At 35.1% G+C, this 56,764-nt stretch overlaps 3 protein-coding genes and 1 pseudogene across 3 annotated transcripts; 1 reads left to right on the top strand and 3 right to left on the bottom strand.

The window, feature by feature from the left end:
• Positions 1-29,663: 29,663 nt before the first annotated feature.
• On the top strand, positions 29,664-35,979 carry LOC145565417 (tetraspanin-2-like). Its single transcript, XM_081625430.1, has 2 exons — positions 29,664-30,173; positions 35,695-35,979. Exons 1-2 carry the CDS (start codon positions 29,664-29,666, stop codon positions 35,977-35,979), a joined length of 795 nt encoding a protein of 264 aa, XP_081481556.1.
• Positions 35,980-38,018: 2,039 nt separating this feature from the next.
• On the bottom strand, positions 38,019-42,102 carry LOC145565416 (tetraspanin-9-like). The gene is made up of 3 exons (XM_081625429.1): positions 42,098-42,102; positions 39,456-39,936; positions 38,019-38,342 (listed from the first exon to the last, which is right to left on the bottom strand). The coding sequence occupies exons 1-3, from the start codon at positions 42,100-42,102 to the stop codon at positions 38,028-38,030; spliced, it is 801 nt and encodes a 266-aa protein (XP_081481555.1). The 3' UTR covers positions 38,019-38,027.
• Positions 42,103-42,109: 7 nt separating this feature from the next.
• Positions 42,110-48,922, bottom strand: LOC145565415 (tetraspanin-8-like). The gene is made up of 2 exons (XM_081625428.1): positions 48,416-48,922; positions 42,110-42,464 (listed from the first exon to the last, which is right to left on the bottom strand). The coding sequence occupies exons 1-2, from the start codon at positions 48,920-48,922 to the stop codon at positions 42,162-42,164; spliced, it is 810 nt and encodes a 269-aa protein (XP_081481554.1). The 3' UTR covers positions 42,110-42,161.
• Positions 48,923-50,883: 1,961 nt separating this feature from the next.
• Positions 50,884-52,180, bottom strand: LOC145565414 (tetraspanin-9-like; annotated as a pseudogene).
• Positions 52,181-56,764: the final 4,584 nt, after the last annotated feature.

Genomic DNA, 56,764 nt, shown 5'->3' with positions numbered 1-56,764 from the left:
AAAATAAAAAAAATGATACCCCTCTTTTATAGAAATACGTAAGGGGTTTCATTCACAAATTACAAAATTGCAAATTTACTTCACTGTGTTCGCCACCGCTACCCCTCACTGTCAACGACCGCCGACACTGCACCCAATCAACCGTCGCCGCCGCTACCACCACTGTCACCCAGTTCGCTGCTGCTCGTCTGTTGTTGAGGCGTTGCTGTTGTGGGGATGAGATCTCCTTACCTTCACCATCTTCTTCTTAATCTTCTACTTTAGTGGACCAAATTCCAGGTTTTTATACATTTACCTTACTTTATAATCTATAATTAGTCTCTTTTGTTTATATTTGTGATTAATTGCTGCTGAAAATTGGTTTATTGGATGTACATAAATTTTTTTCTAATTTGATTTTTAATAATTGTATATAAATTGATGCTTGATTTTGATTACTTGGGGTTGATAGCACGATTTGTGATGTAGTAGTGTGTGATTAAAATGGTTATTTTTATTAAATATTAGCTTGCTACTATTAGTAATTGTTTTTTTGTGCTACACTACTAGTGCCTAAGTATTAATTGAAATTTTTAAATCAATGTCAAGTTTAATATGTCTTCCAGTGATGTTAGTGCCTTTGCTTCATGTAATGTTAGTGGTAGTAGCTCTGAACCTAAAAATGACTCATACCCTTTGTGGAAGTATGTTGTTAAGGGTGAGAAAATATCGGGTGGTGGAGGAAATTATACTTGGAAATGTAACTTCTGTGGTGAAATTAAAATGGTTCATACACTAGAGTGAAAGCTCATTTGCTATGTGAACAAGGAAAAGGTGTTCAAACTTGTAGTAAACTGACAATTGATGACCTTTCTAAATTAAGAAGACTTCAACGTGAAGCTGAAGCTTATATAAAGTCTTTGTTACCAAAAGTTCCACCTTTTCCAAATGAACCTATTTCTTCGCACACATCATCTGAAGCTATATCAATGAAACCACCTTCTTCATCTAATCATGTAAAGAAAAGAAAATCAGAAAATACAATTGCCAATGCATTTAATATGAAAGCTCATGACCACTTAGATGATGAAATTGCTAGGATGTTTAACACAGGGGTTTCCCTTTAATCTTGCTAGGAACCCTTACTATGTTAGTTCATATGCATATGCTGCTAATGCTAATCTCTCTGGTTTCAAGCCTCCTGGATACACCAAACTTAGAACAACTTTGCTTACCAAAGAGAGGGAAAATGTGGATAGGTTATTACAACCTAGTAAAGCCTCATGGGAAACAAAAGGTGTTAGCATTGTTAGTGATGGGTGGAGTGATCCACAAAAAGGCCTTTGATTAACATTATGATTGCTTGTGAAGCGGGTCCTATGTTTGTGAAAGCTGTTGATTGTTCTGGTCATGTAAAGGATAAAGACTTCATTGCTACCTTATTAAGTGAGGTGATTGATGAAATTGGAGATCAAAATGTTGTTTGATAATCACAGATAATGCAAGTAATTGTAAGGCTGCAGGGGACTTGATTGAGGGTAGGTATCCTCATATTTATTGGACACCATGTGTAGTCCATTCACTTAATCTTGCAATGAAAAGCATTTGTACAGCTAAGAATGTATTGAATAATGAAGAAGTGTATGATGAGTGTCACTGGATAACAGACATTCATGGAGATGCATTGTTCATTAAGAATTACATTATGAACCATTCAATGAGGCTATCAATGTTTAACAAGTTTTCTCCTTTAATTTAAAACTACTTTGTGTTGCCGATACTCGTTTTGCGTTAATTGTGTGCATGCTTAAAAGGATGAAACTCCTTAAAACATCACTTCAAACAATGGTGATTAGTGAGAATTGGTCCTTATACAAAGATGATCGGCGTGGACAAGCATCACTAGTAAGGGAAAAGATTTTGGATGAAACATGGTGGGATTCGGTTGATTACATTCTTGATTTCACACGCCCCATGTATGATATGATTAGGGATTGTGACACCGACAAATCTTCCTTGCATTTGGTGTATGAAAGATGGGACAACATGGTTCAAAAGGTGAAGGATGCCATCTACAAGCATGAGGGTAAACAAGATCATGAAGAATCCACTTTGTTTAATGTAATTAAAAGGATTCTTAGTAGTCGTTGGAGTAAAGGTAGTACTCCACTCCATTCCTTGGCACATTCTTTGAATCCAAGGTAAAGTTTTACTTTTTATTATTATTATTATTATCTTTCTTTGTTTTTTTTTTTAAAATTTCTTATAAATTATCTTACTTTTTTATTTGTTTTGTTTTCTTGTTGAAGATTTTACATAGAAGAATGGATTAGTGAGGTCCCGGAATGAGTTGCTCCTAATGCCGACAATGAAATTTCCACTCAGAGATTGCAATGTTTTCGAAGGCTTTTCCAAAGTACCGAAGAAAGATTCAAGATCAACACGGAATTTGCTATTTTTTCACAAAGATCGGAGGGGATTTTTCAAGACATTGATTGTGTGCATGATATGACTATAATGGATGCAAAAAATTGGTGGGCAACTTATGGTTCCCAAGTGCCTATGCTTCAAAGCTTAGCTTTTAAGTTACTAGGCCAACCTTCTTCCTCTTCTTGTAGTGAAAGGAATTGGAGTACTTATAAGTTCATTCATTCTTGCACTAAAAACAAGCTTACTCCTAAACGTGCTCAAGACTTGGTGTATATTCATAACAACCTTCGATTAATTTCTAGGAGAAGTGAAGAATACACTAAAGGAAGATCTAAATTGTGGGATGTGGGAGGAGATGAGCATGATAACCTAGGTGATGTTGGTGTACTTGAGATGGCCGAGCTCTCACTTGATGAACTCGAGATGGAAACTATGATATTTGATGATATACTTGATGATGGTGAAGAATGAAGAGATTGAAGACCATTAGTACCTATGTTTGTATTATCTATGGTTTGTAGTACTTTTATTTTGTTTTATGGTTTGTATGACTTTTATTTGGTTTCTTAGTATGTTAAACTAAGTATTTTTATTTGTGGTATGCAACGATGCTCGACTGCTCATAACACTTTGTTTACTAGTTTTCAACAAAACGGTATGTTTTGAAGTCAACTATTTAGTGTTTCATTGAATAGGTTGTCAACTTCTCGTTCTTTTGATATATTACATGTTTTATAATTTGCCGTACCCGTGTCCCCTATTTTAGGATTGTCGTTTTCCCGTGTCCGTATCGTACTCGTGTCCGTGTCCGTACCCGAATCTGTGCATCCTAGGCGGCAGCCACACAGAAAATGGACTGATAAATTTAATAGCTTTTCATTCAATCTTAGTTATTGCCACTTGTTAGATCACCTTATCATCTTCCTATCATATAAAGATATTGACATTCCAATCGGCTTATGTAATGTCCTTTACAAATGCATTGCAAAGTGTATTTCAAATCGAATTAGAAAGGTTTTACCTTCGGTGGTTTTGGAATTTCAGAATGCTTTCATTCCTGATCGACTAATCACGGATAGTTGTCTCATTGTACATGAAATGCTTGCCTATATGAATAATTCTAGGGGACGAACTTTTTCAGCAACCTTAAAACTTGATATGAATAAAGCGATGATAGGGTCAATTGGGATTTTTTGTGGCAATCTCTTCGAGTCTTCGGGCTTTGATTTCCCCCCATACTGGATTCATATCATTCAGCAATGGTCTCCTATCAGATTTTGGTTAATGGCAATCCTACAAAGATTTTCAGGGCGGTTCGGGGATTGTGACATGGAGATCCACTTTCTTCCTACTTGTTTGTCCTTGGCATGGAGATATTTTCGGCTATGCATGATCCATAAAGCCGAAAGGGATAACTTATTTCTGGGTGTTAAGATTTCTAGGAATGCTCCTTCTATTACACATCTTTTCTTTACGGATGACTCTCTGCTTTTCTTGTAGCCTTCTCCCTCGGCATGTGAAGAAATACAACAGGTAATTCAAACATTTTGTGACATTTAAGGACAGATGATTAACCTGCAGAAATCCTTTGTTCGGTTCAGTCCTAATATTCCTGACGAATATAGAGAATATTTGGCTTCTGTTTTACGACTGAAAGTTCTTTCGTCTTTGGGTTCGTACTTGGGTCTTCCGGTGGATTTTGGCAAAAGTAAATGTAAACAATTTGCACCCTGTAGACACCCAAATGTGTCTCCCAAAACTAAACCCAGTGATGAATACCTTTCACGTCATTTGATTATCAAACGAAGTGAAAGTGTGGAAAGTCTAGTGATGAGGATGTTTTTATTATAATATTTCTCTTTCTGTTTTAAAAAATATTTCTTTTCGTACCCTATTTTTATGAAAATAGCCAGTCTAATTTGGTTTGGTCCATGATAAGGGTCCAATAATAGTGTAGTTGGATTGGGCTTGAAAAGAGCTTTCCAATGATATATTATAACCCCAATTTCGATGAATTATGAGGAAGTTATGGATTAAATTAAATTAGGCCCAATGATTTTAAATGTGGCCCAATGATCTAGAGGAGGTCCTATTAATTATTATTCCTAAAGTAATTTTGATTTTGATCTTCTAGGAATATCTAGAAGGTTCTCTTTAATTCTAATAAGATTAGGATTGATAATTATATTTTTTTTTTTTAAAAAAAGATGTTTTATTTTGAATAAAATATATTAAATTTGATTTTAAATCTGCTTGGACGCAGAATTACCTATAACCGGTTTAAAAAGTGATTTCGCGTGTAAAAGCTCATTCTACTTTTGAACCAGCGCGAGACGATAGAGTCGTCGCCTGGAGCTGACCTTCATCGCCTGGCGCTGACTCTTGTTGTTGGCGACATGAGGTATTTTACTCCGAATATAATTTTCTTTGATCCCGAGCTATTTTTTCTATAAATAGGGGTCGTATCTCCTCGTTTTTCATCATTCACAATCATTAATTATCTATTCTCTTCTCTCTAAAGCTAGAAGCTTTCTCTCTCTCTATTCTTTTTGTAAACCTTTCCCTTTTACAAAATTCTACACACATTTGCTCTAGACACACCTAGCCAAGTTCGAAGTTGCCTTCGCCCTAGACGTGAAAGGTTTAGTATTTATGAGGGTTTGGTCCCAAATCTCTATTTCAATTATTTGATTTAATTGTTTGATTTAATATTTTCCTTGAAGTTACTAACGCATGTATTTTGTTATTAGAAAGAGGTACGAGGCATCGTAGTAAGTAATTTAATTGCTTTATTGCTCTTTTGATATAGAAATAATGCTTAGAGTATTTTGTTGATTCCTAGTATCATGTTAGGATGTTTTATTGCTTCCTAGTATCATGTTTTGGGTTAACTAATATATCTGATATTATTATGATGCTTCCTATTTCTTTCATAATATCATGTTAGTGTCATGTTAGGGATAAAGATTTGATCTTTAATGTTTAGTGACATGCTAGGGTTTGTTATTAATCTTGTTAGTATCATGCTTAGGATCTTGCTATTATTATTATGCTTTATTGAGATCATTATGATTGATGATTGTTGTTATTATGTTGCTTGACATATTTTTATTTTTATTGCTTGATCACGCCTTTTATGCGTGTTTAAAGGGAATTTGTACTTGTAATCACGCTTAATAAGATAATAATCTTGTTTAGGCTAATATGATTGTAATTCAAGTGATCTCCAATAATAGCTTTGTTTGTGCATTAATATTCAACCAACATAGATTAAACAGGTTTAAGGTTAATCTATTGGTTGTATGTTAGTCAACGCATGAGTACGAGAAGAATAAAGTAGAGGCCTATTATTAGGGCAGGTTCAATCTCTTCTAGGTTGGATTTATACCTTCATCCCCGAACTTCCAGTCATGGTTCCAGACCTATTGGAGTTAACGATCTCCTGGATCGTTAAGGGGTGTAATTTTCACCCTGTGAACGGTTTACAAGTTCCTAAAACTTGTTGGCGACTCTTTTACTTTAGCTTCCTTCCCTTTGGATGCCACCATGCTTAAGTGTATGATCACAGTGGGGCTCAAGTGTAGGATGCTTGAAATATTCCCTACAGTTTTTTGACGACTCCACTGGGGAAGGATTTCTATTTTAATTCCTAAAATTTATTTTTGGCAATAATTAGAATGAGTGGATGAGACTCGAAAATTTCTAAGTATTTCATGTGCGTAATTTTGATTAACATTGTGGCATATGCATAGAAAGGTCAGCATTGGAAAGATCATCCGAAATGCGTCAAAAACATAGGATTTTTACACGTAGGAAGTTAGGGAAATATCTTTCACAACTAAAATCGAAATAATGCTATGAAAAAAACTGGAAAATTCAAGAACTGAAAGCTGCCGAGGCATGTAGGAATTAGCGCTGAGAAAACAGAGTCAACTCCAAGCCATGGCTCTGTCGCCTGGCGACAGTACTTGTCTTTTGGCGACATACGCTATTTTCTCGCGCCGAATTCTTCCAATACCGAGCCAGAAATCTACCTTCTTATTTCGACTAGTTTCTAGTACTGTTTGCTCGATTTTACTTCCTGATTGAGTTTTTCCCTTTTTTCTGAAACCTATATGTGTTCTACATATGGCCATAACCCTCTGGGAATTCATGCTCCATCTACCCAATCGAACGCTCCTGGCAACGACGAGTACATCCGAGTTTGTGAATTCACCAAACCATGGAAGCGAGTTTAACTCGCGGGGTCCCATCCACTCGCGTCAACCCTTCCAAAGGTAAGGCTTCCGCGTGGTGCATCCGGACTCATAACCATGGACCCTTTTTGACTAACCCATATCCCGAACTTTAGAGAACTAGAGCCATGGTTAGGTTGCAAACTCATTGCATCATATTGTGACTATTTGACTACTTGTGCATTATTTGTTTGTGCATAACCTATATGTGTTCCCACTAACCGTTTGTTTGACTTGTGAATGAGTTTAAATGAACTAATTAATGAATAAAGGACTTTGCTAAATTAATTAATTAATTAATAAATGATTAAAATCTAAATAAATTGATCAAACTTGACTTAGTATGACTTTAGGCTCATCCTTTTGAAGTAAAAATACTGGAAAAAGTCCCAGACCAATGTTCCAGCAATGGCGCAGAGGTTTGGACTGTAGCGCCATGCGCTAGTGATTAGCTCTAGGTGACAATGTTGTCGTCTGGCGCTGGTCCTTAGAGTTTGGCGACAGTCCTGTTGCTCCGGCGACAGTCCGTATTTTTGCTCGAGTCCTCACGACGAGTCTAAATAATCAGTTTGCTTAATCGGTTTAATCAGTTTATTAATGATAGTAATCATGTTTAGTTCTTAATTAAGTCTAGTCACATAATCTAGTCCCATGGTCATGACATGAGTCAAACATATCACTCACACTCACAAGTATTCACACACTTTGTACATACTCTTTTCACACCATGACCATGTCTTAGGTTCATGCATGAGTCGTTCTTTCCATCATTTGAATTGGGGGTCCACTCTATTCCTAAGTTTTCCATATCTCTCCATCTACTTCACCTTTCCATACATATCTCACACTTTCCTTCTTAAACACTTTCTTCATTCACATTCCTTCATCTTACATGCTTCCTTCATACATCATTCACCTCATTACACTCTTTTCCCATCCATGCATGTTGAATCGAGTCTGAGTCATGTGATTGACAAACAAAAAAGTAATAATGAAACAAATGCACAAGGCAAGTTTCTTACCAAGATTTTATGCTTTCTTCTTCTTTTTTCAAACCCTTTCCCAATAAGTCTAGCATAGGCACCCTTTGTCTACCTTAGATTTATTACATAAATTTTTCCCTTTTCCATTTTAATAAAATGAGCATTTCTTTTCTTGCACGTGATCATCGCATTGCATTGCATTAAAAAAAAAATTCATGTCGAACTAAGCACAAGGTATACTTATGATTAGAGGCACCCCTTGTAGCCATATCATATTACCTTTCACCCTTTAAACATACAATCCTTTCTTGATAAACCACTTTGAGTCTCGTCTAACGATAGACCTTTCTTTCCTCAACCCACATCTATCTAACCTTGGGATGGGATGGTGTGCAAATTATGCAATTTTCAAAGAATAAAAGCTTGAGTGATTTTATAAAAATTTCAAAAAGAATAAAATAACAATAAAAGTGTGCAAAAGGGCAAGTGTTCCAATGTCTTTGACATGAACATGTCTTTGGTAAGAACACGTCTCAGATTGCGTCTCTTATTGAGTGCTCGGTACCGTGCCTGAGAAACATGAATGCCAAGTGAGTGATAGACCACATGATCGAGATTGCCCACACTTATCAAAATAAAAATGATAAAGCAAAAAAAGAGAGAGAGAGCAAAAATATAAAAGAAAAGAGTTCAAAAGTGAGGAAACCTCAAGCATACAAATACAAAGATTCAAAAGCAAGGTTGCACACCTTGGGGGCTTATCTAGGATCTTGAGCCTTTATCCCCTTTCTTCTTTAACATTTAGCCTAACCACGTTACAACCCTTAAAAGACTTTTTTGAGGTATACACATACTTGTGCGAGGTTCGGCTAGAGCTACGTTCGGCCTGATTCCTAACGGATACGTAGGCAACCTGACACTGGGGTGCGGCCGTAATAAAAATGCATTCATATTTACATTCATACATGATCATATCAAGGGATCTCCAATGCTCATCCCTATCCATTTAGAGCTAACTTGGGGGCTTGATCCCTACATTATTAGCTTACCTAGCCTAAGAGTAACCATCATTTGACTCTTCTCAAAATATATTTTTCCATACACTTAGCCTTTGCAACCTAGCTTTAGTGTCACTTTCACACACGTCACAGAGACATGACCAAATAATCCACCTCATAGGAACCTTTTGTCATAAAGTCTTAGCATAACGTTGAAGCATACCTTGTCATATCAAAATCACTCATCATTGCATCACAAAGTATGAAGTACTTAGCCTCCGTGCCTAAGCTACCCAAATACTTTCATCGTCGAGTCAACAATCGAGATAGCCTAAGGTGAATTAATCCTTGCTCTATGAAATACAACATCAATCCATACACTCGACTAAGCTCATTCAACATGCACCTTCAAAAACTTCACTTCTTCCTTTTTTGCGTCTTTCTTTTTCGGGAGAAAGTCAGTACCCTCCAAAAATGACGGAAATTTTTGTTTTTCTGCGTTTTCGAGTCACTTGTTGAGTCATGAGTCAACACTTTGCACACACGAGTCACATGAAGTGAGTCATCATTAAGTCAAGTTTATACCTTGATCATGTCAAGCCATGTATGTCAAAACGCTTTGAGTCGAGTCATGACAAGTCATATGTGTATTATGCAATGAGTCAAGCAACACTAAGTCTTAGGTCAACCCTAAAAAAAAGATGAGCAAAGTCCATAGTCCAAAATATAAATGTAGGTATGAGAAACCTTTACAAAAGATTTGAAACAAAAGGACGCAAACAACTTAGCAAATCAACTAGAGTCAAATGGTCATATTGATTGATTGGGTTCCTTGGTACGCCAGTTAGCCCTATAAGAAAATTGACATGATAAGTAGTCGGCTCGATTACAATCGTAGTAAGTGATCGACCTGACAAATGATCGTCTCACTTAACTTTAAGCGCCTAAGTATTGGCTCATCGCAAGCACCGAAGTAATGGTTCACAAAGAAGCACATCACCAAAACGACAATATTTCCAAGAGTGAATTGTCGAGCATCAAATCTTCAACAATTTTTCCAAGATTGGATTGTCATCTCAAATTGGCAATGTTTCCAAGCATGGATTGTCGTACTCCTTCTCTATGTGGCAAGTTTTTCCAAGTTCGGATTGTCATACATTCATCAAATTGTTGGCAATATTTCCGAGATTGGATTGTCATGCATCAAGTTCCCTATGGAAAAAATTTCCCAAAGGATTGTCGTAGGTCTCTATTCATCTTAACGTTTCGGTAAAGGTTCCCCAACGTGGATTGTCATTCATTTCAGTAGTGGCAAATTTTCCAAAAGGGATTGTCGATCGACTCTTTTTTGCAAATGTTCCAAGATGCGGATTGTCAATTGTGGCAATATTTTCCCAAAAGGATTGTCGCATAATATTGGCAAATTTCCAAGGTGGATTGCTTTCAAGAGTTATATTCCAAGACGTGGATTGTCGACCGTAGCAAGGTTCTTATGACATATTGTTACGAAGCATTGGCAACTTTTCCCAAAATTGGACTTTGGCATAATTTCTGAGATACGGATTGTCGCTTCATCGTGGCAACATTTCCTAGGATGGAGTGGTACGTGGCATCGACAACTTTCCCTAAATCAGATTGTCATACATCATTCAAGAGTTGTGTTGGCAACTATTCCTAAAGAAGAGAGGATTGTCATCACCTCCAAGGCATCATAAGCAGCAAAATGCGCCGACGTACTGGCACCGTGGTAATTTCAGCAAATATCACAGCAACAAAGTTCAAGCGAGCTTTGAGGATCAACAAGCGTTGGTCTTCGGTAATTTTCTTCGGAATATTATAACAACAACAGGAGGTGACTTCAAGCGAAGTTATCTTCGATCGTGTTCCCTAGCATGTGGAAGATGGTCATAAAATAGCGGAAATTGAAGGCAGTTGCAAGCGTAGCAGTCTTCAGACGATATCCCCAAGCTTGAGGAAAATCATCAACAAAAATCGGTTACTCTAGAGACGTGTGCTCGACGGTGAAAGATACGCGTTTCTTAACTCTTTTATCTGCTTTAACTAACGCTAGTTTGCAGGTATCGGCATTACAAGAATGATTTAGGATCGCAGAACGTTCTAAATCATTCTCCGTCCCTATCTCTACTTTGACTTTCGTTTTCGAAACTTGCGTTTCTCCAAACTCAGTCAAAGTGGGGGCTTCTGTAGACACCCAAATGTGTCTCCCAAAACTAAACCCAGTGATGAATACCTTTCACGTCATTTGATTATCGAACGAAGTGAAAGTGTGGAAAGTCTAGTGATGAGGATGTTTTTATTATAATATTTCTCTTTCTGTTTTCAAGAATATTTCTTTTCGTACCCTATCTTTATGAAAATAGCCAGTCTAATTTGGTTTGGTCCATGATAAGGGTCCAATAATAGTGTAGTTGGATTGGGCTTGAAAAGAGCTTTCCAATGATATATTATAAGCCCAATTTCGATGAATTATGAGGAAGTTATGGATTAAATTAAATTAGGCCCAATGATTTTAAATGTGGCCCAATGATCTAGAGGAGGTCCTATTAATTATTATTCCTAAAGTAATTTTGATTTTGATCTTCTAGGAATATCTAGAAGGTTCTCTTTAATTCTAATAAGATTAGGATTGATAATTATATTTTTTTTTTTAAAAAAAGATGTTTTATTTTGAATAAAATATATTAAATTTGATTTTAAATCTGCTTGGACGCAGAATTACCTATAACCGGTTTAAAAAGTGATTTCACGTGTAAAAGCTCGTTCTACTTTTGAACCAGCGCGAGACGACAGAGTCGTCGCCTGGAGCTGACCTTCGTCTGGCGCTGACTCTTGTTGTTGGCGACAGGAGGTATTTTACTCTGAATATAATTTTCTTTGATCCCGAGCTATTTTTTCTATAAATAGGGGTCGTATCTCCTCGTTTTTCATCATTCACAATCATTAATTATCTATTCTCTTCTCTCTAAAGCTAGAAGCTTTCTCTCTCTCTATTCTTTTTGTAAACCTTTCCCTTTTACAAAATTCCACACACATTTGCTCTAGACACACCTAGCCAAGTTCGAAGTTGCCTTCGCCCTAGACGTGAAAGGTTTAGTATTTATGAGGGTTTGGTCCCAAATCTCTATTTCAATTATTTGATTTAATTGTTTGATTTAATATTTTCCTTGAAGTTACTAACGCGTGTATTTTGTTATTAGAAAGAGGTACGAGGCATCGTAGTAAGTAATTTAATTGCTTTATTGCTCTTTTGATATAGAAATAATGCTTAGAGTATTTTGTTGATTCCTAGTATCATGTTAGGATGTTTTATTGCTTCCTAGTATCATGTTTTGGGTTAACTAATATATCTGATATTATTATGATGCTTCCTATTTCTTTCCTAATATCATGTTAGTGTCATGTTAGGGATAAAGATTTGATCTTTAATGTTTAGTGACATGCTAGGGTTTGTTATTAATCTTGTTAGTATCATGCCTAGGATCTTGCTATTATTATTATGCTTTATTGAGATCATTATGATTGATGATTGTTGTTATTATGTTGCTTGACATATTTTTATTTTTATTGCTTGATCACGCCTTTTATGCGTGTTTAAAGGGAATTTGTACTTGTAATCACGCTTAATAAGATAATAATCTTGTTTAGGATAATATGATTATAATTCAAGTGATCGCCAATAATAGCTTTGTTTGTGCATTAATATTCAACCAACATAGATTAAATAGGTTTAAGGTTAATTTATTGGTTGTATGTTAGTCAGAAATCGCACATGAATACGAGAAGAATAAAGTAGAGGCCTATTATTAGGGCAGGTTCAATCTCTTCTAGGTTGGATTTGTACCTTCATCCCCGAACTTCCAGTCATGGTTCCAAACCTATTGGAGTTAACGATCTCCTGGATCGTTAAGGGGTGTAACCTTCACCCTGTGAACGGTTTACAAGTTCCTAAAACTTGTTAGCGACTCTTTTACTCTAGCTTCCTTCCCTTTGGACGCCACCATGCTTAAGTGTATGATCACAGTGGGGCTCAAATGTGGGATGCTTGAAATATTCCCTACACACCCCTAGTGGATAAAATTGCTAGTCAATTAAGAAACTTTGCCTCCCTTCATCTCTCATCTCAGCGGCTGCAAAATAGGTAATTCTTAATTCGGTTCCAGTTCCATCCCTCAACCATGTTCTTTTGGATTTCAAGATTCCATCCTCGGTTTGTGTGACAAAATAAATAATTTGAGGATCTAGTTTTGGTGGAAATCTAATCCTCGATCTAAAGGAATTACAATGACACCCTTTTCTCTCCTCTTTATGCCTAAAGGGATAGGAGGCCTGGGTCTAAGACATTTAGGTCTCTTTAATTCAGCCTTGTTGGCTAAGCAATCTTGGAGAATAATGCAGAATCCCCAACTTTTGATCTCATGCATTTATCAGGGCAGATACCCTTCTCTGCCACACTGTCATTATTCAGGTGGCACTTCCCAACCTTCTTGGGGTTGTAGAGGTTTATTGGAAGGTGTTAAAACTCTTCAGTTGGGTCTTTAGTGGAAAATAGGGAATGGTTTTCAGGTTCGTATTCTTCAGGATTCTTGGGTGCCAGTTCAAGGATACCATGGCTGGGTTGGTTCATCTAAATATATATGGTGTCTTCTCTTCTTGATCCATGCACTAATGTATGGGACGCTACTTTGGTCCATTCTTTATTTCCTCCTTCCACAGAGTGAAGATTTTTGCCCTTGAAAGGCCTGCATGCGCAGCCTATGGATGATTTCGTATAATGGAAATTCACCAAGGATGGAACCTTTTCGACAAAGACAACCTACGCATGTTTAATTCAACACTTTGGTCTCCGTCACTCATCAGGCCTCCCTATTTTTTCGATTTGGTGGAAAAAGCTCTTGGCTTTACCTGTTTTGTCGAACCAAAAGCTTTTTGTATGGAAATTGCTGGATGATGCGCTCCCTATTGCAGCAAAATTACATTCCAAAGGTATACCCATTGACCCTATGTGCTCCTTTTGTCATTCTAGTCCTAAGACGATTGATCACCTCTTCTTGCATTGTTCGTTCTCGCGTCGGCTCTAGGTGTGTGCTCCTTTGGGTATTCGGATTCCTGATGATAATCATCTTCCTTTTCCAAGTTGGTTTTATTCTTTGTTTACTTTTATGGCCGCTCTTGTGGAGAGTTCGGCCTTGGATTTGATCCTATCCTTCACTTGGGCTATTTGGGTTTTCGGAAACAACATTTGATTTCGAGACTCTTCTTGCTCCTCGTCAGTAGTTTTTCAAATTACAAATGACTGGCTTCGGCGTTGTGTTGTGATGAAGGATTTCAGTACTCCATCAGATAATGCCATTCCCCCTAGGTTTGGTACTCAACTATCGTCCCTCTCCCTTCAGAGTTGTGGTGAGGAGTTACCTACAGTGGTTCTTACTGTGGATGGCGCCTAGGACTCTAAGGACTGTAGTGCTGGTACCGGTTGGTTGTTTTTCTTTGATTGCTACTGATAGCTGCCTAGGGGGTGGCGCTCGAGCTTGCTTTGCTCTTTCAGCTTTTTCAGGCAGAATTGCTTGCGTGTCCTTTTGCTTTACGAATGACTCTTAACCGTGGTTTTACCCGTCTGCAAATTCACATTGACTGTGTGGCCATTCTTTATGCTCTTGGGGACAATCGTACTAGGGACATCTCGTTTGTGTGGCTCCATTAACAACTCAGAGACATTCTTTTTGCCTTAACTGTCTGTCATCCAAAGAAGGTTTCTCGCGATGTTGTGTTCCATGCCCACCAGTTAGCGACTTTAGCCAAGAAGCGTTAGTTTATTTATTATCGTTTAATTTTTAGTCTATTTTCTTTGAAGTGAAACTTTGTCAAAAAAATAAAAAATAAATAAAAATAAAAAATAAAAAAAAATAACATTTGTATACAAGGTAGGCGGCTAAAAAGAATGTTAAAATTAGACCACCATAAAGGAAATGTGCATCTAAGGATTGTTTAAGATCTTAAGAAATTATTGCCTATATATAAAAAGTCAGACGGTAAATTATATAAAAATAGTATTGTACACCCGAGTGCACCTGAAAAGCGGAAAGAACATAATGTTATTTGACAATGAACATACTGTGTATATATGGCAAAGAACATACTTATGTTTGACAAAAAACATACCTATATATGTTTGATAATATGTTCTTCTATATTTGTGTTCTTTAACATATGTTGATTAAACATGTTTTTTGGGTTTCAATAAAACAAAATATGTTCTTTGAGGTAATGATTTTTTTAACGTATGTTCTTCAACTTGTGTTCTCTAACGTATGTTCGTTAACATATGTTATTTTGAATTTTGAATTTTCAAATTTAATTTGAAAATGAAATATTGAATTATTTTTAGTTGAAAATAATTATAGAGAGAGAAAAATAAAATTATTATGAAAAGTTGAATTTTTGGAGAAATGATATCTTTGGTAAAGATTTTTTCGTTAATTTGTTATTTTTCATGAAATTTTAATAAAATTTTTATCATGTTCTTTTTGTAATGTCTTTATGTTCTTTAGTAATGCATGTTCTTTGTTAAAAACAAACATGTTCTTTTTCAAACAACTAAATGTTCTTTTTCAAACACCACGGTGCACCCGGGTGCACCAACCATACATTTTAAGATTAAACCATGTGAGAAAAACAATGCGAATGTCTAAGACCTATTTAACTTCTTTTCAACTTGTTGAACATTGTGAGATGGAAAAATAAATCTTACGAAGTATTAATACGTTTATATTTCGATAACAACCGTTAAACGACTCAAACTGGTGACACTATTTTAGCTATTATTGTGGGAGTCTACACCCAATTGGAGGCCGACTGTCTTTCACACTTTAAAATGATACAACACATAATTAGTCCATGTTCTTTTGAGCTTCTGGGCACAGCAAAGCAGGAGTCAGCAGAGCAGAGTAGAGCAGAGCAGATTGAAGCAGAGTAGAGCAGAGCAAATTGAAGTAGAGTAGAGAAGAGTAGAGCAGAGCCGAGCCGAGCCGAGCAGAGCAGATTTTATTATTATTGTTGTTGTTGTTGTTGTTGTTGTTGTTGTTGTTACTACTACTACTACTACTATTATTACTAGTATTATTATCGCATTATTATTATAATCATTAAATATTATTATTAAATATTAATTATTATTATTATTATTAAATATTAATTATTATTATTATTATTAAATATTATTTAATTATTATTATTAAAAATTAAAAATTATTATCTTTAAATATAAGTTTTTATTATAAAAAATCAATTATTATTATTATTATTATTATTATTATTATTATTATTATCATCATCATCATCATCATCATCATCATCTTTAAATATTAGTTTCTATTATAAAAAAATCAATTATTATTATTATTAATAATTATCATTATTACTATTATTATTGTTTTGGGTGTTTTTAGTCCCTCGAGAGAGTTACAGCTCGAAGACTAGTCTGGTGCGACGTGTACCTGCAAAAAAAACGGAGACTCTGGGTGGTTGGAGCTCCGCCTCCGATGGTCAAGTTAGAACGGGCTTCGGAGAATGTAAGAGTGCGGAAAAGTAAAGTGAGATCTTCTTAGATTCCGAGATCAGGTGTTTTCTCTAACGAGAGAGAATGTAGGGTAGTGTAAAAATGAATGTGTCCCTAAAATGGGGAAATCTCCCTATTTATAGGGTCATGGGAATACGTGCTCATTAGGTCATCTTGACCTAATAGGCTGCGCCGTTTTGCGGCTTTCTCTGTAATTGGGCCTTGAAGGCCGTAATTCTAGCTGATATCTGAGGCTGACACGTGTCAGCTGGTGAGTGGCCGATGTTGGACCTGTCTAGGCTTGACACGCGTCCCTATATGATTGGGCCACGTGTCTAGGGTATTTTTACATTAAACATTTGTCCCTCACAAGGGTGACGTGGCAGGCCACGGGGCGTTTGTGACACGCATCCTCTCGTGGGTTGTGAACAGTAAAAAGACTGTTCACCTTCTGAGGTGTGACGGGGATGCCCCCATTTTCACCCTTCTATAAATAGGGTTTTACCCCCCTTCTTTCACCCCCATCTTTGACCCTATTTTCAAGTCTAGAGAGAGAAAGAGTGAACTTTTCTAGAGAGAGAGGCTCTGATTCCGCCTGCAGTGGTTTCTCAAGCTTCCGCCTGCTTTTTCAGTGCACACAACCGATCACCATCTGAGGCTGTTTTCAGAGTTTCAGAGCTTAAGTAAAAGGTAATCGCTTCTCCTCTCTTCCAGCTTTTTACATTTATTCCATTTATATACATACGTTTTCAAATAAAATGGATTCTCCATCGACACACACGGCACTGCCTAGGTCATTCAGCCGGTATCCTGGTACGACTGAGTCTAGAATCGGGGGTGTCTTTTTTGGACATTTGCCTTGCTCATCCCCGAATCCCTCCGTCTCTTTGTCTATGCAGGACACAATGACTAGAACAAAGCAAACGACTACCAAGCCAAAGAGGCGGCGTGCTCAGGAAGTGCTCGCCAATGAGGAGCAAGCAGGATCTTCTCCGGGTGGCGCCCTATCCACCCATAGTGATGGAATATTAAGGAAGTCAGACGGCGAGGAATCCGCCTCTGCCCATAATTCAGATGAAGAGTCAGACGGCGAGGAGGCCGCTGAAAGATCCGGCTTGGAGGCTTCTAAATCTGACCAGGAAGATGTAGCTACTGATTATCAGCAGCCGGTCAAGGGGCCATCCATGACAAACCCTACACAGGCGGGAATGTCCCTTAAGGACATCGCTGCTTTGAAGGGTAGCTTCCAAGCCTTCAAGGACAAGCATCCCATAGGAGATGGCTGGCATATAGAGGTGCCACCTGTTGAGGCGTCAGTTGCCTGGGAGGATGATATTGAGAATGCCAATAATTATTTTGGCTGCTATGAGGCTGTTATTAGAGTCGGCCTCCGCTTCCCCCTATACATGGGAATAAAAAGAATGTTAAAGGGGTATGAGTTAGGCGTCTGGCAACTCACCCCCAATTCATGGATAAATATATTAAGTTATATTGCCGCCTGTGAGTTCCAAGATATTGAGCCAAGTTTTGAGGCTTTTACTCACATGCACTACATGAGCCGAGCTACAGGCGGATGGGGAGATTGGTATACATTAACAACGGATCCGCAATATATGATGACGTTGGACAAGCCATCCAAGTGGACCGGCTGGAAGGAGATGTTCTACTTGATCTCCTCGACCACTTTGAGCCACAATCGGTTTCTACGCCGGTATAATAAGGATCCGACTCTGCTTGGAAAGAAACGCGCTCTTCCCTGCATTCCGTCTAAGGCTTGGTAGCAAATAATAGAGCCGGAATTTTTTGAAACCACCACTGCCCCCTTGGATGATGGGACTCAGATAATTGTACCCAAGAATTGGGTACCCCATCAGGACTTTTTGAAAGATGAGGCGTTTCTCTCCGCCTGTGGTCTTAGCACCATGTTTGAGAGAAGTATGTAATTCATTCCGGCTGTCTTTTACTTGTGTTTTTAACTAACTTGTAGTATAACTAACCGGCCGGTTTCCTTTTGTAGAAGAAGAACTAGAGATGGTGGATGCTAACAAGATACCTGCCAAGCCGGCTGCTCAACTGAGGAAAGAGCAGTTGGAAAAGAGAAAATCGGCCTTGGACGTCAAGCAAGACGGGGTAAGGCCCGCCTGCCATGCTTTCTTGCAATTTTGACACATATTATTCTTATGCCGATTGTAACCCCTTTACCTTGTTTTATAGAGTGGCAGTAAGCCCATCCCACGCTCCATCACCAAGATGATCAAGCGGCCGGGGGATGATCTGGCTAAGAACCCGGCTAAGACCTTGAAGAAGAACCATTTCCAATCAATTTCTTCCTCTCAGCAAAACCCAAAACATCCTACAACCGGGGGTAAAAGCCCGGCTGTGCTGAAGGCTCTGAGCGAATGCTCATAGCGCATTGGGAAATTGCCGAACGCCTCCACGGTGTCGAAGGGTGGCGTGCAACCTATTGCTGCAGTCGACAATGCAACAACTGAGGGAGGGGAGACTTCTCAGCCTAGAGCCCAAGGTAAGACTAATCGTATTGAAATTCGTTGGCCGCTTGACTTTATGCGAGTTAAAACTCGAGTCAGCCCATCTAGAGATTCGCATGGCAGACGGCAAAAAATGGATGCTGCCTATGCTGCTTTCTCACCAAGTACTTCTTATGGTGCAGATGCTACCTCCGACCAGCCTGACGTCTAGTAGTTTGCCAAGCGGATGTTAAGGACTCTGACCAGGTCAGAGAAAAGCACAATGCCTGGTCTCAGGTGGTAAACTTTGATCAGATCCTTACCCTCCTGGCTGAGGTAACTTAGAATTTTGTACTTAATTCTTTTTCCTTTCTTATTCACGTTCTACTATGCCGCCTGCACCCTACAGGCGATGCTGAGGGTAGACGGGATTAGGGTCCCGTTCAGGCGGAAGCAAGAAGAGGTAAATGATGCTAAACAGAGGGCCTCTGAACCTCTCAACTCTTCTGAATACAGAAATATAATGAGTGACTTGAAATTAAAGCTCAAGAGTTGAAACAGGAGGAGCTGATCAAGACTCTGACGGCTGCAACAGACGCGGCAAACGCCAAAGCCACCAACCTTGAGTTGGAGCTGAAAAATGCTAAGTCTGAGCTGAAGGCGTTGGAGGTGGCGGACAAGGAAAACACCAAGCTCAGGGAGGAGACCAGCCAGCTTAGACTTGAGATTGTTCAGCTGAAGAGCGATCACCAAGTAGAGTTTTCCAAGGAACAGAACCAGCTGGTAGTGGAGAATAAAAAAGACACTGAGACCCGCTTGAAGCTTGCTTGGGATCTTGTCCACCCAGGCGCTGACTTTAAGTATCTCCGCCTGAGGTACGAGTACGCCACTGCGGTGTACGATGCTGAGGTCTTTAAAGAGCAGGCACCGCCTCCTTTCAAGGAATGGGCCTTGGAGCAAGGCATTGAGGTTGCTTCTGATGAGGAGGAAGAGAGGGCAGGGGACCAGACTGATCAAGCCCCTCGTGAGCAAACTGACGCAAACCTCACAGCAGGCCAAGACCAGCCGGAGCAGACTCATCAGCCTTAGTTCAGCCAACCTTGGGTTTTATCTACGGTAGTATGCCAACCATAATTTCTCCGGCCTGCGTGTCGTGTATCTGTGTATTTTACCACTAAGGAGTTGGGTGAATCAACAATTTTAGTTTTTCTTTGACCCGGACGCATATCCGGTTAACAATATCATCTGGCCATTTGGTCGGTTTTATATTTATGAAATATACTGACTCAATTGGTTTTGTTCAACTACTTGTTTCAATTTTTGCGTTACTTTTGCGTTTGAATTTTGCATATATATATATATATATATATAAACTTGAATTTTGCCTAATTCTTTGAGAGCATGCGACATTTGGCAAACCGACTGTACTTGCCCCTAGGCGGCTGTTTGGTTGGTTTTAGTACTTCCCTGATTGATTGGCTTGAGAAATTTTGATACTTTAAAGAGTATAAGATGTTTCCAAGTCAATCAATCACAGTAGTGATTGCCTCAAACCAAGTACACAACCGTCCAAACACACAAGAAAGCAGCCGTTAGCCCAAGCGGCGAAAACTGCCTGGGATATTTGCAATCCAATTACGTTAAATGTCCTTTTGCCCCATTGGGAGGAGTTGCATAATTTCAAAAAATAATCTAAGTTAGAACTTCAGCCGGTTCTCGAAAACTTAGTCGTTCTTTAGATTATTCTGATCAGAAAGCCATGAGTTGACCAATTAGGTCGTTCAATCTTTGTCGTCTGTATGAGTTTGTAGAGCACTTTGTCACCCGGATGGGAGATACTCTCTGCGACGATTCCACCCGGATGGGCGTCGTTGGACGCCATACTCATAATGGAGCAGATGAATTTATAAAATAAAGAATCGTCCGGCTATTGGCCTCACGTCTATTAGACGTCTGTTTAGCTTACTAAGTTTTTAACTTAGTTTATCATCCGGCCATTGGCCTCACGTCATTTGGACATTGGTTTAGCTACTTGGTTTAAATTTAGTATGTGGAGGTTGACCGTCTGTACATTATACATGCAGGGATTGAGACATTACGCATGTATATAATGAAATAAACAACATTGTACAGGCTTTTCATTTACAAAAATTTACAAGTCTTAGAAGTAGTACTTTTTAAAATTGTCTACATTCCAAGTTCTAAGCAGCTGCCTACCGTCTGGAGTTTGCAGGCGGTAGGTGCCGTCTCTTACTTCTTCATAAATCCGGTAGAGGCCTTCCCAATTAAGAGTTAGCTTTCCATGCTCATAGGCCCTACCGGTTGCCTCCATTTTCCGTAACACAAAGTCTCCAACTTTCAAGGGTCGTTTGTATACTCTTTTGTTGTAGGCACGGGTCATTCTCAGACGGTAAATCTCATGACGTAAGGCGGCGTTGCCCCTACGTTTCAGGAGTGAGTCCAATGTTAGCCGCATGGCCTCCCAATTTGCCTCTTCATCGTATAGCATGACTCGTAGAGTCGGCTCATAATGTTCGATGGGAAAGATGGCTTCATCACCGTATACCATGAGAAATAGGGTTTCACCAGTTGCCCCTTTTTCAGTTTTCCAGATGGCCCATAGGACATGAATTAATTCTTCAGCCCATAAACCACCGGCTCTTTCAATTTTCTTTTTGATGCCGTTTGAGATGAGTTTATTGAAGGCTTCAACTTGGTCGTTTGCTTAGGGTCGGCCGACTGATGCAAAACAATATGAGATCCCTTGATCTCCCAACCAAGTTTTGAGCTGAGGCGTTTCGAACCAAGGGTCATTGTCAAAAACCATAGACATAGGTACCCCAAACTGGGTGATGATGTTCTTCCAAATGAAAGAGATGACATCCTTAGTCTTTATATTTTTAACACCCTCTACCTCAACCCACTTGGTGAAATAATCCACAGGCATAAGAATGTATCATTTTCTGCCTGGTGCAGGTGTATACGGACCCAAGATGTCCATGCCCCATTTAGCGAATGGGACTAGGCTATGGATTGCTGTCAGGTCAGTTGCCGGCTGATGGATGAGCTTGCCAAATCTTTAGCACTTGTCACATTTCTTGACCATCTCCATGGCGTCTGACTCAAGAGTGGGCCAGAAGTAGCCCTGCCGCCTGGTCCTGACATCTAGGGATCTGCCGCCTATGTGAGACGCGCAGTATCCCGCATGCAGCTATTTGAGAACTTCCTGCCCCTTTTCTGGGGTAACACACTTCAGCAAAGGTTTTAAGAAACCCGCCTTGAAGAGTTCTCCGTTTCTTATCTCGAAGTTTGCTGCTCGCTTCTTCAGGACAGCCGCTTCTTGTGGTGAGTCAGATAGCGTGCCGTCTTGAAGATATGCCCGAATGTCATCCATCCAGGTAGAGCTTCGGTCAAGCACTCCAATGGGCTCTTCTTCAGTTATACTTCGTTTTTCCATAACTTCCTAGAAGACTGATCGAGGCGTATCGCATGAGGCGGAGGATGCCAATTTTGACAGTGCATCCACCTGATTGTTTTCAGACCTGGGTACTTGACTTAGATAGAATTCTTCAAGTGTCCCAACTTCAGCTTTGACCGCCTAAAGGTATTAGATCATAGCCGGATGGGTGACCTCATAGTCACCATGGTATTGGCTTACGACCAACTGTGAATCAGAGCAGACATCAATTTTTGTTGCCCCTACGGCCTTACACATGCAGATATCGGCTAGCAGGGCTTCATATTCTGCCTCGTTGTTTGAGGCCTAAAACTTAAATCGTAGTGTATACTCATATTTGTCTCCCTCAGGAGACTGACAGATAATGCCTGCACCACAGCCGTTCATAGTATAGCTCCCGTCTACATACACTTTCCAAACCTGACCAGGATTGTCCGGAGCAACGGCCTTGTCATTTCAGCAATGAAATCGGCAAACGCCTAACCCTTCATCGCCTTTCTTGGTTCGTAAGTGATTTCAAGACTTTGCATTTTAATAGCCCACTTGAGCATTTTACCGGATGACTCCAAGGTTGTCATTGGCCGCTTAAGGGGTTGGTCTGTATAGGCCACAACCGGATGTGCCAAGAAGTAAGGTTTCAACTTCTTGACAGCCATGTAAAGAGCGAGGCCAAAATTTTCAACTATGGGGTACCGTAGTTCAGTATTTCTGAGCACATGGCTAATGAAATAGACCGAGAGCTGAGTGTCGTCTCTCTCAGCAAGGAGAACAACACTAAGGGCATGATCTGAGACGGCTAAGTACATGTAAAGCGTCTCTTTGGGCAGAGGGCTAACAAGGCTTGGCAAATAGCGTAAATGTTCTTTCAGCTTCTAAAAGGCAGCCTCAGCATCATCCCCCCATTCAAACCTTGTCTTCTTCCTGATTGCATGGAAGAAATAGAGGCACTTGTCACCTGACCGGTTGAGAAATCTTCCCAATGCCGCCAGGCAACCGGTGAACTTCTGAACTTCCTTGATAGTGCGGGGTGACTTCATGTCAATGACCTCCTGTATCTTTTCGGGGTTAGCCTCTATCCCCCTCTGGTTAATCAGGAATCCGAGAAACTTCCCAGACTCAACACCAAAGACACACTTCTTGGGATTAAACATGACCTTGTGCCGCTTGAGTGTGGTGAAGGTTTCTCGGAGGTCAGCAAGATGATCCGTCTGTTTCTTGGATTTAACTATCATGTCATCAATGTACACCTCTACATTCCTCCCAATCTGATTAATGAAGATAGTATTAATCATTTGTTGGAAAGTAGTAGGCGCATTCTTCAAGCCAAACGACATCACAATATAGCAGAATAACCCCTGATCAGTGATGAAAGCCGTCTTCTCTTGATCTTTTTTCCATAGGGGTATCTAGTGGAAGCTTGAGTAGGCATCCATAAAACTCATCAAGGCATGCCCAATTCTAGAGTCGACCAGGCTGTTGATCTTTGGAAGCGGGTAATTGTCCTTTGGACATACCTTGTTCAAGTCAGTGTAATCTACACACATGCGCCAGGTACCGTTCGGCTTCTTTACAAGCACGACATTTGTAACCCAGTCAGGGAAGTTAATGGCCGAATGAACCCAGCGTCTAATAGCTTTTTGACCTCGGCAGCTGCCGCCTGACTTCTCTCCTCGCTATGATTTCTTTTCTTTTGCCGGATGGGCTTCTTTTTAGGATCCACGGCGAGTTTATGGACAGCGAGATTCGGGCTAATGCATGACATTTATTCTACTTCAAAGGCAAAGATGTCTTTGAATTCTTTCAGCAGAAGGTGCAAATCTGCACCCAACCTTTCAAAGGCAGCCGTCCCCACCTTAACAGTTCACTCTGGACGACTGTCATCCAGAGGAATATCATTGTGATTGCCAGTCGGCTGGGGACGGAGCTCATCTGACCGTTCCCCGGTCAGTGATTGCTATTTCTTCTCTTTCTTCACCTCCAGCAGCTGATCAACTTTTCTTTTCTTTCCGGATGCTGATGGGGCTTGGTCAGAGTCCTTAACATCGTCAAGGTCTATTGGCTCCTTTACATGTCCGGCTGCAGCAGTCATTGGTTTGACGTTTGAGAAGTAACACTCCCTTGCTGTCTTTTGATCCCCATTCAGGGAACCAACAGAGCCATCATCCTTTTCATATTTTAACAATATAAGAGATGGGATGATGACGACCTTGCACTCGTTCAAAGTGGGACGACCCAAAATAATGTTGTAGGCGGTCAACTCTTCAACCACCAAAAACCGGACGATCATATGTCGCCTTTTTCCCTTCTCCCCCAGCCGGATGGGTAAATCAATTTGTCCGACTGGGTGTACGACCCCTTCCCCGAAACCAACTAGAGGGTGGAAGACATCGTGCAGGTTGTCCAGCTTGTACTTCAGCTTGGACAAACACTTGTAGCTGATGAGGTTAGAGGAGCTACCCATGTCTATAAGGATCCGACCAACCAGTTGGTTAGCGACCTTACATTCAATGACAACCGAGTCGTCATGCGGCTGACGGACTTTGCCCCGATCCTTCTCAGAGATGAGGACATCCGGGAAGGTACCGCTAGCAGACGCCTAGCCATCATCGACAGGGTGGATCATCTTCTTCAGTTGATCCTTGGTGCCCCGGATGGTCGGGCCATCGCTTGGGAATCCGCCTGCTATGGTGTAGACCGGCTCCTTGTCAGTGTCCGAACTACTAGCAGGTTGGGCAGTCTTGGACGATTGTCCTGTATTCGTCTTGACAGTCGCTTTGGACTTCAAGATGTAAGATTTCAGCACCCCCTTGTCAGCCAAACGATCCAACGTCCGCTTGAGGCTATAGCAGTTGTTGGTGTCATGGCCGACTTCCTCATGGAAGTGACAGTATTTATTCTTGTTCCGTGACTGAACGGAACTCTTCATTGGATTCGGCTTCTCAATGGTCAGCCGGTCCTTTATCTCTATGAGGATGGAGTAGCAGTCTTTATTAAACTCGTAACTTTCGACGTACGGTTTGAATTCTTTCTTTTTCTTCTGGGTCGGCTGATCAGACTCATCAACCGCCCTAACTTCTTTTCTCTTTTTGCTCCCTTTAACTTTTTGAGCCGGTTGAGCAGACCGACTCTCTTTTTGTTTGTCAGACTTCTTGGAGTCTAACTGATGGCTGGACGAGCAGAGGTCGGTGGCTTGAATAAAGCTCTCCGCCTCTATCAACGCCTCTTGGAGGGTGAAGAACCTCTTCCGGACGAGGTCAAACTTAAAGGTTGACCCATCCTTCAGACCCTTGAAGAAGTCTGTATAGGCTACTTCGTCAGACAGCCCTTGTATCTGGATTCTCACCAGATTGAACTGCTTGACGTAGGAGCGGAGTCCTTCTCTCTCTCCCTGCCGTATGGTGCTCAAGTCGAGACTTGTTTTCTTAGCAGGGATGTTCATCGAGAAGTTGGAGGTAAACAGAAAGGCAAGCCTCCTGAAGCTGATTTAGAAAAAAAAAAACTAATAGAAAAAAGCCGATTTCCGACGAAAAAATTCTTTTGAAGACACCCCGTTTTCCGCCGGAAAACCCGTTTCTAACGGAATACCGTCGGAAGCGGTTTGTCGGAAAACATTTCGTAGGAAATATGATCGTTTTCGACGGAATTTCCGTCGGAACCACTTTTCCGACAGAAATTCAGACGGAAATTAATCTGTCAGAAGAGGTTTTTTGGGCCGGAAAAATCCGTCGTAAATTTCCGAAGGAATCATGTCGTCGAAAAGTTACGACGGAATTTCTGTCGGAAAATGCATTAAAAAAAAATCTGGTAGCACCACCGCCACCTGCCCCACACCTGTACCTCCACCACAACACACCCTACCACCACACACCACCTCAAAACACCACTATACTCCATCACACAACAACAAAATAACAAACAATATTAAAAAAAAAGTAGGGCAAAAAAACGATTATTACCACAAAAAATCCAAACTAATAGTTATACATATTTGATCGGAATTTCAATAAAAAGAAAAAACGACAATTAACTATGATAATTACAATAATTTAATAAATTCATAAACTAACATTTACATAAATAATTAACTATAATCATAAATGTTCAAAAAATAAACACAAGATCTACAATTTAACCAAAATTAAAACAAGATCTACAATTTAACCAAAATTAAAACAAGATCTGCAATTTAACCTAAGTTAAAACTAGATCTACAAAAAAAACTTGAGATGCTCGTGACGGTGGCTGTTTTTTAGCGGTGGTGTTGTTGCGGAGACCTTGAGATACTCGTGACGGTGGCTATTGAAAGAGGCGGTGGTGCTGCTATGACGGTGGCTGTTGCAGTGGTGGTGTTGTTTAAGGTTGATGTTGATGTTGGTGGTGGTTATTGCAGTCGTGGTGGTTGGTAGAAAGAGGGGAAAGAGAGGAGAGAAGAAAGACTGTGGTTTTTGTTGCGGTGGTAAGAAACAGGGGAAAGAAGAGGACAGATCCGAGAAAGGGGAAGAGGAAAGAAGAGGAAAGAGAAGAGGAGAGAGAAAGGGGAAGGAAAGAGGCGGATAAAGAAAAAAGGGGGAAGGAGGAGCTCCGTGCTTTAGGGTTTCACTTTTAAAAGGGATTTTTGTTTTTTTTTTTATAATTATTTTTCGAAGGAAAAATCTGTCAGAAATTTCCAACGGAATAAAAATCCGTCGAAAATAGTTTTTTTCAACGAAACATCCGTCGGAAAGTGCATATATTCCAACGGAAATTTCTGACGGATTTGCAACGGAAATTATAAATTCGTCGGAAATATCCGACGAAATATAAATCCGTCAGAAATTTCGGCTTTTCCGACGGATTTCCCTGTCCGTCGGAACTAATCCGTCGGAATTCGACCTGATTCTTGTAGTGATCTCTGGGACGGAGGCGCTTTGAGATGAGTGACCCATCAGGGGCCACATAAGTTTCGACCTCGCAGTCGTTATTAGAATCATTATCCGTATGGACCTCCCCATCGGCAGTAAGCCGGTTGGGTTCAGGTGGCGGTACAGACTCTTGAACCATCTTAGAGGTACTCTCCCAACAGACGGCGCCAAATGTTTTGGGTGTTTTTAGTCCCTCGAGAGAGTTACAGCTCGAAGACTGGTCCAGTGTGGCCTGTACCTGCAAAACAATGGAGACTCCGGGTAGTTGGAGCTCCGCCTCCGATGGTCAAGTTAGAACGGGCTTCGGAGAATGTAAGAGTGCGGAAAAGTAAAGTGAGATCTTCTCGAATTCCGAGATCAGGTGTTTTCTCTGATGAAAGAGAATGTAGGGTAGTGTAATAAAGTGAATATGTCCCCAAAATGAAGGAATCTCCCTATTTATAAGGTCATGGGAATACGTGCTCATTAGGTCATCCTGACCTAATAGGCTGCGTCGTTTTGTGACTTTCTCGGGAATTGGGTCTTGAAGGCTGTAATTCTAACTGATATCTGAGGCTGACACGTGTCAGCTGGTGAGTGGCCGATGTTGGACTTGTCTAGGCTTGACACGTGTCCTTCTCTAATTGGGCCACGTGTCTAGGGTATTTTTACCCTAAACAATTATCATTATTATTATTACTATTATTATTACATTATTATTAAATATTAATTATTATTATTTAGTATTAATTATTTATGATTATTATTAAATATTTATTACTATTATTATTCAATATTATTTATTTATTATTATTATTAAATATTAATTTTCAATATTATTATTATTATAATTAAGAAATATTAATTATTTATTTATTTTATTTATTATTATTATTATTAATAAATATTAATTTTTAATATTATTATTATTATTATTATTATTTATTATTATTATTAACTATTAATTATTATTATAATAATTCAATGTTAATTATTTATTATTATTATTATTAAATATAAATTATTATTATAATAATTCAATATTAAGTATTATCTTTAAGCAGAGCAGAGTAGGGCAGAGCAGAGCAGGAATCAGCAGAGCAGTGCAGAGCATAGCAGCTCTAAAGAACAAGGCCTTAGTGGGCTTGATTGTGGGATGGACTTATTAGCAAAACCTTATGAAACGAGACATGACTTAGGGTCTATTCCGATTCACTGAAAATAACCGAACTGAAATGAACTAAATTGATTGGGGTTGAGCTGAATTAAATTAAACTGAATAGAGTTGAGAATTGTTTATGAGAGAAGGAAATTAGGAATTGAACTGAACTGAATTGATTGAAGCTGAAATGAACTGAACTAAAATTAAGCTGAACAAAAGACCGGGCCTTCATAACTATACACATAATTGTTACAAAGTATTTATTTCATACTACAAATTTCCTTTAGTAAATACTTATTTTTGTCAGAACTTGTGATAATCATAAGTTATGAAAAAAAACACACTTGATTACTTGTATAAGGATTATTATTTCAATTAACAAATAGTCTACTTTTACTAGTCCAATTCCCCGCCCCCTATACCCTTCCCCACTAGCTAAGATCAAGGAGTATTACTTAATTTGTTGATCCTGAAGTTAATTATAGTACAAATGTACAATACTAATTTATTTAGGTTCTTAGATTAGTTGAGATAGAGTCATAAGAAAAAGACATTGGAATCAATTCATCCACACTCTTTCAGTATTATACTCCTTAATCTTGCAATAGTATATTTAGTAGGTATTTTATATTAGTTGTATCAAGACTATACAGTTTGCTCCCTCATGAATCATGTTAAAATCTTCCACAAGTTGGATTAAAATTATTATGGATGAAAACTCCCGCAAATGATTGTTGTCGACCACTCATTTGTTCCTTAATTGTTTATGCTTAGATTAATCGACTAATTAATTCTCATTAACATAAAATAAAGAAAAAAGTTCACGTACGGACATTGAAAGGGTCATAATGACACTTAAATCCATGATATAAGAACTTTAGCAAAGTTTAATTCTTAATTAGGACGTGTTTCATGGAAGATGCTACGACAATGAACTATCATATCGGAGTAAATAGTAGTAATAGAATAAATTAATAGGATGTTAGATAAAATTTACTATACAAAAGATTATCACATAGATTTCCTTCAATCAAACCTACAATAATCAAACCTAAAACAGGTTTTTTTTTTTTCTACTACTATCGCGATTGGATTTTGCAGAACTCAAAAAGAGACTTTTGCCTAATTTACATGATTTTTTTTTGAGTAATTTGCCCATCGTTCTACCTTTGTCATTCTTTTTGCGTATATGTATATATATAAACCACTATACGTTGATGATAAAACAAACCTCACAATAATATATATATATATATATATATATATATATATATATATATATATATATATATATATATATATATATATATATATATATATATATATATATATATATATATATATATATATATATATATATATATAGAAACAACACGTATTTCAATTCAACAACACGTATTTCAATTCACCACCTCCCCCTCTCTACTCTCTTTCTCGTAAGTGTGTGGTACAAATAAATCTCCTAGTAGCAATTTAACAAGAAGAGTGGAAAATTATGAATAAATGGATAATCAGTGGACTGATTACCTTAAGTGTAACCACTGCAATGATCACGATTGTGTCGACGGGGTTTTGGCTATTGAACCAGCCAAGCGACATGTGCCTAGGCATCAACACGAATGCGAAGTATGATGGGCGTGGAGAATTCACGTCTATTATCTACGTAGGTGCAGGATTCGGCCTAATCGTTACGGTCTTGTGCCTGTTTGTTATGCCAATGCGCCACAATTGGAAAAATGGTGAGTCTAGTAACCAGCGTGTGATCATTGCCATAACGTGCTTTGGGCTGCAGCTTGTCCTCCTTATATTGTTTGCTAGCCTCTATGCTCTTACACAAAGCACCATCGGTTTCGCCTCGCTTCAGAGGTGGATTTCTAGCCCCGAAAGATGGATGAACATCAAACACTGCCTTTACCAAGATAGCAATGTATGCTCTCATTTTAGGCACAAGTTTGCTGATGATACTCAAGATCAGTTTTTTGCTAGACACTTGACTCCTATTGAGGTACGTACGACTTTTTTGTTACAACTAAAACGAGATTATGCAATGTTTTTTTTTTTTTCTTCTTTCCTTCTCCACAATATTATGTTTTCGGATTTTTCACCATATACCACTGAGTTTAACGTTAATTTACCATATACCACAAAAAAAATTTTAATTCACCATATAATCTTTAGTTTTATTAAAATGTCACAACATGCCATTAATAACTAACCGTTAGTCATTAAGGCTAATAATGTCACGTGGCATCGTATAATTGGTTGCCTTTTAAATTATTTAACTTTAAAATAATTATTTAAATAATTATCAAAAAATTAAAAAAAAAACTAGCCACCCACGTCCCCCTAGCCAGCCACCACGCCAACGCAGTAGCCGACCAAAACATTGGTACCGGTGCAGAATTCGACCAAAACCCTCACACTGGTGCGAAATCCGACCAAAACCCCTGGCAACGGTCCTCCCCTTCCCTTGAAAAACCGTGTTTGACCCTCATATATCTCGAAAAACCCTCCCCTAACCACCGGCCGGCACCCAAACCCCTATCCCCCACATCGGCAAACCCAATTCGCCCTTGTGGGGCCATCTCCACCCCATAAACCATCACATATGCTGTAACCTTAAACCAAAATCTAGGGTTTCAATTTCGGTGTTTAAAGTTTCGCGGTGGTTTTTGGCAAGTTGGGTGGCCGCAACGTGTGTGTGAAGGCTTAGGCTGTCGGCGAAAGGATTTCGGGGTGGTGGTTGGGTTTTAGGCTAGGAGTGGGGAATCAGGCTAAGGTGGTGGTTGGGGAATTTAGCCAAGGTGGTGGTTGTGCTAAGGTGGTGGCTGGGTCGGGGTTGTCGCTGACGAGGGAGGGGGATGGTCGCCGGCCAGCCGCGAAGTGGACCAAGCGCTAGCCAGCTGAGGTTGGGGGGGTTGGGTTGGGCTAAGGGCGGCGGTGGCTAAGTTGGTGGTGATTTATTTTTTTTTAATTTTTTTTTAAAGTTAGTTAATTAAATAAATAATATTAATAATCACCAATTACAAGCTGCCACATGGCACAATTAACGTTAATGACTAACTAAATTAACGGCAAGGCATGTTGTGACATTTTCATAAAACTGAAGGTTATATGGTGAATTTGAAAATTTTTGGTGGTAAACGGTGAATTAACGTTAAACTCAGTGGTATATGGTGAAAATCCGTTATGTTTTTACTCACTTACAAATCTTAACAGTGGTCAAAGGAATTACATGACTAGCGTAAATTTGTAAAAGAACAGTTGTTGCGTTTAAAGAATAAGATGGTTTCGTCATTTAAAAAAAAAAGAATAAGAGGGTTGATGTTGCTATTTTCCGAAGAATTGGGGTTTAGGTAGGGAGTCTATTATTATTATTACTAGATGAAACCCGTGCGATGCACGGTTTGTTTGAATTTTTAAAATAATTTTTTTTATTTATATTTATGTGTTAAAATTTGTTATATATTTAGATAAAATTCCTGATATCAAAAGATAATATTTTATATTTAACTAATTTAAACTGGAAAATCTCATTCGCCAATTTTGCTTACGTGTCATTTAAATTATTAATTCTAAAAGAAATTAATAATCTCATATTTAATTGGCTACCACTAAAATTTATTATCCTACGTGGCGCGCTGAAAAAATTAAATCCTTCTTGGCTCTCTAAAAACTCGGGAAAAAACTCCCCTATATATATATATATTAGATTATTATTTTTTATTTTATTTTATTTATTTTATTTTATTTTATTTTATTTTTTTGAGAAAAGGGAGTCTATTATTAATTGAGCCCAATTAATTATTGGACATTATTTGGACTTAATCACGTGACACCTATAACGGGCCTTAGGTAGTTGGGCTGATTAATGTCAAGTTAATTTGTCTGTTTGCCCATGAGATAATGGCCGCACTAAAACGGTTTGGACTTAATCACACCACACCTAGAAAGAGAGCTATTCAAATCACTCAAATCGGGTCTAGATTGTGTGTATCAATAATGAAAAAGGAAAATGAATAATAGGGCAACTATAAAAATCTAAGATAAAAAATAATAATAAAAAAAAAATACTCTTTTCGTTTCATAATATTAGTTTCATATACTATTTTGGTCGTTTCAAAAAGATCTACTTATATTGAATATGTTCCATTTTTAACTTAATGTTTTTGGAATTAATTGGTTGTGGATTAATGACATGACTCTAAATAAGAAAATATCTACCTTAAATTATGCATAATGACTTATGCTTTCAAAAATAAATCAAAAAACTTAAATAAGGTAAATTAATTATAAATTATATTGTACGTACTTTAATGTTACATTCCAAATATTCTTCTTTTCTTATTTTATGTAATTGATTTCATATGGGACTAACATTATAAAAGAAAGAGTAGTAGGTATTAAATTATGCATATATAGTTTGTGAATCTATTATCATATAACTAATATATAAAGCTAAACTTTTAGCAGGTCACGAGACAAGACACTTGGCGTTCTAATTTTTCGCCAAGTGTCGCGCCACGTTGGATAAATTTAAATAGACTTCATAAGATAAAAAAGTTAGTTTAGAATTCTATTTGAATAGAATTTTAGGATAAAATTGTTAGTTTAGAGTTTTATTTTCGATAAAATACCCATATTTCAGATGTACAAATTGCATTATAATTTTATTCAAAAAATATATTAGATTATAATTCTCAAAAACATCACATAAACTTATTTTTATATGGTAATTTTTTTTTAGCGAAGGAAGTAGTCTAAAGCGTAAAACATCCATTTATAATATATACTTCACAATCTAATAGAATTTTATTACTATTTAGATCTGTCAATTAGGGTCGGGTCATGAATTATCTCGGATTGGGTCACTTTAGGTTACGAGTCAAGAAATGTTCAACACTTGCCCAAAGTTTTGGGTGTGGGTCAACCCAACGGAATTTGAACATTTATTTTATTTAATTTTATTTTCTCTAATTTTTTATTTTCTTTAATGCATTAAATTAAATTGAACATTTTCACCAACAAAATTATTAGTCATTACATGCCTACTAGATAGCACATCGTCACAAAAGCACATCAATTCCTAACTAATTTTGTTTCAATGATATATTTTAAAATTTGACATGTAGATTAAAGATTTATCTTAAAATTCAATAAACAATCCGGGTGTCGTACGGGGCACAAAACTAGTATATTACTAAAGAAAAAACTTAGAGAGACACTTGGCGACATTACATTAAAAAATTTCCATGCAAAATTATTTGCAAAAAAAAAAAGGAAAAAAAAATCCTACTCTAACAAAGGATTGTATCTAGATTATTACATTGGAGGTACATAAAATCTAAATTAAACTTTCTAAAATATTAAATAATTTATTATAACTATTATTTGTGGTTATTTTTTCAAATATACTTCATACTTTTAAATAATTGGTGTGTCGAGCATTGGCAGATCTACATACTAACAAGGGGTAGCACATGCTACCCCTAGAAATTTGAATAAATTGTTTAAAACTGCTTAATTGTACTACATGTTAACCATTGCTGCAGTGGTAGAAGAAGAATATCTTAAATTGGGTTTTGTGGCAAGCCCATCAGGGGTTTGAACCCCATTGTGTTTATTTTTTCACTTTTTCCTTTTCTAATTAGTATTTTCACCCATCTTTCTAAGTACTTTCACCTATCTTTGCTCCTATAATTTATTTCTTTAACTATGTACAGGAATAAGAAAGCATTAATAAGATTAAAAGTAATTTAAAATTTTCCATTACTCTTAATAATAAAGAATTTTTTTTTGATTTTACAAGTTCTTTACGCAATATGGAGTATTTTAATAGCCGTAATGATAATTTAGATATGAATTAGAGTACAAAATTACTAGTACTAATTAACATAAAAAGTTTATTATTATTATTATTATTATTATTATTATTATTATTATTATTATTCAAAAACAGACAATGTCATATAACCTATAAAAAATTAGTGGGAAGCCGAGATACAATCTGGGCCCCCACTCCTCTAACTATAACAATTATTTTTTATACGTCTAATATATCTTAGTAATTGTTTTTTGAATAAGTTCTCAGATCAGTCAAATGTATGTATGCTCAAAATCAAATCATCAATTAATTTGGAGCACGACAATGTACTAACTCGTTGCATTGCATCAAAAAAATCATTCAATTTATTAATTTGTTAATCGATTTTGGAGAATTTTTCAATATGAATCCCTAAAATAAAGTTCGGTTTAGATTTGAGTTTTAAATGTTTTTAAACAACTGCACACGACTGCGCTACCCCTAATTGGAAATCTTGGATCCGCCACTGGTGTCGAGTACTTATTTTTAAACGTTTTTTTTTTTTTTTAATAACTTTATTGTCATTAAAAGTATTTAACAACCATACATCTATTGCACGGATTTAATCTAGTATTGAAATTAATATTTAAGATATGCATTGAATGCGTATACTAAAATTGATAGGAATATGCATGTTCATATGAATAGCATACATATATTCCCTAAGACTATTTTTACTGATTGTTTCGATCAAGTTTTTTATTTTTTATTTTTTATTTTCTTTTCAGTCTATAGTAAGTATGTAGTGAACGTAGTACGGAGTATATGATGATTATAATCCATTTAAGGTCAGATATATTTAGAGACTTTTTTTTTTTTTTTTTTTGGAAGAAAAATATATTTAGAGACCGTGAAAATCAAACTGTGTATATATAGGTAAAATTGGTATAAACCACCTTTTTTGTCCAACTTTTTTGGAAAAAACCACCTTTTTTTTTTTTTTTTTTTTTTAAAACCATCTTTTAAATACCTAAGTTTTTTATTGCACCACCCCTATTTTAAATGTAACGGATCGCATCTCAACTATTCACTTCCAAATCAACAACCACGGCAAAACCTTTCCTTCCATCTCAACCATCCACTTCAATTACCTCAGTTTAGGGTTTGAGAATGAACAAAGACTACAATTTAATTTGTGCAGCAAAATTAGGTTTGGTTTTTTAGAACTTTACTCAATTTAGTCATGCATTTATATAGAGGGAAGAGCCGAATGTTTTTGGGAGGGAAAAAATAAATGATGTAAGAGGGAAAAGCACAAGTTGTGGGCCCCTTTGACGTCTCAGTTAAATTTTTCGTCAAAATTTGAAATAGGGGTGGTGCAATAAAAAATTTAGGTATTTAAAAGGTGATTTAGTAAAAAAAAAAAACATAAAAGATGATTTTTTAAAAAATGTTGCTCAAAAAAGGTGGTTTATACCAATTTTGTCGTATATATATTATACTTGCTAGTACTTTTGAATACAATTTCTAGAAACATCTTGATCTACGCAGGTAATTTTATTCAAAACATCTATGTTTCATATTATTTTTAACTTTAGGGTATTATCTGTGACATAAAGTATTTCAAATTTACAAATAATATAAAACGGAGGTATTATTAAAGATCACAGGCTCACAGCAATACCTTTTTCTTTTCTTAATATTAGTTTATTACTTATTATAGTCGGAATGTTGCAAGCCGCCGTTGGAGTGCAACTTTAGTTTTTCAAGCCCCACTATTTGGATCAAGCCATCAAACGGTACCTACTCAAATCCTGACTGCTATGAGTGGGAAAATGACCCAAAGAAGCTTTGTTATAATTGTCAAGTATGCAAGCTTGGTTACGCTCAAGAATTGAAGAAAGCATGGACAATTAGTGGCACTATTGTCGTTATAGCATGGCTGTTCTTTGTTTCTGGTTTCATATTGCCAAGAATGCTTGTTAAGGAACACGAAAAATTAAGGTAGGATGAATATGTACTCCAATCCATACGATTTATTCACATGCATTTGTAAAATCTCAAATTTAGTACGTAAGGTAAAATGGTACAACAATGTATAGTATACGAATACTAGTATATATATATATATATATATATATATATATATATATATATATATATATATATATATATATATGTATATATATATATATATAATTCAAGTATCATATGAAGTACAATAGTACAATATTATGAAGCCTATCTATAAGATACTCTCTAATTTTAAGTTATTTATATTTATTATAATAGATACTCTGTTGAATATTAGTTGTTTTGAAAAAAAAAAACCTCATCGATTTACTTGTTAATATAATCATGACATTTTTGTATTCTAATCATCTTCATTCTGTAATATGAAGTGCTTCATATTTTTAAAAATCACTGGATTAATAATATATTGACATCAAATATATGATAGAATAAAATATCTTATAATCCTTAATTGAGGATTGGGAATTTGGGATAAATCATAACCACGTTGGAGAAAAACGAAGTTAACCTAGCTTATTGTCTGTATACCATTGAATAATTGATACAAGTATAACAATGTTTGAAAAATCAGCAACTAAGTGTACTTAAAGTACAAAATTTGTTCCAAATCCTATCATGTACGTCATATGTCAATTAGGCCGTAGCTTACATTGCATAGACATATTTACTTAGTACTACATATTAATTAATTTAGAAAAAAATTAGAAATAATAATCTCCAACTTTCATCAATTTTGCTAGAATAATTCCAACTTTGGATTATTCGATTTGGAATAATCTGAATTTTGGGGGATCTTCTTTTTCTTCAACCCCAAATACCGGTTACCGGTTGAATGGGTTATATACTTTTTTTTTGTTAAAGTGACACGTGTAGCAAATTAATTGGTTAAAAATATTTTTAAAAAAACCCACCCAGCCAATCCGGCAACCCGCCCAGCCCAGTCACCTCCCTCGCTGGACCGTCGTCCCTCCCCCACCACTAGAGTCACCGCTCCAACGTGCCCTCTAAACCACCGTCCCCTCTCTCCGAAACCCCCACGCAACCACCAATAAATTAAAACCCCTCCCCCATTTTGAGAACTTCCAACCACCACTCCTCTTACCTCGAAACCCTAGTGGCTAGGGTTTTCGACGGTGAGGAAGTGGCTGTTGGGGGTTTTCGGGAGTGGGGGAGGGATTTTGAGGGTGTTTCGAATGGTTGGAGAAGTTCAAAGGGAGTTTCGGTCATGGTTGGCAGAAATCGAATCGGAAAAGGAGGGAATTGGGGGTGGAGGTGGGTGGCAACACCGACATAGAGGGATTGGGGGGAAAGCGGCGCAGCATTGGGGCAGGGGTAGGCGTAGATGGCTGGCGTTAGGTGGTGGTGGTGGGGGGGGGGGGGTTTACGGTTTTCTAGGTTTTTTTAATTTTTTTTGAAAAAATTCATTTTTTTGGACCAACTATGGCTTGAAATGTGGCACATCACCTATTATAACAGGTCATTGACCTTTGTTTACTGGTTTGAGATTGAAGAAAAAGAAGACCTTCCAAAATTCGGATTATTTAAGAATTATTCAAAATTGAGATTATTCTAGCAATATTGATAAAAATTGGGATTATTATTTCTAATTTTTCCATTAATTTACATTGAATAGACCAACGAATTGAATACTTTTATTAATTAAAGGCGCTGTCTTCATATATATTGATGACTTCTTTTAAACTAGAATAATTCAACATTGCAAATTATCAAAAGAGTTGTACAAAAGCTAAACCTCAGCTGATAAAAAAAGTAGAAATGAATAATTTAAGATGGGAAACTTAACAAATTAAACAAAAGCAACACACATGCACAATGCCCTTTTATTCAACCCAAGTTACCCAACAACGTAGTGAAAATTAAAGTAGTGTTATTTTAGTACAACATACATACCTAACGAAAATGTTAAAGGTCACAAAAAATAAAAATGAAGCGCAACAAACATCACAAGATTAAAGAGAATGAATGAAATAAAATCAAAAGACTAGCACATTTACCAGAAAACTAAAGTAACAAAGGCTGCCTATTACCCTGTTGATGAAGAGATAAATTAGCACTAAATATGCAACAAAGAATGCCCATCAACATTTGTATGCCTGCAATAAGAACCAGTCCAATGCCTGTTGTAAACCAGTGACTCGTAACGTCTTCGAGGAAACCGGCCTTACATGATCGGCAGTTGAAGCATAAGGTGTTCGGATCATTTTCCCATCTATTGCAGTCATCTTCGGAGTAGTTGCCATTGTTTGCTGGCTTTACCCAAACTTTTGGGTTTGTGTTATTGAAGTTACAATCTTCTGGGGGCTTGCAACAACCAGACTGTAAAAAAAAATTCTCCTGATTAGTTTGACACCGAGTACTCAATTTAGATCGAGTGTCAATGCATAATTTTAAACATCGATACCTTCAGACTACAAATAGGCAAAAATCTATATGTACACTTATATCATTATTTTATTTTATATATATACTACCTTTGATTTTTAATTTTTTAATTAATTGTAACTTTGGGTATTATTTGTGAGATATAAAATAATTCAAAATTGCAACTAATAAAAGTCGGAGGTAGTATAAATATTCCTAATACAGTACATAATATTGATATGTGTCACATGTTACCCCTTTTTACACTATAAGTCAGCCACGATTTGAACTTGCAACTAACAAATATATAATTATAAGTGTTATTATCTTAGCTATCTATTTATAATATTGTTTTACTTAACAACAAAAAAAAAATACTAGTTAAGTTAGTTCATATAAGTTTTGAATTGTACTAACTTTTTTTTTTTTTTTGAAGAAATGAATTGTACTAACTTTGTTCACTATGATTGTACAACAATTAAATTTATATGAAATAACTTATAACCTACTTTAATTATTTTATTATTTTGAAAAACCATCTCTTTTTAATTCTATATAAATTATGATTTTATGACACAATTACTTTTAACATCTATTAAAACAATTAATAGTTGTTAAACATTTTTAGACCATAATATACAAGACATTTGACATAATTCTCCGAATCTAAGCAACGAACCCGCGTACAAGCAACTTTGAACAAAATAAATCAAAAAGATGCACCAATTAAGTGCCTAATTTTTAAAAGACATATTCAAGATAATTATCAAACAATTAAGAAAAAGAAAAGTTAAATTTATTTATCTAGCTTAACGTTATTATGTACCATATATTTAAAGTATTAGCCCAAGGCATTGGGCGGCTATTTGCACACTGGTTATACAAAGTTAACATTTGGAAAATTTATATAAACGAGCAAACTAGTTTTTATAGGTCATGTCCGTTCATATAACATTTAAGTCACCCTTTTGCAAAATTGAATTTCAAGAACTCGAGATCAATTCCTAACATTTAAAAGTCACCCTTTTGTAAAAAAAAAAAAAAAAAAAAAAGGTTTTAAAATTGTACCGTAAAAGCGAGGTCAATTCCTAATAGATCAGCAAGCTCATTGCACACAAGTTCTTTATTCTCAACAACCTTCTTATAGTATTCATCCCAATTTTTCTCAACCTTGTTTTGCATCCACTTAGAGTACGACTCTACACGATACTCCTTGTATGATTGCCCGGGTATCGACTTCCCTCCTCCTTTACTGCTCACCGCCAACGCAAAGATCCCTAAGCCGAGTAGGGCAAGGATCAAAGGCACCGTGCAACATATGGACTTGGCTATGGAAATCTCTGGTTTACGATACAATAAACAATTTGTAAAGCTGAGAATTAAAAGTGCAGTCCCGATGACCACTAATGTCATCCCTAGGAATTGAAAGCCCGTGCAACCGGAACTTATATGGTAGAGTAGGCTTCCTCCGGAACATATTGCCACAATCGATGTACAAAACTCTAGAATAATTACAAAAGAAAAGGATAGTTGTTCACATTTAAGTTGACTAGTGTTTTTGATCGAACCATTTTTGCAAACTAGAAACTAGCTAGTGCTATTTGATGAACAAGGTTGATATATAGTTTGTATTTAAAGTTGTAAGTTGTAATGTGTACGAATTGAAACGTTGTTATAGGTAAGGTAAGGTAGGAAATTAAACTAAGGTATTGGCATTTGTGAAGTGTCACTATATTTGAATGTTCAACAAATAATACTTTAGTTATAAATTATTAGGAAATTTTGACAATTACCACCTTAGGTTATGTCCATTTTAGCAATTACCACCTTCTATTTTTTTTTTTGAAAATTACCACCTTCTATTTTCAAAAACATCAAAAATTACCACCTTCTTGCCCCCCAACTACCACGTAACGTCATTTTGGGCCCATTCTTTCCTTTTTCTTCCTATTTCCCTCACATTTCTCATTCCTATTTGGATTCTCATCTCCTCTTTTACTTTTTTCCCCCAAACCACCAATAATTGTTCGTCAATTTTGATTTAGAGGAGTGAATTGAAGTGTTTTTGATTATTTGGGGGAAAAAAGTGAGAGGGGGGATGAGAATCGAGTTAAGAATGAGAAATGTGAAGGAAATAGGGAGGAAAGGGAAAGAATGAGCCCAAAATGACGTCTTGTGATAGTTGGGAGGCAAGAATGTGGTAACTTTTGATGTTTTTGAAAATAGAAGGTGGTAATTTTCAAAATAAAAAATAGAAGGTGGTAATTGCTAAAATGGACATAACAGAAGGTGGTAATTGTCAAAATTTCCCTATTAAACAAATGATGTGTACTGAAGTAAGATATTACGCTAATTGGACTAATATAATGTGCAACGTAACAAAAGAAAAACCAAGAGCTATTACAAGAAATGTTTAAAGTATTAGGATAATCTCCCCAAATCCAAAAAATTAATAAAGTAGTGGATTATTCAGTAGTAGAAAAGTGTTTCTCTGATTCTATTGATTGTTTAGTGGCTCTACAGTCTAGATGGACTTAAATAATTCCAAGAATGGTGGGAGGTTTTATGAACAAGCTTTGACTTTGTTTTGTATAACCTTGATTGCATATGTAGGTGGGAAGCATTCTAGTAACTTCTTGGTAGCATTAGGATAAAGAAGAAGCCTATCATTACGGGTGGAGGGCCTAGAGGCAGGTGTCAAAACCTGGCCCGACCTAAAAACCAACCCAAACAAATTATAATTTAGATTTTAATCTGTATGAACTCAATAATTTAACACGATTCAAGTTTGATATTGACGCGGCCTTACCTGACCTCACTAAAAGTGACTCGTTCTTCGTCTTAACCTTAAAAAAGAAAATAGTTTACTTTGTTATTATACTTCCCCTGTTATATCTTTAATTACCAATGTGTTGTGTTAAAATTTAATATTATGAAAGTATAAATCGAGACGAGTAAAACAATATCCACATGTGTAAAAGTCAAACCGGAGGAAGTATATTTTTTGAATCTTTGTCTTAAATCCATACTAGAATAATGAGATTCTAGCAATAAGAAGACTTCATTAAGAAATTAAGTTAAAACCCCCAGGCACTATCAGATCAAAACCCACAAAAAGTCCTTTACTTTCTTTTCAATGTGGGACAAATACTACTCATACTTCAACCTAACAATAACTATTTTAATTATAAAATTAAATCACTCTCCTAGTTACTCTAGATATATGCATTAAATTAAAAGAATAATAATCAAACAACTAAATAATTAAGTATTAACAAGTCAATACAAATTAATTTTTTTAATGAATTTATTTATGAGTAAACGAAGCTTAAAGTAAACAATACATAAGCATATACCCGGTAAATAGTTTGCGTCATGATCAAATTTTGTCACAAATATTGTCTGATAAGTAGCATAAAGATAATTTTGTAACTTCAATTAATTTGGAACAAACCTTTATTTATTCATTAGGGAGATTTTAAATAGATTGATTCTTTAGAGGGTGAGCCGTCACCATTATATCGTAGTGACAACACCTCTAACACACGTTCTTACATCATAGCCAATATATCATATTCGTTACACCACTAACATACGTACATAATAAGGACTGGTCATGCCACAATTACAATCGAAAGATCAGAGTGAGGGATAGCTCAAGTGGTTAGAGCTTCCCTCCAGGTTTTAAGAGATATGAAATCGATTCTTACCTCATCCTTGTAGTTCTCTAAATGCCCAAAAAAAAAAAAAAAAAAAAAAAACCGAAAGATATGCTTATATCCTCGAATAATCTTCAGATGAACGATCTGATCTGATAGCTATAACAAAGCAACCTATACCGAGCAAGACTAGTGAGCCTAGCATCACAACCAAAACAATGCCGGTGAAAAACCAATGAGAAGTTACATCTTGGAGAAGAGCAGCTTTGCATGATTGGCAATCGTAGCATAAGGTCTTTGGATCATTGTCCCATTTGTTGCAGTCGACGTTCGAGTAGTTTCCACTCTCCGGCTTTACCCAAACTGTTGGACTTGTGTACTTGAAATTGCATTCTTCTGGTGGCTTGCAACAACCAGACTGATGATCATCGAAATAAAATGTTTCAATTTTCAAAAGAATGTTCAATATTTTTTTTTCTATTTTATCTGTTCTCTCTCTTAAAAACCCTAAAATTTCCTCTGTTCTCTCTCTTAAAAACCCTAAAATTTTCTCTGTTCTCTCTCTTCAAACCTAGCCACCCTACCATATTAAAACTTAGGGGCTGCCATCGACTTTTATCGATGGTAAGCCCCAAATTCTTCTTTAATTTAATGTTTTTGGTCAATAAAGATCACCATCAATATGGTGATTATAGTCAGTCCCTCCATGTAGGGTTTTGTCAGTCCCTCCATGTAGGGTTTAGTATTGTTTGGTTGTTTGATTTTAGTGTGTGCAGGGATACAAATTTTGAAGATTCGTCTTGTAAATTTGTGGAATTGCGCGTCTGTTGGTATAGGGGTGCAGATTTAGAAGATTCGTCTGACAAATTTGCAGATCTTGATGATCAATCAAGTTATATCTCTTTTGCGACTATACATCAATGGAGCTCCGTCAAGAACGATGCAAAGACATCTAAAATTATCAAGGAGCAGTTCAGAAGCGATGCCATTAGTTTAGGAGTATTTAATTCTTGTATTGAGAATTTAGATCTCTTAAGGGATGATTGTAAGTGCCGAATGACTATTATTATTTAATGAAATCACCCCTCCCTATTCCATTAAAAAAAAAAAAAAAAAAGAAACACCATGTCGTTCTTAATCCAACGTCTATAAAAGAATTACCAGTCTAGCAATAAATGTTCATATTTTTTCATCCATGTGTGCATATTTCCATAGTTAGATATGCATAATGTTTAAATATAATATGCATAATATTCAAAAAATTTGTATATATATTGATTAACCGAAAAAAGCGTGATAAATGACGAGAACTAATTTTGAACAGTACCTAATATATTACAAAAATGTTAAACAAGCAAAATTAATAATTTGATCAAAATGTCTACGGCTAGTCGGCTACCGAATTCACTCTCAAATCGACTTGCATATATCAATATAACTCGCTAAATTTGTGCAATTGAATGCTGTAACCATCAATTTTTCAACATTAAGCTAGAACTTATTGTTAAAAAAAATAGAGAGGCCATAATTTTGAGAGAGGAAAAACTTTTGGAAGGAAGAGAGAGAAAAGAAAAGGAGAAATGGCAACTAAAAGTGCAGGTGGAGTTGTGGAGTGAAAATTTTAGGACGAAATTGATGGTGGAGCTTGATAAAATAAAGGAAGAGTGTGAATTGGGAGCTATGGAGATCAACCTCAAAGTTCTATAATCTGGTGATATTAGTGGAGGTAATTTGGTGAGGGAGATGATCGAAGTAAAGTAATATGCATTTTTGCTTTTATATAAACCGCCAGATTTGTTTCTTGTGAATGGTTAGAATTCGTTCTCATCCTTCTCATTTTAATTAAGATCTTTCTCATTGAATCCCAACCCATATATATATATATAAAGGTTTAATAAAAAAATAATTTTACGACTTAATAATTATGATTTGTGAGTACGTAAGAGAAATATCCTCAAGTATTTCATTATAAAGAGGTATTTTGTATGATTGTTAATTTTTTTTCCTATCTTATAAAAAGTTTAATAAACTCGTTTGAATATATAGTGCTGTGCATGGACAAGTGTATGCCTAAAAAATAATCTTTTTACAAATTTACCCCTATTTAATTTCAAAAGCCGTAAAATTATCTCTTGAGTCTTGAATCTCTTAAATTTATAAATTATTTATGTTAATAAAAAAAGTTACATTATATTGCTGCTATATATTTAAATCCATCTTTTACTTTCTCCATATCTTTTTGTTTTATTTATTTATTTATTTAATTTGGAATTTAATCACCATTTAGTACAAAGTATTAAAGAGACTCTAAATTAAATATACTATATATGGAGTAGAATTATGGAGTGTATAATTGTGTGTTGTGTTGTTTAATTATCCTGTTTGTCTTAATATATAAGAACATAAAATTTATTAGACATGCATTAATGTTTCAAGAATTCGAATTATACCATTGCTTCGTTAAATCAAAGTATCTCTACTAAAATTTCGAACATTGTGCAACTACATAACATTTAACACATTTATTATCGCTTGTCACTACAAAAAAATTTCCATATTGAAACGGAATTCTAGCGACGGAATTCAATCTGTTTCTAAATTAGAGACGGAATTTAAAAATCCGTCTTTAAATTAATTTAGTGACGGAATTTAAAAATCCGTCTTTAAATTAATTTAGTGACGGAATTAAAAAAATCCGTCTCTAAATTAGAGACGAAATTAAAAAATCCGTCTCTAAATTAGCAACGGAATTGAAAATCCATCTCTAAATTAGAAACGGATTTTTTTTTTCCGTTGTTGAATCTAGCAATAGATTTATTTTCCATTGCTGAATTTAGAGACGAATTTTTTTTCCGTTACTAAGTTAGAGACGGATTTTTGCTAATATGAGCGACGGATTTTTAATTCCGTCTCTAAATAATTTTTGAAACGAATCATGTAAAATATTACATTAGAGACGAATTATGTAAGTTAAATTCGTCTCTAAACTAGAAACGGATTTTCAAATCCGTCTCTAAAACTAGAGACGGATTTGAAAATCCGTTTCTAAGTTAGAGACGGATTTTAAATTCCGTCTCTAATATTTCTTTCACTTATTATCAATTATGTGCGTAGAAGTAAACAAATAATATTTGGTATAGTTGGTAAGAGTTTCACTATGTGATTTTGAGGTCACGGGTTCGACTCCTACCAATTGCAATTCTTACGATTGGGGATTCAAGGAGCCTTACATGCAAAGCCGAGTCGGGTTGACCCGAGTGAGGTCGAACCAAAGAGACTCTCCTTTAGAGTCAAAATATTTTTTCCTTTGCTGATATGAGCGACGGATTTTATTTTCCGTTGCTGAATCTAGCAACGGAATTTTTTATCTGTCGCTAAAGCTAGCGACAGATTTATTTTTTTCCGTTGCTAAATCCAGCGACGGATTTATTTTTTCCGTTGCTAAATCCAACGACGGATTTTTTTTTTCAATCTCTAAATCCATTTAGCGACAAGGTTTTTACCAATGGAGTGATTCTGTCGATATATCCGTAGCTAGCTATGTCCAGCAACGGATTTTAAAAATTAGCAACAGATTTCACTTATCGCAAAAAGGCCAAATTTTTGTAGTGTGTAAGCAAATAATTATAATTTAATAAAATATCATGCAAACTGGCATAAGGTATAATGCCACTAGTAGTAATTCTTTTAAAAGGGCTTATCGTATATACCACGCACATTGCGCGCGTTGAAATATCTAGTGCTATTATATTTTTGTTGTTGCTTTTTTTTTTTCTTTCTAATTACTTGATTTTGTTGCTACATACTCTCACTTTAAGAATTCATTTAGTTTCCTCAAAAAAGGTGTTCATTTAGTTTTTCCTAACAATTTGAATTATTAATTATCTTTCGTGATAATTATAGATTTATGTATCCGGATGCACAATATTCATTATACACCCTCAATATACATAAAAGCTAATTAAATCCAAAGAACATAAAGGCCAAAATAAATGAACATGAACCTAAAAATAATACTTGTACAAGAGTAGTCAAAGTTAATGAACATGAATATCTAAACCATCAAAGAGCATGAAATTTATTGACTTTTACCAGAAGACAAAATATTTATCAATGAAAATGTACTCCTAGTTACACCAAATATGCATTGAAAAAAGAATTAAACAAATAAATAAACTAATAAGGTTTGAATTTGATAACTTGTGGCTAAAGATAACATGCAAATTAAATAAAAATAAAATAGTAAATGAAGCTTAAAATTAAACAATACAACACAATAATATTAAGGACTTTTTGTCAAAAACTACCTTTTAAAATCAATTTTTTGTGAGAAGTTACCTAATAAAAAAAATGTTTTAAGAACCTACCTATTAAAATAAAAATGTTGTAAGATACCTATTAAAACAAATAATTTTGTAAAAAACTATTATTCGTCCAAGTTTCGTCTTTGACTAATTTTTCGGGCGTTAACCACCCTCGAGTAGTCACATGATAGGTGGCATTGTTGGTGGGGCATGGAAAAAAAAGTTTTAAAAGTGATTGGCAAGTGGGTGGTCAATGTTAAAAAAATTAGTCAACGGTGAAAATCCGGTGAAAGGGAAGTCTTTTACAACATTTTCATTTTAATAGGTAGTTTCTTACAACATTTTTTTTAGATAGTTTTTCACAAAAAAAAGGGCTTTTTATAGTTAGTTTATGACAAAAAACCCTAATATTAATAACTCGCTTCATCATACTATAATTGTCACAAATAGATGGCATAAAGATACTTTTGTTGGTACAAACTTTTATTAATTTGGTCACATACAACATCTCTAACACACGTACATCTTAGCATTTTATCACAGAATATTAACTACTTGGTCTGGATTCAACATCATACGAAGTATATGTTGTTATTGTGATTTGCGATAATTTCGAAAGAAATGCTAATCTAATAATCTGACGGATAATTTAGATGATGAAATATTATCCGTGATGATAGCAACGCAACCAATTAAGACTGGTAAGCCTAGCATCACAACCAAAACAATGCCAGTGAAAAACCAATGAGAAGTTACATCTTGGAGAAGAGCAGCTTTGCATGATTGGCAATCGTAGCATAAGGTCTTTGGATCATTGTCCCATTTGTTGCAGTCGACGTTCGAGTAGTTTCCACTCTCCGGCTTTACCCAAACTGTTGGACTTGTGTACTTGAAATTGCATTCTTCTGGTGGCTTGCAACAACCAGACTATCATTTGAATAAATAAAAAAAAAAAAATATTCAATTAATTTCGATATTTGATAATATTTGTCGCTATTTGAACTTTAAAATATTTTTGCTTAAAAGAATGGATTAAGGCCTTGTTTAATTCAACATATTTTTCCTTTGTGTGACCACAATCAAATTGTGGCCATTGTATTAATCAAATCTCAACCGTTCATTTTTATTGACTAATGTGAACTGTTAATATGATTTGCCTTTTATATTTTATTTTTTAAAAAAATTGACTTAATTTTTTTTTTTTTTTTTTGTAAAAAAAAACCACCATCTTCACCATACAATCAATTGAGTCATAGATCATTTACGGGATTGTATAGGACAAAAATCAATTTGAATCGCATTATATTAACTATATATGAGCAAACAAATTGATGAAGTTCTGTTTATTATGGTTTGTTTAGATTATATTATTATCAACCTTGGTAAGTAATAGGCATCTCTATAACCCAGACCAACTGTTCACAATTAAATCTTTTGAATAAGACGATCTACAAATCGACATCAGCTTAATTTTCAACAATCAGATTTCTCCAATTCTCCTCCACTTTTCCTAAATAAATCTTATACAACCTTTCACCACCCAAAAATAATAAATGAATGCAGGGAATCTCACTCAAAACCATAAGATTATTCACAATTTCAATATAAAATAACCCCAAGAAACGGGAGAAAAATGATTGAAGACAACTGAAGGGAAAAAATATACCAGTAATGCGTAAACAAAGAAGAAAGTGAAAGAAAACCGATAAAAACGTGGTATTTATTTTTTTAATTTTTTTATTAAATTTTTTTAATGATAAATTAAAAAGTAAATCATATCAACCAATTGTTCAAAAGAAAAAAAAAAAAAAAAAAAAAAAAAAAGAAAAAATAATTATTTGGCTGGTTCAAAAAAAAAAAAAAAAAAAAATGATTGTTTGGCAAAAGCTTTAGATTAAAAGTATAATTGTTTAAAAAAATTAGTCGCACATTTATTTTATTTATTTATATTTACATTACTACTCCGTAGTATATACAAGTAAACTTAATTATTTGGATAATCTCTAAAATAAACAAACATGAACTCAAAATACAAAATACAGAACAATTAATTTAAAGTACTGACCTCATAAGGAGATAAATTTCGTTTGTGGAATTTATCAAGGGAGTCTCGCCTATAATCCTTACCAAATTTTCTGCACACATGCTCTTTTACAATAACCTTCTTGTAGTATTTTTCCCAATAATGTGTATCATGAACCTTGTTCTGCATCCACTTAGAGTACGACTCTACGTGGTACTCCTTGTACGATCTCCCAGGGATCGATTCTCCTCCCCCTTTGCTGCTCACAGCCAACGCGAATATCCCCAAGCCGAGGAGGAGAAGTAATAAAGGCGACGCAACGATCGGCAATGCTTCTACATTATCCGAACCCCCTGCGATGGAATAGAGAATGCCGCAGCAAAGGAGGAGGAGTGTAATGACTCCGATGATGGTGAGTGTTACACCAAGGAAGCGAAAACCGGAGCAACTTGAGCCGAGAAAATCAAGTAGGCTCGATCCCAAGATTAATGGGATAAATAATGAAATACTCCCAACTAAAACCATACACCCTCCAGCTGCGCCACTCATCTTGCACAACTACAAAATTTTGTACAAAGACTTTCTTGTGAAGATGACTTGAGCCGTGCAATAAAGTGTTTATATATAGTACATACATCAAAAATATTACGTTTTGTGTGTTGCTAACCACATCATATGGCTGCTTGTAAAAGAACAAAATAACCACTATAAAATTGACTGAATAATCCTTATAACACTGAGTGAGTAACCCCTATAATACTAAGTTACAACTAAGTAATCCCTATAACAATATAACATTAGCGAAGTAACTCCTGTAACACTGACTAGTAACTCTTGTAACACTAGCGAACTAACTCCATGATTGTTGGCCACACGATATCGTCAGCCACGTATAGATATTTATAATTGTTCAATGTCCTTTTTTTGGTCGTAAACATAATTAAATAGCCAATAAATACACATCCTCCTAATTTTAAAGGAGATGAATTGAAAATCAATCATTTTAAGAGACTTTATGAAGTATTTTAAACTCAAAATAATCTGTTTTAAGATCATTTTAAACCAATTTTTGGACAAAACTAGCTAGTGATAAGTCACAAGGAATTATATGTCGACTAATAGATTGACTATTTTTACAAGGTTTCTTGCTAACGAACGTTTGAGGGGCGTTGGATAAACATTTAAAATATCACCTAAAGTGGTATAAATTTGGAAAAGCATGACAAAATCACGCGTCGATCGGTGTAATTAATGTTAATTTTTAATTTAATCTTTCTACTTTTAACTAGCTTATCCAACGCTCCGGGAGCTTTCGTTAGCTTTTGCCTTTTACAATATAATTCGATCTTCTTTTTTTTTTTTTTTTTTTTTTTTTTTGTGCAAACCAATTTTTGAAGACTAATAAGTGGATTGAGCTTTTCTCCTTAAATTAATGAGATATTAATGTCCTTAGTCCTTAGAAGCTTCGTCTCATGCTAAGTCGATAAATATTAGTAACCTATCGCGTTCACGTAGCTCCATTCAAGTGGGAATATTTAATTTCATATACAATAACTTAAAGGAAAATGGTATCTATCAATTTCAAATTTTGTCGACAATCAAATTTTGTAATATAATATGTTGAAGTCAACAAAAATATAATTTTCTTTTGATCAAGTAATATAATACACTAATAGCGAAGAAACTTACACCAAAAGTACGTGCTACTACGCAGTAGTTGCATTTTAAAAAACCAATAACGTACACCATGACTTGGTCTCATACGCTCAAGTCAACTTAAACAATGCTGGCTTGCCATCTTCTCTGCGTGCTTGATCCAAATCATCCAATTATCCTTAGATTCGATTATGTATGTCGATGCGTTACGCTACATTTTCGGATCTTGTCTACGTCAATTTATGAATTACGAAGTTACAATATTCTAAGACTTACTCAAAAAAAAAAAAAAAATGGTTACAATATTGTGAGATTATTTCAATTAGTTATACTATGTAATTGGGTAGTTAAAAATTATTCTATCATATAGTTTTGTATGTGATGGAATACAGAGTAGTTATAATTCATGGATAAGAGATTGTATATCCTTAAGTATATTGCCTTATTAGTTTACAATTTTTAACCTAAAAAGAGAATTAGAGTTGTAAATTCTTTTTTTTTTTTTTTTTTTTTTTTTTTTGGTGTGAAGCAATTGTTAATATATATTGGTTAGCAATTATTTAAAATACTTGTACAATTAATATAGTTTTTTAAGTTTATGTACAGTAATAGATTAGAATGTTGTCATAAAATGTTTTTTTTTTTGGAAATATAGACTAAATGTGTTATTTGCATAATAAAATTGAATTTTTTTTTTTAAAAAAAAAAAAAAAAAAGTTTAGGAGAGAAAATTCCTCCAAAAGAGCTCCACTTTAATATAGTATATAGATATCTTGACATTATTACATAACAGATTCACTTGAAGAAGATATAGGTTTAGCGCTGAGCGCCTGAGCCTGAATTGACATAAAGCACTAAGCTAAAGGCGTATAATAACTCTCATAGAATGAGCGTAGAAATTGTGCACCACCAATAAAATTAGCAAAAACCAGCAACAATAATACAAAGAGCCCTGAAAGTATCAACCAAATTCCTATTCAAAACCAGTGACTCGTTACGTCTTGAAGAAGACCTGCCTTGCAAGATTCGCAACGGAAACATAGGGTGTCTGGATCATTATCCCATCTATTGCAGTCGTCGTTGGTGTACGTCAAGGTTGTCCCGTTATCTGGCCAAGCTAAGGTACTAATTATCTAGGTACGTAACAAACAATATGTTAGTCATTGAAAGTTTTTAAGTAACATATGTAGACTAATAAAGCCGGATTAGGACATTACGCCAAGGTAACTTAAATTAGTAAGCTAGTTGTCTATATATGTACGTAACTAACGATGTTAAAAGTTTAAAGTCTTTCTTATATTATTTGACAATAAATATATATATTTTTAGTTCATATTTCCTCCATTTTGTACCTCCATTTCATAATAATCACCACATTTTGACTTTTGTACTATTTATTATGTACTTAATTTGAATATACTTTTTACCAATACAGAAAAAAATATTTTTTGTAGCTAGTCAAGTAAAATATTTTGGATTAGTCTTCATATATATTTCATTATATAATCATTGTATACTTCTTAATAATATCTAATTACAATTATTAATGGTCAAAGTTGTGAATTGATATGTGTGTCGGTCAAAGTAATATTGCGATTAGTATCAAATGGAGGACGTATACAACTATACAGCTACATGTGAATGTTAACTAATTTATTAGTTTGTTAAAGTATTAAGGGTGGTTCAAAAAAAAAAAAAAAAAAAATCCGGAACTTAAGCTTACGTAAATTAAAAATAAAAATGACAGGAAGATTGAACTACCTGAAAAGCTGAATTCACAGCAAATTGATCATGAACCTCCTTTTTGGCACATATATACTTCTTATTCTTAACAACATCCTTAGCATAATAATCATCCCAATTATTCTTAATCTTGCTTTGCATCCATTTCGAGTACGACTCAACACGATACACCTTGTATGAACTCCCAGGTATGGACCTACTTCCTCCACTGCAGCTCACCGCAAACGCGAAGAACCCCAAGGCGATCATGACAAGGATCAAAGGCAGTGAACAGCATAGGGACTTGGCTATGGAAAGTTCGGGTCTACGAAACATCACGCAGTTGAGAAGGCTTAGAATTAATAGTGCCACGCCTATGATCATGAGAGTTATCCCTAGGAATCGAAAACCTACGAATCCGGAACTCATGTGGCTACTACTTAGATTTACTCCGGTGCCGATTGCGATCAAAGCAGCGAAAAACTCTAGCCCTATAATTGGAGTTGAGATATTTTAATCTTGTTTGACTCATTTTTGTAGTATTTGAAGCTTGATTGATTGGTAATAATGGAGGGTATAGCGCTACAAATGTGTATTAAAATGTTGATATATATTACTCCCTATGTTTTATTTAAGCTACAAAAAATTAGGAAATTTAGACGCAATTGTTGCGACACTTTTGGAGAGGAATTTTGCTTTACTCTAATGTCTTTGATTTCTTCCATGTGTATTTTAATAGTAATATTAATATATTATTAATTTTTGCAAATATAATTAAAGATATTAATGATGAGATTTGGATTAAAAACTATGCAAATGCAAATGAAAATATTTAAAGAACATAGCCAATACATACTATGTTCGGTGAAGATAATACTTCCTTTATTCTATTAATATTGCAACAAAGATAAAATTACGCATTCCAAAACACATTTTATATGTTAAATATTTATAATTGTGTAAGAGTAAAAATTATAAAAAGTTGATATTGTGAAAGTATTTTATGAGATGATGAATCCAACAAGATTCCACATGACTATATTTTGCTTAACGTATAAATCATATTATACGGTGAAATAAGAGTGATGAATAGTGCAAAAAGTTCATTGTTGCAATATTAATAGAACGGAGGAAGTATAAGGTTAAGGTTGTTTCTGTAGACATATTTTTGTTGGATTAAGGCAATTGCCATTTCAAATTTTTCGTCCCTTTTTAATTTAGAAAACTATTTTGATGACAACTTTCGTGTTCCATAGTTAATTTCAGTTTTTACCATAGGAAGGAATTGAATTCAGTCCATGCAGCAAACAAAAATTTCCAACTTTTTAAAAAACGTTTATATATGTGAGATAATTCTTTTTGAAGGTAATAATATTTTATATGTTCAACAAATCTATCTATATATTTATAAATAGTACTAAAATAACAACCACTAACATCATTGTTTTTTTTAAATTATACACATGTCAAGTTATGATGGAAAATTTTCCCACCTAAATAAATTCCTGACATCATATTGTTATCAAATCCTTCTTTTACTCTATTACTCTAATACTAAACTGGAGTATTTTTAGAAGGAATTTCCCTCTTAAAACCTTTTTTTTTTTTTTTTTGTCATTAATTTGACTAGGAAATCTAGTACTTTTATGTATTAATATAATTTTTTTGAATGCTATTTTTATAATTGACTATTGTGTTACATATCGTATTTCTCTAGAAACTTCTATATTCCAAGTATCAATTTTTTTAAAAATCGAGCATGGCTCAGGCATTATCTAGTCTATAATATTACTAAAATAACAACCGCTGACATCATTACTTTTTTTTAAAATGTACACGTGTCAGCTTCTCATTCATTTTTTTCCCGCCTAAACTAAACTTTTTTTTTTCTTTTCATGTTTTTTTTAAAAAAAAAATCTAAATACTGATTGCAAAGTAGTTTAATACATTACATTAAACTTTTTAGTTTTCAATACCATTTCTTTTAAAAACCTTTTAAAAAATCTTAAGGAAAATAAATATCAACCTTTTATATGTGTGATTACTCCAACTAATTACAAAATTCACAAAATTTTATTGTAGACATGAATTTTCTTTTGTTTATATTATTTTAATTTTTGCAATTTGGTTTATGTTAATAATATCGTATATAATACAAAGATTTTACATATTTTGACTGATATGTCTTTGAAGTTTCCACAATTATAAATTCTTTTATTACTCGTATATTCGTACATCGCACGGGAGTTAATCTAGTACTATATATACTAAATTAGGGTACATTAGTTCTATTGCTGCCACATGTCCCTGTTTTAGTGTTTCCTTTTTAAAAAAAATTTATATTAGTAAATGATTTATATTTGTAAAATATTTATTGTGCTTTATATGGATGCATCCCAATTTGTATAATAGATTGACTTGTGGTTTGTGATTGGGCTACTTATATATAATGATTAACACATACATAAAAAAAAAAATAAAAAAAAAAATAATTTTTATACTTTTGAATTTACTAGGTAGCTAATGCACGCACCATATCCGGAAGTTCTTTCAGGTTGCTTTTAAATTACAAATATAGTTATTGACTAGGTTAGAACCCGTGCGATCCACGGTTTATATAAAGCCTATTTTTAATTTGTACATTTTAAAAATAAATCGCTATTATACATGAATATAAATAAGAATTACGTATATTTTGTAATTTTAAAATTTTTTATTTTAATCAAAATTATGATATAGTATCTGTTCAACGTTGTCTAATTCATAGTTCAATGTAGGAGGTCATTTATTAGTGTGCTATTTAAAATTGTTTCAATTTCCTACGATAAATTGATAGATTTTAGTTGTAATGTAGAAGCTTCTAATATTTAAATTTCAAAAATGTTAAATATGATAGCTTTCCAAAAAAAAAGGAAATATGACATCATCATTGCATTTAGGCGGGAAATTTTTTATTGAAAAAGCGACACGTGGACAATGGGGATGTCAGCAACTTCTGTTTTAGTAATAGTTAATAGACATGTAAACAACTATATTTAGAGGTATAATGTCAAAGACACCTAACATTAATTATAGAGAAAATAAGTAAACAAACATTTTTGAGAGTATAATTGTCAAACAATATTCATTAAAAAAAATTGTACATATTAGTAAGGGTATATATGTAAATGCATATTTTGAAGGGTATAATTGACATCACACTATTCATAAGAATAATCTTATACTTTTTATAAGGTAAGGATAAATGTCCACACATTATTCTTAAGACTTTAAATTAGAATTAATGAGGGCAAAAAAGTAAATAAATATTTTAGAGGGTATAATTGTCCAAACATCAATAACTATATACTAAAAAACACCAACAATGACAAGTGTCATCTTCTGGTGTGTCCTTAGTATATTTAAAAAAAAATTTAAATTGATAGAATATATAGGCAAAATATTTTCTTCCAAAATTTAGGAAAAAATAATCCTAAAATAATATATTTACCAACTTAGATAGCTAACCATATCTTTATATATAAGTTCCCATATAAGTATTTACTTTTTAATGTATAATGATTATTTATAGTAAAAAAAAACTCATGAATATATATCTTTCAATCTAATATAATTGGTGAATGAAAAATTATCACATGTGAAATTAAAATAAAAATGCCACCAAGGTTCAAAGTAGAATAAATTTTGAATAAAAAAGGGGGTTGTTAAATATCACCCTCGATTATCTAACTAACGCCCGCAAGATATAGTAAAATTACAAACTTATCCTTTTTTTATCAAAAAAAATTACCCCCTCAAACAAAAATTACCCTCACTCCTTATTCACTCTCTTAATTCCTATTCTCTCTCTAAACAACAACAACCACCACCACCACCACCACCACCACCACCACCTCTTCATACTACCCACCACTACCACCACATCCACCTCCACCACCACTACACCGGCGGAGCAGTAGGTCGCCGATCTACACAACGGTAATGCCGAGGAAGGACAAAGGGAAGTCGGTCGCCGGCGGAGAAGAGGTTTTTTTTTTTATTTTCTGGAATTGCAGTAAACGCCTAGATTTTTCGCACGTCCTAGGCTGAAACGCCTAGTTCGTGCGAACAACCGTGTGGTTGTACGAAAAATCTGGGCGGTTGAGGTGAAACGCCCAGATTTTTCGTACAACCACACGGTTGTTCACACGAACTAGGCTTTTCAGCCTAGGACGTGCGAAAAATCTAGGCGTTTTCCTGGGTTTTTTTTTTCGATATTGGATTTTAATTGCTTGGCTTTCAATTTTCGTTGTTGTTTATTATTATTAAGAACTGATTGGAAATTGGAAATTAAATAATAAACTCAAGATTTTTGAATTAAAATGATGTTACCCAAATAATCACTAGAGTATGCTTGACTAGAGCTAATCATAACGTGATGAACCCAACTAGTACAAGATCCATAATATTTCCAGATTCATCTAGTTGATGGTGATACTAGTATATCATTACTTTATGTCGACTAATGCAAGATTAACTAAGGAATAATGTAGAGTATTAAAAAGGTTAATCACTATTGGTCCCAAATCTTACTTTTAATCAACTCATCTGATCCCATAATTATGGAGATCAATTTATGTACGGCATGGTCCCGTAATCTTATTTTTTTTATTTTTGAGTTGAAAATTAAATTTATGATTTAGTATTTGGTTGAAAGTTTGGATATTTAGTTTTTATTGAGTAGAAATATTGTTTGTTGGATTTTGTTATAATTAATTGGTTGATATGTGTACTAGTTTATTATTTAGAAAATTAAATTAATGATTTAGTATTTGGTTGAAAGTTTAGATATTTAGTTGTTAATTATTAGAAATATTGTTTGGTTGATTTTGTTATAACTAATTGGTGTTGTTAGATTTGAATTTTATGAAATGTTTGTTTGGTTGATTTTGTTATAATTAATTGGTTAATTATTAATTATTAGAATTATTGTTTGGTCGATTATTAATTATTAGAAATATTGTTTGTTTGGTT

This window comes from Chenopodium album, chromosome 10 (assembly GCF_948465745.1).
Source record: "Chenopodium album chromosome 10, dcCheAlbu1.1, whole genome shotgun sequence".
Lineage (NCBI taxonomy): Eukaryota > Viridiplantae > Streptophyta > Magnoliopsida > Caryophyllales > Amaranthaceae > Chenopodium > Chenopodium album.
This window is presented reverse-complemented; position numbering and strand designations above follow the sequence as displayed.

Coding starts and splice junctions, on each gene's coding strand:
- LOC145565417 (XM_081625430.1), top strand. CDS start 29,664: ATGAATAAATGGATAATCAGTGGACTGATTACCTTAAGTGTAACCACT. Junction 30,174..35,694: donor GACACTTGACTCCTATTGAG/GTACGTACGACT, acceptor TACTTATTATAG/TCGGAATGTTGCAAGCCGCC.
- LOC145565416 (XM_081625429.1), bottom strand. Junction 38,343..39,455: donor GAATTGACCTCGCTTTTACG/GTACAATTTTAA, acceptor TTTTTTTTACAG/TCTGGTTGTTGCAAGCCCCC.
- LOC145565415 (XM_081625428.1), bottom strand. CDS start 48,922: ATGAGTGGCGCAGCTGGAGGGTGTATGGTTTTAGTTGGGAGTATTTCA. Junction 42,465..48,415: donor GAAATTTATCTCCTTATGAG/GTCAGTACTTTA, acceptor GATGATCATCAG/TCTGGTTGTTGCAAGCCACC.